At 34.9% G+C, this 72089-nt stretch overlaps 5 protein-coding genes, 1 non-coding gene and 3 pseudogenes across 8 annotated transcripts in view; 4 read left to right on the forward strand and 5 right to left on the reverse strand.

The window, feature by feature from the left end:
• Positions 1 to 43, reverse strand: part of LOC143619105 (serine/threonine-protein phosphatase PP2A-2 catalytic subunit-like) — a 4812-nt gene extending 4769 nt beyond the window's left edge. Inside the window, exon 1 of the mRNA XM_077091120.1 lies at positions 1 to 43. This exon is cut by the window's left edge and continues 210 nt beyond it. Coding sequence (XP_076947235.1) covers positions 1 to 43 — 43 coding nt within the window.
• Positions 44 to 14163: 14120 nt separating this feature from the next.
• On the forward strand, positions 14164 to 15792 carry LOC143619107 (MLP-like protein 31). Its single transcript, XM_077091121.1, has 2 exons — positions 14164 to 14385; positions 15502 to 15792. Exons 1-2 carry the CDS (start codon positions 14199 to 14201, stop codon positions 15771 to 15773), a joined length of 459 nt encoding a protein of 152 aa, XP_076947236.1. The 5' UTR covers positions 14164 to 14198; the 3' UTR covers positions 15774 to 15792.
• Positions 15793 to 17215: 1423 nt separating this feature from the next.
• On the reverse strand, positions 17216 to 21896 carry LOC143619162 (serine/threonine-protein phosphatase PP2A-2 catalytic subunit-like). Its single transcript, XM_077091164.1, has 7 exons — positions 21644 to 21896; positions 20753 to 20867; positions 19462 to 19570; positions 19314 to 19391; positions 18274 to 18465; positions 17356 to 17487; positions 17216 to 17278 (listed from the first exon to the last, which is right to left on the reverse strand). Exons 1-7 carry the CDS (start codon positions 21894 to 21896, stop codon positions 17216 to 17218), a joined length of 942 nt encoding a protein of 313 aa, XP_076947279.1.
• A 10365-nt stretch (positions 21897 to 32261) lies between these two features.
• LOC143619163 (subtilisin-like protease SBT4.3) lies at positions 32262 to 39437 on the forward strand. The gene is made up of 8 exons (XM_077091166.1): positions 32262 to 32537; positions 32606 to 32700; positions 33590 to 33668; positions 34128 to 34341; positions 34716 to 34840; positions 34948 to 35115; positions 39143 to 39298; positions 39384 to 39437. Exons 1-8 carry the CDS (start codon positions 32262 to 32264, stop codon positions 39435 to 39437), a joined length of 1167 nt encoding a protein of 388 aa, XP_076947281.1.
• Positions 39438 to 42675: 3238 nt separating this feature from the next.
• Positions 42676 to 42747, forward strand: TRNAQ-UUG (transfer RNA glutamine (anticodon UUG)). The gene has a single exon. It is a non-coding gene; the product is annotated as a tRNA-Gln (tRNA).
• Positions 42748 to 43555: 808 nt separating this feature from the next.
• On the reverse strand, positions 43556 to 47053 carry LOC143619164 (LEAF RUST 10 DISEASE-RESISTANCE LOCUS RECEPTOR-LIKE PROTEIN KINASE-like 1.5 pseudogene; annotated as a pseudogene). Its single transcript, XR_013151145.1, has 2 exons — positions 45981 to 47053; positions 43556 to 44392 (listed from the first exon to the last, which is right to left on the reverse strand). The product of XR_013151145.1 is annotated as an LEAF RUST 10 DISEASE-RESISTANCE LOCUS RECEPTOR-LIKE PROTEIN KINASE-like 1.5 pseudogene (transcript).
• A 4988-nt stretch (positions 47054 to 52041) lies between these two features.
• LOC143619165 (uncharacterized) lies at positions 52042 to 59795 on the forward strand (annotated as a pseudogene). The gene is made up of 3 exons (XR_013151146.1): positions 52042 to 52072; positions 57757 to 58019; positions 59143 to 59795. The product of XR_013151146.1 is annotated as an uncharacterized LOC143619165 (transcript).
• A 2332-nt stretch (positions 59796 to 62127) lies between these two features.
• LOC143619108 (uncharacterized) lies at positions 62128 to 66627 on the reverse strand. Its single transcript, XM_077091122.1, has 6 exons — positions 66303 to 66627; position 66264; positions 65825 to 66223; positions 64310 to 64473; positions 63317 to 63391; positions 62128 to 62697 (listed from the first exon to the last, which is right to left on the reverse strand). Exons 1-6 carry the CDS (start codon positions 66573 to 66575, stop codon positions 62317 to 62319), a joined length of 1293 nt encoding a protein of 430 aa, XP_076947237.1. The 5' UTR covers positions 66576 to 66627; the 3' UTR covers positions 62128 to 62316.
• A 5237-nt stretch (positions 66628 to 71864) lies between these two features.
• LOC143619109 (aldehyde oxidase GLOX1 pseudogene) overlaps positions 71865 to 72089 on the reverse strand; it is a 1584-nt pseudogene continuing 1359 nt past the window's right edge.

The following is a 72089-nucleotide window of genomic DNA, read 5'->3' on the forward strand; positions in this document are numbered from 1 at the left end:
TCAACTGCTCTATCTGCCTATCCACATCCGCATGCGTCGGCATTCTCCTTCAACTCTTCCAATCACCAATCAAATCTCAAAATTCTCACAATTCTAATCGATAAACACCTTTTCAACGAACTTATCAACGAATTTATTATCGAATTCAATCCGAACGAATCGAAACGCAATACCTAGAGTTTCATTTCGATAACGTTCAAATATATCACACGGAACGAGAATTACGGAACAAATCAACTGCGGATCGACTACCGGATTTCTAACGTTTACAGAACTCTAATTATCAACCAAATTATAAACAAATTTCAAGCCGAACGAATGAGACGCAATACCTAAGGTTTCATTTCAATATCATGTTCAAAAACATCACAAAATTCTAACGGATGAAGATGAAAACAACGGAACGGGAATCACAGAACAAATCAAAGGCGGACCGGACCGAACCGATGATCTGATTATTATCGAATTCAAGCCGAACGAACGAACGAATCGAAACCTGATACCTACAGCGGATTGAAGATCGGATTTCAAAACATTACAAAACTCTAACCGATAAACACTTCATATACGAGCTTATTACCGAATTGAATCCGTACGAATCAAAAACCTGATTACCTAGGGTTTCATTTCGATATCATGTACGAATATATCACACGGATTGAATTGAAGATCGGATTTCAAAATATTATAAAATTCTAACCGATAAACATTTCAAATCCGAGCTTATTAACGAATTGAATCCGTACAAATCGAGAGACGTGATTACCTAGGGTTTGATGATAACAAATTCGTCTCAACTAAACGCCGATTTGCACATAAAAATATATAGCGAACAACGAATCAGCCGTTTGACATAATACCTAGGGTTTGATAATTGATAATAACGCCGAATTTGCAGAGAATAATAATAATAATGTAAAATTAGCTATATAGATGTATGTATGTGTATGTATATGCTATGGAGATGAATACAGAAGAAATTGAAACTGAAAAGCTTGAATAACAAGTCACCGATGAATGAATTTGGAGTCAAAATTTTGATATTCATGACGATGATGATGGCATCCACGTGTCGATAGTTTCGATGAAATGATGATGATGATGATGATGATGATGATGCTAACGTGCGCCAGCCGGTGTAGGGTAGCAATGTTGATTTTTCTGTTTTTTTTTTCTGAAAATGTCAACTTAGACGCGTCAAATTAAAGCGAGCCACATGTCCATTTTTTGCTAACGTTGTCAAAAGACGGTGTAGAATGTAATGTCGTCGGATGTAAATGCATAGGCGGGTATGGTTGTGTTTGGGCACGTGACGATACGTGATTAGCTTTGAACACTGGTGTTTGAGTATATCTAAGATTGTTGGTTTGCTTTTGTTTTAGTGGACGTTTTGGGAAGGAAAGAGTTAAACAGATAGATTGATAAATCTGAGAGCACGTATGTGCATTTTAAGTTTCCTCCTTTCTTTTTTCTCAAATATGAGCGGAGGAGATGGTGGATGATGGTAAAGTCCGATTAAAACTCGTCATGTGTCCATTTTTTACTAAAATTGTTGAAAGACCGTGTAACTGTAAGTCTGTAATAATGTTGGAACGGCATAAACATGAGCGTGTTGTAAATACACTGGCAGGTTTGTTCATATTTGGAGACTTGATGGCATGTGATTAGCTCTGAACACTGTGTACACTTATTTAATATTGTCGACAGTGTTAGTATTTTAGTGGATGTTTTAAGAAGAATAAAGTCATATTGACATATTCAAGAATCCGATAAATGTTGGAGCGATACAAACATGAGGGCGTTGTAAATGCATTGGCAGGTCCATTCGTATATGGAGACATGATGACATTTGATTAGCTATGAACATCGTGTCCGCTTATTTAATAATGTCAGTTGCGTTCGTGTTTAAGTGGATGTTTTGAGAAGAATGAGTCAGGAATTCAAAAACTTGTATGGATATTGCAGAGAGTTTTCCTTTTTTTTCTTTCTATTTGTAATAATGATTAAGAGTTTTTAGTATAAAATCTTAATTTATTCTTTATACTATATTTAAGCCTACTTGAATATAGTATAAAAATTAGCTATAGATGTGTGTGTATGTCTATGCAAGCGAGATAATTATAAAAGAAATTGAAACCGAAAGAAATTTTGAATCACAAGATGCTGATGAATGAATTTGGGTCAAAATTGATCTGATGATGATTGTCTCCACGTGTCAATAGTTTCGATGAAATGAATGCTAATGTGCGCTATCGGCATAGGATAGTATTTTTTTTCTTTCTTGACAAAGGTTTACTCAAATACGGCTGGAAAGACGGTGGTTAAATACGATTATAACTCATCACGTGTTAATTTTTTAATAACATTGTCAGAAGACATTGTAAACTGTAATACTGTCGGTTGTAAATGCATAGACCCGGATCCACTCATATTTGGATATGTGGCGACCCGTGATTAGCTCGGAACACTCGTGTTCGTGTATCTAATATAGTTGGCCCACTCTTGTTTTAGTGGACGTGTTGGAAAAAAAGTCAAATAAATAGATTGAGAAGCTCGAGAACTCACTTGTACATTTTAAGTTTCCTTTTTTTTTCTCTCTTTCCGTTTGTTGTTTTTAGTGTAAAATATTCTTTTTAAACATCTAAGTATCTACTTTCACTTGTGTCGGTGCCTCGGTGGCTATTTTGTCCATAGGTACCAGCTGAGGTGGATAAGACTATGTGACTCTACAATTACAAGGTTGAAGCCCACTTTCAGCAAAAAAAATCTTATTGCCGTTAACAGGGACATCATTGGGCTCTCAAACATAAACAGGTCGGTAGGTTTTACGGGTTGTCGGTTTCTTTTAGAAACAGATTGGCGACATCCTCAAGCGTTAAACTAATATCGGATGGTTAAAATCTTGTCTAAGGTATGTGCATACCTGGGTTATGAAGCCTGAATTGTCATCTGGTTAAGAAAAAAAAATCCATTTCCAATTGTATTTCTGCCACTAATCAACACACAAAATGGACCAAGACATCCCTTCCTTGTCTCACGGTTACATGTGCCACCACAACTTTATTTTGTATTTCATATTAAACTTTGTACGATTAGATTTAAGTTAATATTTAGTTACAATTAGCATCAAACGACAAAGCCTATTACCTACCACTATAGTTGCATAAATCGGGTTTTTCAAATAACCAGCTCGGAGTATGGAATCGAGTTCGGGTATGACCGGATATCGAAAAATCAGGTATTGGCAATACCGAGTCGGGTTTAGGTCTGGGCATTGCCTCAAAAAATCATACCCTATTATCGGGTTTGGGTCGGGTATAGAACCAAGTGTTCTAAAACTGGGTATTTGAATACCCTATTTTTGGGGTTTTTCGAGGGGGGGGGGGTTTCCCTGTATTTTTCAGGTATAGGTTGGATTTTTTAAGGGGTTTCACTTTTTAGGGGTATTTTTCGGGTAATTTCGGGCATAGATCGGGTGTTTGAAAATCCCATTTTCGGGTATTGGAAAAACCTGTTCCGGTTTTCGGGTATTACCATTTGACATTCGTGATACAAACGGGTATGCCTTAGTTTTTAATTATCGAATAAGCGATTAACCGCTTATTGCGTACGAACGAATTACAGGTGCAGTTCCAACGAGAAACCTATGTCTAGGGGTTGCAACTAGTATTTTCATTGTTTTATGCCTCTCACCACTCATGATGACGAATTACATGTGCAAAGACGTTTGTCTAAATTACAAACTAGGGTTACAATTCTTGTTCTACAAGAAAAACATATACAAGCTAGAAATAAATTAGAACCGGACCACCTAGCCCTTTAATTCGTTGCCACTTTTTTGTCTTCTAAACGAACTAGGTCCAATTCCAATCGAGCCTCCACGCATAACTCAAAAACCCAATATCCTATCTTTAGAAAATGTTATAGTTCAAACAAGAAATAAGTAAGATAAAGTAGGAAATTAAATTTTATGTAGTTTGATAAATTGATAAAAGATTATGAAAATCTTCAACTCTTTTGCTCCTTGCTTAGCGTTAGCCCTTTGCTGCCAATCTCGACAGCTGCAGCCCGCATGGCCTACTACCGTGTCGCAATGCTTCACTTGGTTCTCTCGTTGGGTCCAACCCGATTACACACAACTCACGAGCCTATCATGGGTGCTAGTGCATACTCCTACACAATGTTGTAAAAATCATCAGTCGGACGGTGGGGTGAGGACTATCGATTAATCAAGATTAATAGGATCGGACTTTAATGTTTAATTTTTGGTTTTATATATAATCAAGATTAATTGGCTGGAATCTCGCTGAAAATTGCTGATTTTTGCTGGAATCTTGTTGGAAACCGCTTATTTTGGCTAGAACATCATCAAAAAAAGCCGATTAATCCTGATTTTGACCGAATTTGACCATTGACTATTTAATTTGTCGATTAGCCTAAAATCAGTGAAGTAAGGACCAGCAATTAATCAAGGATTAATCGGCACCTAATCGAGATTTTTGCAACAGTGCTCCTACATCATCCTCCGCTCTTAAAAAGTTAGTCTCATAAGAGACGCCCCAACCGATGAAAAATTGAAAATAAAAACCGAGGCCCACAAAATTAAACGTCAGTCCAAGCAGTGACTCTAGCCACTATCTTGTATGCATATAGCCCAAACACAAAAGAAAGAGGATTGAGGCTCGGCCCTGTATTTTATTTTATTTTATTGTTTTATTTACTTTTCTTGGTTTAGTTTGTCAACGTGACAACTCAATATTACTCCATAGCCCATTATTAGAAATTTTGAATCAGGTACTACACTTTTTTCCTGTGCCATATTATATTTCTACATTTATAACAAAACTAAAAACATAGGGCTAGTTGTTTAACACAAAATAATATGGGTTGATTATATTATAATATGCTTTTATTCATTCAATAACCCGCCTTCTTCTTTCTAAGACTAATCATAGTGGTAACTAAGCATATAAGGGAGAGGGGGACGTGACATTCCAGTCAGCAACGAAGAGTTTTGCCCTTTCAATCATTGCATAATTATTATTTTTTTAACTTTTTAATATAGATAAAATATAAAATAAAAATTAAAAACTTTTGATTGGTCAACCACTCCCCCACCTCCGTTGTGTGCATAACAAACCGACCCAAAACTAAGGTGAAAACTAGGGGGTGGGTAATTAGTTGTGGAGCTCGTTTTCCTCCCGCAACTATGTCAATACGTGTGGTCTAATAAACCCTAAAGTTGATTCAATCGTTTAACCCAAAGTTCTTGATATCTTTTATAATAAAGTACGCAATAAATCCAGGTTTAGATTGCCTTTGTCAAATCAAATGAGGCTCTATATCTTAGAGGAATTTAAAATAGACGTTTATGGTGTATGAATAAATTTTATTAACTTGACATGTAAATTCAATTAGATTTTCACATTCCACCTAAGCAGAAACAAAAAAATAAAAAAGCAACTCTCGTATTTTAAAATGGCAATTTGTTACCCGTTTGTCTTCTATTTCGTTGTAAATGATTGTCATATTAGTTAATCTTACTAAAATAAAAGGAAGAAAAGCCTTCTATAATTTCAAAGAACATTTAAACGATGGTAAAACTACTTGAATAGCAACCTATTTTGATGGAAGTGTAGTTGTGGCTGCAACGACAATGGTAGTGGTGGAGGCATCATCAATATAATTGTCACGCATATTCCTCTCATGAAACCTCTTAATATAATCCGAAACCATAAGATTTGTGACTGAATCTGCTAGCTCACTCTTTTGCATGTCATGTGCTCTCTCCATGTCTTGCTGGTCGATTCCTTGGATCTTTATAAAAGACGAGCTTCCTCTTCCATCTGAACCACCCACACGTATGTTGTTTCCTCTTTCCGGTTTCTGTTTTTTTGGTTTTTTCTCCACCGCGTGATGCCTTTGTGACGGAGACTGAGAACTACTTGATGTAACATTAGCTTGTGGTATGGGAAAAGATGAGAGCTTTAGGATGTTTCTCACCATTTGCATGAACTTCTCACATGAAGATCTTTTCTTTTGGCTAGAATCAATTGCCATATTTGAAGTGAATATGACTGATATCAATCAACTCATATGTGCATTTATATACTTGTTTTGGAAAATCAAATATTCAAAAAGAAATCCTAAAGTGTGAAGTTGGGTGATATAACTTGATACCCACAAGGTCATTTATATAATTTTGTGTTTGGGAAATTTTGTATATTAAAAGAAAACAAAAAAAAAAGAAAAGAAAAGAAAAAAGTGGGAATTATTCCCATTTGTTTGAAAATTAATGCTAGAAGATTAATTGATCGGAGAATGAATAGGTAGAATCCTTTACTTAATTGGTTCTTTCTTTATGTTTAGAAATGCATGTGAATGGGAAAGGAACACACTTCTTAACTATTACTTAAATGGATAGGTTTTGGCATATCATGTTCAAATGTTCAATTATAATATTATGTTTGATACCCATGTGTTACACGACCTATTGAGTTTGGTAGTATACGCGTCTATGGTTTATACGTTTAAAAGTTACTAATGTTGAGACTTCCATTAGTTGAAACTTAATCTTAAACTTACATAAAAAACGATTTAAAAAAGTTACTAATGCATTATATATGTTTTTCAATATTATATAATGCATTAGTATAATTAGTTTTGATATGGTAAACGAGTTTAGGTAATCAAATGGGTATCTCAAACCCATAAATTCTCTAAAAAGTAATTGCATACTCGGTCGCAAACCTAAATACATGCCCTTACGTATCCATATTGTTTTGGTTTTTGGTTTTCGCATTTGGTTTCGGTTTTTTTCGGTTACCCTTTTGGTTCATATAAGAAGGGGAAGGTAGTTTGGGTAATTTGCAAAATTTCTTATATATTTCTTTTAAGTAAATGTTACAAAATAGCATGTGACTTATACTTATTGCGTGTTTATCATGTTTCTTATAATGGTTTTACTTTTCTTTTTTGTAAACACCAAATTTCTTTTTATTTTTTGTTGTCTACGAGAGCAAGTGAGACGTAAACTCAAGATCTTTCAAATTCTTTCAACCCAAATTATTTAAAGGCTTTGCCTTTACCATTTCTTTTACTAGTCAGTAAAAGGTGGTTTTTATAAACTGATGACGAAAGGTGGTTTACATTGTTGGCATGACTCTCATGTGATATGCTAATTTGTTGCATCACATATTCACATGGTATTTTTTACTTTCTTTTTATTAGCTCAATTTTAATGTAATGTCATAGTAAAGTTATTTATTATTAATATGGTCTATCTTTCAATTCATTTAATAGTTTTAATCAACTAACCAGTTGTAATAAGTTCGGGGACTTTATATAAATTAATCATATTTGCTATTTGTATTAATTCGTTTTTATTTATTTATTTATTATTATTATTATTATTTATCTTAATTAATCAATACTTTAAAAGAATGTAGTAGTATAATATGACACAGGAAAAAAGTGTAGTACCTGATTCGATCCATAATGGACTATGGAGTGCTATTGAGTTGTCACATTGACAAACTAAACCAAAAAAAGTGAAAAAAATAAAATAATTGTTAAATATATGAGTGTTCATACCAACATAAATTATAAACACCTTCACTCACATTTTTATTAGAAACGATTAAAAGATAATTGTCGTCGTCGTCATCATCGTACTCAGTATATCCCACCAATAGCAAAGCTATGGTAGGGTCTAAGGAGGGTAAGATGTAGACAGTCTTACCTCTACCCCATGGGAATAGAGAGGCTGCTTCCAGTGAGACCCCCGACTCGAAAGTAGTTTTGCATCAAACCTTGGACATAAGGCACATTACACTCAACCAGCAGGACACCGATTGGTGCATGTACCCTTGTCTTTCGGCTATCAACGCCACCACATGATGCCTGATTAACCTTCCGCCACTTTTAACGCTATTTTCACGAAATTAGTAAAATAACGTCAAAATTAGTGTAATTTCACTTTTGCCCACCCAAGGGCCCACATATATATACATTATATGCGCGCACCGCAAGTAGGGCATGATTAAAAGATAATTGTTTTTAGGTTAAATCATTACATTCATTTTAGAGCTTAGTTAGTTAGCCCCCTTCACATACATAACAGTGATATGACGATACTTTTCATTAGCTAACACTCGTCCACAGCACCCAGACTAATGACACAAGCTTATTCCAAAGCTCTTACTAATAATCTTTACCTTTGGATCTTTTAGAGTAAGGAAGCAAAGCAAAAGCTAAATGATGTTCTGATTTACAAACCTATCTTTTATTCCATTTATATTGTAGTTCATAACTTAGGGGTGCCTAAGGACAAGATTCTTTTTTCTATAGTTTAAAAGTTGTTCTAGAGAAACAATCAATCATGTTTCTTTAGCAATGTATCCTATATATTAAACAAAACACTGGAATTCTCTCATTTGGGTCATCATATTCGAGTTTCAGGGCCGTCTCCGAGAATCGTAATATCTTTTAGGCCGAAAGCGAAAAATAATTTAGACCTTATATGAGTTGAGTAATTGGGTTTAAACATTAAGAATACATTTTTTTTCAATATATATATATATATATATAATTAATAATTAAAAAAGTTCACGCCTATCGGGATGTTGGGCCGGGGTCCGTCGACCACCCGGCCCTACCTCATAGTCGGCTCAATCGAGTTCAACGATTTCAATTAATTACATGTGAAGTACAAATGTCTTAATATGAGTCACTATGTATCTAACGGGTCCAAAGAGTAAAAAACGGATTAAACAGGTTGCGCAGGTTTGATTCTTGGTTTTCAAAAAGCGTTGAGGCACGTACATGAGGCATGTTACGCGTCTATGCAATATGTACCACTAGATAATCTTTTTTACAACCAAAATCGCGTCATGTAGTTTGTTTTACATTTCAACCTATTTATCATGTAAACGCTTCATAATTTCATCACCCCTTTAGTTGTTTTTACTTATAAACCTCTTATCCACACTAATATTGATCAATTTGGCGAGGCTTTTTGTGCTTGATGTGTTCTTTTTAGTGCCTCGCATCTCATGTACGCCTTTTTAAATGAAGGTTGGAGGCGACCCAAACCATACATAAATGCTTAGAGCATCTTAAATAAAATAACTTCACTATAAATATACTCATACTTTCGTAATACAGTCTCAGTAAACATATTTAATATGTAGATTATTTTCAAAATTCAAAAAAAAAGTAAAAGAAAACACTAGAGGGTGGAAGTGTTTTTACCTATATTAAAACTCTACAGCTTACATGTTTTGAGTCAACCCGTTTAAACATATTACTCAACACGGGTTCAATACATCAAGTTGTAAACAATAAAATTGTTAGTGATTTTACGGTTTCAAACATTTGGGTAGCTCGGCTACACCGTCACCATCACCTCAGGTTGGCAATTCCGGTTAGGGAAGTCGAAAGAGAAAGAAATTAGGGTTAAAAAGAGAGAAAGATATCAGAAATTAAATTTTCCTTAAATAAAGATATCAGAATTCTCAACGTATAATCGAGTAATAGTCCAATATCCTCTTCAAATTATAAAATTATTTTCATTAGCTCTATAATGCTTAGGGAGCCAATCTAAATCCCTATTAAAATGTCCATGAATCATGTGTTAGCCTATAATTCATATATCATTAATATAATACTAACATTAGGTGTTTGATCTACACGTGTAGTTTTCCTTCTAGACCATCTTTTTATTCATAAAATCATATATGCAATGTTTTTATTTTTAGTATCGGACCGGATAACTAGTCTAGCAGTATAATTTATGGTCTACTCATCGGATCGTCGGACCGGATTTTAAAAATATTATTATTTAAAATTTTATAAATACATAAAATATGCAAAAAAATGCAAAAAATCAGGCCGGCTGGGGTAGTGGCGATCAGACCGTCAGCCGCTGGCATGCAATTTTTGGTGGGGCAAAATATTTTATATATGCATATAAAAATATAAAACTTTTAAAATATGATTTAATCTTTAGCACCTTATAATTATTGAGCCCGAAACTTTTTTTTATCCATTATCTATTTAATCAAGTTTGAATTATTTGACCCAAACTAAAAACCAAAAATAAAATAAAAATCAAATGCAAAATAAAAGAAGTAGAGGACGGATTGAAATTCTTCTTTGGCTTCTTCCTTCTTTGCGAATGTTAAACAATGGCCAATCTAGGCGACCACCATTGTTGGTTTGTCGTTGACCACTAGGCTCCTCCATGGTTGACCAAGCCAGCCACCAAGGACCATGGTATGCTGCTTCTTCTTTTTTTAAATGTCATAAGAGCCTCACAAATCATCGAGTAGGCATTAGCTATTACAATGTTTGATTTTATAATATATTTTTTTTTATGTTTATTGCTGTAACATTTAGCGTCGCTTAAAAAATATCTTATATTTCCATTACTCGTTAGGGCTATGGGTCTTCTTATTTCAACTCGGCCGAGGTATTTAAATCCTCGGAGACAGTCCTGCATAAAAGTAAGAATGGCAATCATAAAATGAAATACAAGTCATATGATTATCGGTTCTGGATATGACATTGACTATACGTGATGTCAATCGTCCATATTGATTTTAACGCTTCAGGTCACCCAGAAACACTATCAAAAAAGAAACATTCTCTCTTGATTCAGGTTTCAAACCTAAGATCAAAAGATCTCAAGTTTTAACTATTACCTGTCATTGAACCGGAAGACCAAACTCCAACTAACTAATACAACTGATACCGTATGCAGTGACATTATACTGCTTAAATTATTACAATTGGGCTTGAATTGGTCGTGATACACTCATATGGTTTATGGTTGTGATTGATATTATTGTATTTAATCTTGATGTACAAAAAATAGTTAAAAAATAGCGTAACGTGAATCATATCTCATTGATCATTTTCTTGAAAATGGTAAGTCACCTACTTCAAGTTTTTAAATTATTGTTTGTGGCACCTATTTTACTATATATAGCCAACAACAGTGGGGAAGCTTGGGTTTTGTCACGATGGTGATCAAAGTCACGGATTCAAAAATTTTCAAGTCGAAGATTCGGTTCGTATCGGTGATTTGGTTCAGGTCGGATCAAATAATACGACAAATATATATATGTGTGTGTGTATATATGTATATATATTTATGGCAATGGGCAGTAGGCGGTGGACGCGGCAGATGGCAATGGCTGGTGGTCTCCGGTGGGAACAGGGGCGCAGGTGAGGTGAGGTGAGGTAACAGGTCTATTAGTTTCCAAAATTCAAACTCTAATCAATCCCCGTTTTTTTATGTTGTTTAAACAAGTTTTTATTTTTATAAATAGCCCCTCCAATTTTGAGCTTTATAAAAACAAAGGTTTTACTATTCAACTACTATTTTGTAACTTTTGTTTATAAAAATTACGAGGTTTTATAAAAAAAAATCAAACGACGGGGTATTATATATATAAAAAAATCAGTGGTGACTGTAGCTTTTTGGAAAAATACCTTGGGGGTGACCGCGATGAATACTTATAAAAATTTTCAAGAAAAATTATGAATTTACCCTACTAACCGAAAAACGGCAGTGACCGGGGCCATCCTGAATCCCCAAAAAGCTTCACCCTTGGCCAAAAAAATGTAGAACGCATAAAAATAAGAATAATGAATGATTTAATATTTTAATGTGGGGCTAGCTCACCTGACAGAGACATGTGTCTCTTAGAAGAAAGGTCTCAAGTTTAAACCTGAGAAAAGATAGTGTAATATTGATGTAGGACAAGAATAGGAATTTAACTGTTAAAAAAACAAAAAATAGTAATCATAAAATGAAATAACGTTTCGGTGCCTAAAACTTAGCATGATTACATAAATTAAAATAAAAAAAAACTACATATAAATTAATCAAATATGCCTAAATAGTAAAAGGGTATGATCAGTAGAGAAATACTTACTAAAGAGAAAAATAGAGAACTAATAAATAAATATTTTTATTTTATATATTTAAATATTTTCAAAATTGTTTTCAATACATCCATCTTATATGTTGTGCGCGTATGTAATATATCGACTTTTTTTATTACATATGTGCAATAGTAATGTATTGCATATATGAAAAAAATTCATGTAGTGTATTTGTGCAATAGTGTTATATTATATAGGTATGTTGGTTTTTAAATCCAAACTATTGACTTTTGGTCACTACTGGTCTGAACTAACGAATTAGCTATTGATGGTCCCAACTTTTAAAGTATTTGTTCTTAACGGTCCGCGACTAATAAAATCCTAACATTGTTAGTTTCAGGTCGTCGGGAAAACGTTTATGGCCGAAAAATTCAAATTTGTTTTCAGAAAACACCACCTGAACACATCAACCACCACTAATTGACTCACCGCTAACCAACTACCACCACTTGAGCACCATTAACCGATTCCGATGATGGTTCTAGGGTTTCTGGCGACCTCAATAATTGGCGCTTTTACTAGAAAAAGGTTCCTAAAGGTCCGATACGAAGTTACCAAGATGTTTGAAATGAAAATGTTGAGTTTTCGGGAAAAAAATTGAGTTTTCCGGCCAAAACTGTTTTTCCGGCGACCTAAAACTAACGACGTTAGGATTCTGTTAGTTGCAGACCGTTAGGAACAAATACTTTAAAAGTTGGGACCACTAGTGAGAAGTTCATTAGTTGGGACCAGCAGTGACCAAAAGGTAATAGTTGTGATCATTAAAAACCAACATATATATATATATGCAATAGTGTTGTGTTTACATATATGCATTAGTGTGTATTAAATATGTGCAATAGTGTTGTATTACATGCAATACAACACTAATGCATATATGTGATATACACCATTGCATATGTGCGCTACGTCGACCCTTTTTTTTACTTTTTTAGATATTTTTTTTTTATTTTTTTCTATTTTTTATCTAGTGATGACTAACAACATGTAAGAAAGCTAAAAGAAAAATTATAAAATATTTTATTTATAAAAGTTAAAAGTATTTTTTATTACTTCTTTAGCTATTTCATTAAAAGGAGTTCTCTCTTAATCTCACCTCAAATAGTAAATACTAGTTTGTTAATAATGAAAAATAAAAGAAATATAAAGTAGAAACATATGGTGTTAAAGTCTTTTTTCAACAGTGTTTGAAGATATCCCCAATACAATAGTGAGTCATTCTGAGACGGGGTGTCAACCGTCCATACTGTTTTGACGCTCCAGGCTGACTCACCCATAAACACCATCAAAGAGGAAACCCGCCACTGTAAGAATACCCACTTGAGTCAGTTTCGAACCTGAAGCCATAACTTTATAAAATCTCTAGTCTTAAATATCACCATTAGGGGTGCAAACGAGCCGAGCTGCTCGCGAGCTACTCGATATCGAAAGCTCGATCGAGCCGAACTTAATCGAGCCCGAGCCCGAGCCCGAGCTCGAGCCTAAAAATAAGCTCGTTTAATAAACGAGCCCGAGCTTCACTAATTGAGCTCGAGCTGGCTCGCAAGCCTAATCGAGCCTTTCATTCATATAATTTATATATACATATATATATATATATATGTGTGTGTGTATAATGTTATGAAAAAATAAATAAATATAACTAAATAATATATATTATTTTATATATAAACTTATAACCGAAAAAATATATAAAAATAATTATAATTATATAAAAAGTAATTGATAAATAGTAAACGAGCCGAGCCCGAGCTTCAAAATCCGCTCACGAGCCGAGCTCGAGCTTTGAAAATAGAGCTCGAAACGAGCCGAGCTCGAGCTTAGTCGAGCTCAGACTCGGCTCGACTCGACTCGTTTGCACCCCTAATCAGCATTATGTCATTGAACCGGAAGAACAAACTGCAACTAACTAATACAGCTGATACCGTATGCAGTGACATTATACTGCTTAAATTATTACAATTGGGCTTGAGTTGATAAACTTTGGAGATCGTGATACATTGATATGATTTATGGCTGTGATTAATATTATTGCATTCAATGTTGATGTACAAAAATAATTTAAAAAAAGCATAACGTGATACATTCATACGGTTTATGGTTATTAATCACTTTCTTAAAAATAGTAAGTCACCTACTTCAAGTTTTTAAATTATTGTTTGTGGCACCTCATTTTACTATATAAAGCCAACAAAGTACCCCTATTTTTTCATAAACTCATTGCCAACTTATAAGAATAATCAAAGATGGCTCTATCAGGAAAGTTAATCGGTTATGTAGAGATCAGTAAGACCGGTGATGTCTTTCATGACGTCTTTAGGCACAACCCGCACAAGTTGGTTGCAGCAACACCCGATAAGGTTCATGACTGTGAGCTGCATGAGGGTGAGAGGGGGGTCGTTGGATCCGTCATCCAATGGAACTATACGCATGGTACGTATAAATATACAACCCGTATCTTCTAGAGTCTTGTGATTTTTCTTTTTCTAAAATCGGATAAGAATGCATGTCATAACGGCTTCTAGGAGAGAGACGAAAGTTTTTTTGGTTTATAGGCGATTCGCTATCTAAATAGGGTGGGATCCCGTCCAAATGAAATTAACCTACTAAATATACAAATAACTAGAGTAATTATTGTTACTTTATAATTTTGAACTAGAGTAATTACATTACAAAAAATGAAATAGAGTAAGGGACTGTTTGTTCATATATGAATGGAACCATTCTATTGAAAACATCTAATTCATTCACACTTCAGATTGTTTTGTTTCAGACATAAAAGCATCTAAAAAGCATCTGAATAGTTAAAATTGGGTCTGAATTAGAGGTGGGCAAATAAACCGGTTAACCAAACCGACCCGAAAACCGAACTGATCTGTAACCGAATATGTAGAAACCGGTTTGGAACCGATTAAAACCGTAGGTTCGGAACCGGTTTGTAATTTTCTCCACCAAAATCGGTTTCAAACCAGTTAACCGAACCAAAACCGAGCAAAACCCGAAACGAAACCGATGATAACGTTGTAAGAAGCTAGTTTCAACCCGAACCGAAACCGATTATAAACCGATTTTGACTTTTGTTGACCAAACCGAACCGGTTTCAACCCAAACCGGTTTTGAGTTTTAAACCGGTTTGTGCACCTCTAGTCTGAATCATTCAGACTCATTTTGTTGCTGAATGAGACAGAGGCCTATTCAGATCTGAATGAACCAAACAGCCCCTTTAACTCTTGTTCAAATACTGTAGAGTAATATTATAGTTTTAGCATAATTACTTTAGTTGTTTATACACTTCTCACGTTAATAACTATTTGTATTTGATCTTGACACACACATGTGTGTGTGTATATAACCAAAAAAAATAATAAATGAACAGGAAACGAGCCGAGCTCGAGCTCTCTGTTAGTTAAATGAGTTTACCTCGAGCCTCAGCTCGTTTACACCCCTACTTTCTTGCTCTCTTATTAGATTTGTGATTCTATTTAACTTATTATATTACGTATTACATATTCATTGATGGCATTTTGTTACAATATGCATGAAAAAAAGAGGGAAAGAAAAAGTTTTCAAAACAGATAATTGAAGCAGTGAATGAGGAAAACCACACCATTGTGTTCAAAGTAATTGGAGGAGACCTAGTGGATGAGATATACAAGAGCTTCACAATCATACTTCATGTTGAACCAAAGGGTGACGCGCAAGTGGCTGTATGGACCTTCGAGTTTGAGAAGCCGGATACCAGTGTACCCTATCCAACGTCTCTGATGGATTACCTATGCTCTCTTATTAAGGATGTCGATGCTCATAACACCGGCCACTAAGTTGTGTTTTCCAGACTGAAAGAACGAATACAAATGAAAATGCCCGTGTGTGTGTGAGTATGGGTGTAGTTGGTATAATAAATTGCTTGCGATGTAATTTCCTATTATTGTCTTTGTGATCATGTTGTGATATATGTATAGATCATTACTGCAGTTTTCTACAAATGATATTAACTTCTTGTTTTCTATATATCCTGAATCATGGCGCGCGTCTTTATCATGAGCTTTTGGAGTAGTGATCATAAATTATACTGAGTGACAGCCGACAATTATCAAAAATGAAAAACAAATGTAACGAAACTCATTGTGGTACCAAATTAATTACGTTAAACTTAATCTACTTGCCTAAGATATTATTTTACCAAACAAATCATGGTTAAATTTCTTTTCCTTTTACACAACTGTTGTTCAATTGCTTATAAATCTGATTATATAACACTGTCAAAGCTAAAGATATTACGTCCAAAACACCAGAAAAGCTTTCGAAATTGTTATTAGTATATAATACTAATAATCCATATAATAAACACCCGCAACTAGAGGCATAAGCAAGCCAAGCACCACATGAGATACTTAAGATCGACTTGCTAAAATCTTCAACTCAGCTAAGTTTTAACGAGCTCGAGCCCAAGCTTATAATAAACCTCTTCTGATAAACGAACTCAAAATCACGAAGTTTACATACCAAGCTTGAATATGCTCGCGAGTCAAAATAAGTTTTAACAAGCCAATCCAATAAATATAAAAAATAAAAATGCATATCAACTTTGTATGCCACAAAAAAAGTTATTCTCCCGCCGATCTATTAAACAGAAGCGATCTATTAAATAGAGGTGAACAAACAGGGTAAGGAACCGGAACCGGGCAGGTTCCGGGTATGGTAAAAAGTCAAAACCAGGTCAGGTCAGGTAGAAACCGGTTCCAAGTATAGTCAAGTATTTGGCCAAGTTTCCCGAGTGTTTTTCTAGTTTCAGGTAGGGTCGGGTTTTGACCGGCAAAAGTGGTCAGGTTCGGTTCTCGGTACCGGTCTAGTGAGAAACCCAATACCCGATCATTCCTACAGTCGGGTACGGATTGGAAATGGTTGCCAATCGGTTCTAGAACCGGGCATTTTATGCACCTCTACTATTAAATAATAAAAATAAATTTCTTCAATTTGGTAAATAAAATGATTATACCATAACTCCATGGTCAGTCATACTTTAAAATATTTTATTTGGTAAATAAAATGATTATACCACAACTCCATAGAGTCAGATTTTTTATAAAACATCTTCAAAAAATAAATAAAAATTAAAAAAAAGTAAATTTGGCATTTGTAATAAACAGGTTTAATCTTTGGAAACAACCAACTCGTCGAACCACGAGCTGGCTACTTGCAAACAACGCGGGTTCAAACTCGGCATAGAAACCGGCCCCTGCCTAATCTAACTCAAAAACAGTTAACCGTTTTCAACAGCTTGAGCCAACGATAAGTCGATAATATACCAAACAACATTATACAACTGAAACCCAACATCCACCATTATCTAAGCTATAACATCAAAAAATAATCTGACGTGTTGCGGGTTGTGTTGAGCACGATCTGCTTCGGGGCCGGATCAAATTGAAGAAAGTTTTGGTCCATGTTTTCGCCAATTTCAAGGAATGCAGCCATGTTTCCGCAACGATAACAGTAGTTTGGAGCACTAAACACAGTCACCACATTCTTATCCTGATGATTTCATATATATAACAATATCACAAACTTATTTCATCTATTTCGACCCGTTTACTTATTCATGGGCTGGGTTTAAGTTTTGCTTAAAACGGGTCAGATTCGAAAAAGCATGTTAACGGACTAAAAAGCAGTCCAAAGTCGGACTGGTATATATAACCAATTAAGAAAACAGGTCAACACGCTAACATGCTTAGTTAAACAGGTGAATCAGTAACTCATTTTTGACCCGTTTAACCTACTTTTTTACAACCCACCAACCCAATTAACACATTTACAACTTGATTAATACCCCACAAACCCGTTTGACACGTTAGATAAATAGGTTAACGGGTCATGTTGGGGTTACATGATTTTAAGCGTGTGCGGGTTAGGGACGATGTTTTTGACACAAATAAATGTATAGGTCGCGTTCTGGTTGTAAATTTCAACCCGCCAACCCGATATGATTGACACCCCTACTTAAAAAGCATGTAACCCGAGCACTACCCGTTTGAGGGCTTTACATGGGTTGTAGTCAAGTTGTAAAGGGTTGGTGGGTTGCAATAATGGGTTAAAAGCGGTTGTCAAGTTGGTGGGTCTACCGTCAACTTGACCAAGACCTGTTAATTTAACGGCTTAGAGATGACAACCCAAAACCTTTTTCATTTGTCTTATGTTGGAAACGGTACTCGCAAAATGCAAATGATAAATTTGCATAGCAATTATAGAAGTATAATGAACTTAAAGATAATGGAGAAATTTAAAATGATATTTTTTATATTATTATACAGGGTGACAAACCTGGCACCAATTGAAACCTTCCATGACAAGCTGGTGGGCCCTTGAGATGAGAGTGAGCCCATTGGTATGGTTAAAATGGCTCGCGATATCTTGTCCAAACGTATAGCCAGCCCCACGAGGTGAAATTCCCCACCCGCACCTGTCATCTGGGTCAGACCATAACAGGTCACACATTGGTCCTTCATGTGGGACCTACAAAATCAGCATCGTCCAACAAAAGATGTTTAAAACTTAAGGAACAGTCAGAAAATAAATAATTAGAATAACTAGGGATGGCAATTCATGTGAGGATTCGGTTGGTGGGTTGGTATTACCCACCCTGAACACGTGGAAAAACTAGATTCTAGCCTAGATGCACTCAAGGTCAACCCATGTAACCTGAACACAGGCCACGTAGCCTGTTTATCTACACTGGCCAAATGATTTGGCGGGTTGGTCGAGTAAACTGGTTGTAAACAAATTAGGTTGTGAATGGTCGTAAACTGCTTAGCTGGTCGAACTTAATACTTTTCAAATTTTAATTTCCATGTTTAAACGTGTTGACCCGTTTAACCACAACCAAACCAAGCACCACATGTTTCTTAAATGAGTTACGTGCGTTGATCCATTTATTTTCACGCCAGGGTTGTGCCATGTCGGGAGTTGCCACCCCAACCTTTTGCAAAAATAACTGTACATAGTTAACACTTTGAAAGTATTTTTCAACATTTGGAGAACAGTAATGTCTGTTTTTGTTTAAAGGCAATCATCAACCAATTAAGATTTTACACATATTTGATTGCATAAATATATACATACACATATGGACGTGCTCAATACGCAACCGATTTTAAGCAGCGAACCACATAAACATCTCTAGGAAGTGCTTGCAAGACATAATGAGAGAGACAGTGGATTATGTGGTTATATAACCATCTTATGTATATCACACTTGAAGCAATACCGGTGTTTATAAGGTACACGCAAATATGCAATTCTCTACTTAAAAGATGGTTTTATATTGAACAACCATGTATATTTGTGTGTATTCATTCATGTACCTCCTGAATGCGGTCCAAGGATCGAATATTGTCGAGTGTGTCCAAAGATGGTGAGAGTCCTCCATGCAAGCAAAAGATCTATAATATATCAACAAAATTAATTAAATAGTGTTAACATAATATGTACGTCATTCGTATGCATTTTTACCTGACTCTCAATAAGTGCTGTAAGAGGCAGGTAATCAAAAAGGTCAGTGAAATACTTCCAAACATTTGCGTTTCCGTACTTTCTCAAACATTCGTCATAGAAACCATACCTGAGTTGAAGATAAAGGATTATTATAATAAATAAAGATAAGAAAGGGTAACAAAAGTGAGAATCCTGCCCATAAAAAGCAATTATATAAAAGTTCATTAAGCTGATAAAAAATTAAACTGTTATTTAATACCACTGTGACATGTCGTTACTATTATAGAGAAAGTTCCATGTTTAGACTAAAAAGAATCTTTGCATTTAGTGCATCAAGTTATACACTAAAATCATGTGGTCCTGTAACATAACTATTCATATAACCTTATTCTTTCCACTTTTCAAACAGACAAGAATACTAAATATGTCCAAGTCAAATATCCATGGTATCAGTACAAGTATAAGAACTTATTCAAATACAACCAAAATCTCCTTTTATTCTTGCCATAATAGTTTCATGTTATAACTAAAATGAGTTATTCAAATAGAGTATTGCTATAAGTAAAAAGTATCAAGACTTAACTTTTTAATGAATGAAACGAACTAGTAACAAAACAAAGCGGTCGACCGACTTCCGAGAGGTTGGCAACTGACTTTCAAGTATCTGTACTTTTATCTTTTTATAGCTCTCACCTTCTTAAAACACTACTATATTTGTCGGTATATTTACGCCACATTACGTGCAAACATAAAAGAATACAAGACGACAAAAAACACTTTTAACAACAAATACTAAAATTGGGTCTTCAAAGGGTAGCCCCTAGTAAATATGACTTTAGTGCGAACCCTAACTTCTCGTGGGTAGCAAGTGCATTAGACCGACAGACAAGAAAAATCAATATGATAATTGGACCTCATATCTTGTTTCATTTTACATTTTGCAATTCTACATCCACTGTCAAAATATGTTTAGTAGGAACGATATTTGAATTTGATCAATGAGTTAGCCGTTACGCCAAGAAAGAAGCTTGCTCAATTGTCATTTTTTAAGTTTATTTATGTTGTAATAAGGGTTCGAACGAGAACCATGAAAAATTTAAGAACCATTTTGTTCACTTGTGAATTCACTGTTTGTTGAATCATTAGTACTTATTGTGTATTCTCTTGTAGAACCATCAAAATATCGCAGCGCATTCGGTAGTCAACAGTGAATAAAATGGTCCTAATGATTATCAAATGTTTAGTGATTCTCACTGAAATCATCACTACACACACGTGCGCGCGCACAATAATAAAGTAAAGGTCTTACACTTGAGTAATCTGCCGGCTCTCATGATTTCCTCTAAGAATAGTAAGTCTGTCTCTGTAACGAACTTTAAGAGCCACTAAGAGTGACACAGTCTCCACCGAATAATACCCACCATCTGCAGTAGCAATACGATCAGAATGATATCAAACAAACGATTTCAGTTGTTCACATGTGACAGAACAAAAAAACCAATTTGACACGCGGCACACTGGCACAAAATATAAGACAGTTAATCATAAATGCAAATGAAATACGTAATCATGCTTATACAATCACCATTGTACGTCATCGTTGACGGTATCAACTTCCAAAATAAAAGAAACGGTTGGCAAAACTAAGAAAATCTGATTATTGATTCACAAGCAATCAATCCCAATTAGGGCTGTAAACAAACCAAATGTTCATTGAACTGTTTGGTTTGAAGTTTGTTTATGTTCACTTGTTTAATAATAGAACGAGCATGAACAAGAAATTTTGTTCAGTTAACTAAATGAACGAACATGAACAAAGGCCATGTTCGTTCAATTGTGTTCATGAACTTTCGCTAATGTATTCGTCTACGTCCGTTTATGTTTGTTAATGTTTATTTGTTTACGTTTGTTCATTAGAAGTTTTTAAAATATGCTAAAAGATTTTTCTAATCTTGTCATATAGTTTTAAGCAAAATTATTAACTTTAAAACAAACATATATGAGTATTATGTGATTCATTTATATGTAAATCTACTTCCATAACCTAATTTTCTACTTCTAAACCAAATGTAATCAATTACATTCTAGATTTCAAGTTCCATTTCAGTCTATACCTTCAAGAAATTTCCATACTAACATCTTATCAACCGCAATCACAAAATCCCCATATTTAATAACAAAACAATAATCAACAACTCACCAACATAATCCCCCATGAAGAGATAATTCGTATCAGGAGTGCTCCCACCGATCTTAAACAACTCAATCAGATCATAAAACTGCCCATGAATATCACCGCAAACCGTCACCGGACACTTCACCGGCTGCACATTATACTCCTCCACTAATATAGCCCTAGCTTGTTCACAAAGCGTCTTCACCTCCGCTTCCGTCAACGCCTTGCACTCCATCAACTGCTCTATCTGCCTATCCACATCCGCATGCGTCGGCATTCTCCTTCAACTCTTCCAATCACCAATCAAATCTCAAAATTCTCACAATTCTAATCGATAAACACCTTTTCAACGAACTTATCAACGAATTTATTATCGAATTCAATCCGAACGAATCGAAACGCAATACCTAGAGTTTCATTTCGATAACGTTCAAATATATCACACGGAACGAGAATTACGGAACAAATCAACTGCGGATCGACGACCGGATTTCTAACGTTTACAGAACTCTAATTATCAACCAAATTATAAACAAATTTCAAGCCGAACGAATGAGACGCAATACCTAAGGTTTCATTTCGATATCATGTTCAAAAACATCACAAAATTCTAACGGATGAAGATGAAAACAACGGAACGGGAATCACAGAACAAATCAAAGGCGGACCGGACCGAACCGATGATCTGATTATTATCGAATTCAAGCCGAACGAACGAACGAATCGAAACCTGATACCTACAGCGGATTGAAGATCGGATTTCAAAATATTACAAAACTCTAACCGATAAACACTTCATATACGAGCTTATTACCGAATTGAATCCGTACGAATCAAAAACCTGATTACCTAGGGTTTCATTTCGATATCATGTACGAATATATCACACGGATTGAATTGAAGATCGGATTTCAAAATATTATAAAATTCTAACCGATAAACATTTCAAATCCGAGCTTATTAACGAATTGAATCCGTACAAATCGAGAGACGTGATTACCTAGGGTTTGATGATAACAAATTCGTCTCAACTAAACGCCGATTTGCACATAAAAATATATAGCGAACAACGAATCAGCCGTTTGACATAATACCTAGGGTTTGATAATTGATAATAACGCCGAATTTGCAGAGAATAATAATAATAATGTAAAATTAGCTATATAGATGTATGTATGTGTATGTATATGCTATGGAGATGAATACAGAAGAAATTGAAACTGAAAAGCTTGAATAACAAGTCACCGATGAATGAATTTGGAGTCAAAATTTTGATATTCATGACGATGATGATGGCATCCACGTGTCGATAGTTTCGATGAAATGATGATGATGATGATGATGGTGATGCTAACGTGCGCCAGCCGGTGTAGGGTAGCAATGTTGATTTTTCTGTTTTTTTTTTCTGAAAATGTCAACTTAGACGCGTCAAATTAAAGCGAGCCACATGTCCATTTTTTGCTAACGTTGTCAGAAGACGGTGTAGAATGTAATGTCGTCGGATGTAAATGCATAGGCGGGTATGGTTGTGTTTGGGCACGTGACGATACGTGATTAGCTTTGAACACTGGTGTTTGAGTATATCTAAGATTGTTGGTTTGCTTTTGTTTTAGTGGACGTTTTGGGAAGGAAAGAGTTAAACAGATAGATTGATAAATCTGAGAGCACGTATGTGCATTTTAAGTTTCCTCCTTTCTTTTTTCTCAAATATGAGCGGAGGAGATGGTGGATGATGGTAAAGTCCGATTAAAACTCGTCATGTGTCCATTTTTTACTAAGATTGTTGAAAGACCGTGTAACTGTAAGTCTGTAATAATGTTGGAACGGCATAAACATGAGCGTGTTGTAAATACACTGGCAGGTTTGTTCATATTTGGAGACTTGATGGCATGTGATTAGCTCTGAACACTGTGTACACTTATTTAATATTGTCGACAGTGTTAGTATTTTAGTGGATGTTTTAAAAAGAATAAAGTCATATTGACATATTCAAGAATCCGATAAATGTTGGAGCGATACAAACATGAGGGCGTTGTAAATGCATTGGCAGGTCCATTCGTATATGGAGACATGATGACATTTGATTAGCTATGAACACCGTGTCCGCTTATTTAATAATGTCAGTTGCGTTCGTGTTTAAGTGGATGTTTTGAGAAGAATGAGTCAGGAATTCAAAAACTTGTATGGATATTGCGGAGAGTTTTCCTTTTTTTCTTTCTATTTGTAATAATGATTAAGAGTTTTTAGTATAAAAACTTAATTTATTCTTTATACTATATTTAAGCCTACTTGAATATAGTATAAAAATTAGCTATAGATGTGTGTGTATGTCTATGCAAGCGAGATAATTATAAAAGAAATTGAAACCGAAAGAAATTTTGAATCACAAGATGCTGATGAATGAATTTGGGTCAAAATTGATCTGATGATGATTGTCTCCACGTGTCAATAGTTTCGATGAAATGAATGCTAATGTGCGCTATCGGCATAGGATAGTATTTTTTTTCTTTCTTGACAAAGGTTTACTCAAATACGGCTGGAAAGACGGTGGTTAAATACGATTATAACTCATCACGTGTTAATTTTTTAATAACATTGTCAGAAGACATTGTAAACTGTAATACTGTCGGTTGTAAATGCATAGACCCGGATCCACTCATATTTGGATATGTGGCGACCCGTGATTAGCTCGGAACACTCGTGTCCGTGTATCTAATATAGTTGGCCCACTCTTGTTTTAGTGGACGTGTTGGAAAAAAAGTCAAATAAATAGATTGAGAAGTTCGAGAACTCACTTGTACATTTTAAGTTTCCTTTTTTTTTCTCTCTTTCCGTTTGTTGTTTTTAGTGTAAAATATTCTTTTTAAACATCTAAGTATCTACTTTCACTTGTGTCGGTGCCTCAGTGGCTATTTTGTCCATAGGTACCAGCTGAGGTGGATAAGACTATGTGACTCTACAATTACAAGGTTGAAGCCCACTTTCAGCAAAAAAAATCTTATTGCCGTTAACAGGGACATCATTGGGCTCTCAAACATAAACAGGTCGGTAGGTTTTACGGGTTGTCGGTTTCTTTTAGAAACAGATTGGCGACATCCTCAAGCGTTAAACTAATATCGGATGGTTAAAATCTTGTCTAAGGTATGTGCATACCTGGGTTATGAAGCCTGAATTGTCATCTGGTTAAGAAAAAAAAATCCATTTCCAATTGTATTTCTGCCACTAATCAACACACAAAATGGACCAAGACATCCCTTCCTTGTCTCACGGTTACATGTGCCACCACAACTTTATTTTGTATTTCATATTAAACTTTGTACGATTAGATTTAAGTTAATATTTAGTTACAATTAGCATCAAACGACAAAGCCTATTACCTACCACTATAGTTGCATAAATCGGGTTTTTCAAATAACCAGCTCGGAGTATGGAATCGAGTTCGGGTATGACCGGATATCGAAAAATCAGGTATTGGCAATACCGAGTCGGGTTTAGGTCTGGGCATTGCCTCAAAAAATCATACCCTATTATCGGGTTTGGGTCGGGTATAGAACCAAGTGTTCTAAAACTGGGTATTTGAATACCCTATTTTTGGGGTTTTTCGGGGGGGGGGGGGGGGTTTCCCTGTATTTTTCAGGTATAGGTTGGATTTTTTAAGGGGTTTCACTTTTTAGGGGTATTTTTCGGGTAATTTCGGGCATAGATCGGGTGTTTGAAAAACCCATTTTCGGGTATTGGAAAAACCCTGTTCCGGTTTTCGGGTATTACCATTTGACATTCGTGATACAAACGGGTATGCCTTAGTTTTTAATTATCGAATAAGCGATTAACCGCTTATTGCGTACGAACGAACGAATAACCAAACGGGTCTGGTTATGACCCGGATATCCCGGGGGGCTATCTATAAGTGATATACGTATATTATAAGCCAACATATTGATATTATGGCTTTAGTACAATAGCAAACCAGGTAAATGAAAACATACTTGTTTAACTACCCGTTATGACGTTAAACGCGAAAGATGGTTACGAAATAAGTATTGTATCATCCGTTAGGCCGAAAAAGACTTACAAAACACTTATTTGGAATATTTTAAGCGATCCATGAAAATATTTTCGGTTTTTACAAACAAGTAGTATGCTTTTCTAAATTTACAATAAAGTGACCGAAAAACGCTCGTTTTCGCGTTGTTTGTCATACCCAATATATTTTTCTCGCCAAAAACCGAACTCGAAATAAATTTGGACTCGGGATTTAACGTTCGGGCCTGCAAAACAAGGTAGTGGGCCAAAATTTGGGCCCAAGGGAGCCCAATATGTTTCCAGCCGCAATAAAAGAACCACCCCCCCCCCCCCTCCCTCCCTTAAGTTTCCTTTTTATATATTAATGTCATCCAAGATATTTTAGCAAGTATTTCTAACAACTTCTGGACATTAACACCTGAGTTCTTTCCAAACCTCACAACCCTAAAGGTAAGCAACTAGTTTTGATCAAAATTAACTTGTTTAAACATGTTTATTACATAAAAATATAGTTTGATTACCAAAAAATCACTTCTATCCATACAAAAATCCTAAAAATTTTCCATAAACATATTTTTATCATACACATGGTTAGGAACCTGGTTTGATTAGTTTTTTTGGCCATAAACACGGATTAAGGGGTTTAAATCGCGTTTTTACAGTTCGAAAGTTCGGTTTAAAGCCCTAGCCGAAACCCTAAGTTTCAAGGCTGATGTTGAATATACATGCTTGGTTTTGTGATATAGGACTTATAGTTACATTAATTAGAAGACCTAGGACCTGGAAAATTGAGTAAAGGAGCGGAAATGAACGAAAACCGCAAAGATAGCGCCGAAACACTCGTTTAGGGGCTATTTAAAATTCGATTGTGACATGCTGGTTTTTAGCCTATGAAATTTTGCAGGGACATTAGGGACCATACGAGTGAGTCTCTGTCCAAATTTCATAATTTTTCGATAATTTGAGAATATTTAACGAATTTATTACTGTTTAGGTACGTTTATCTGGGAAAATTACTTAAATTGCTTGAAAAGTTAAAACATTTGGTGGAGAAATCAGGTATGGAATTATATGATCACATATAAAATCTGGGGTCATTTGGATAACCCTAGCAATGTTTTATGGATTCGAGTTTATTTGAATTTTTGTAGTCGTTTTTTGCTCGAAAAGGTAACTTGGCAAAAGTGTTAGGTTATGGAAATTTATAGCGTATTTTGGGAGATATTTGGATTACTCAAAAAGTTTTTTGGATTTTTCGTAAATCATTTGATACAAACGGACAATTTACGGGTTAAATATAACACATAAAATGATTTTTTATAAATTAATAAACCAACAAATAATTCCAGAAATATTTTTATAAAAATATAAATATTTTACTTCGTAAGTGTATGAATTTTCATAATTTAATGATAAATTAATAATTAATTATGCTAATTCGAAAGTTAAAACAAATTCATTTATGATAAAAACCGACGAGTTCGTGATTAACGAACCTGCTGGAATATCAGAACATCAGGAGTGACCAAAAATCATATTTTTGGGTTAATTAAGTAAAAGGAACTTTATGGGAGAAATCCGAACAATTTGGATGAATTGTGCGTGTTTTTCTCCAAACCAAATTGAATAAACGAAAAGGAGCCCCGTTGCGAATCCACACATCTAATCTGCAATCTTTCTTTATAAATTTAATCATTTTATCAACTAGCACGTTTAACCGAGTTTATGTGGTCATACCTGTTTTTTAAACGCGTAAACAATCAATTTTGGGTCAGCAGGTGAAACAGGGAAACTGAGCCAAGTTCGGTTTTTAAATATAAGACATTGAACAACGTCACAATCTAAGCCTATTGACATGTTCTGGGCGTGACAGCCATACCCAGACTAGTATACAGACCAGTTTAGTACGGAGATTATAATAATATTAAAATATTAATATTCTTATAATATTGATTATAGAGTCTGAGTGCTAGCAAACCATTCGAACCGCTGTCTACTATCGTGTTGAATACCGACTAAACAGTGAGTTTCATGATCACCACTTTTAAACTGTTTTTACGAACCTTTGTGGTGAAAAGCATGTTGATCTATATCTATATACATCGAATTGTTTGATGATGTGAATTATCTAAGTGCTAACACACAAAAGTCCCCACTAACACAGTGATTAACTTCGAGCTGGTGGCTTGTGAATTGTACTATTGGTTTGACTAACCCAAATGGAGCCAACACGGTTTGCTGAGACCATAACGCCGTTTGCACATAATAATTATACAACACGTTATGTAGTGTTAGCGTAGCTACTCGGGGCATGTTGTGGGCGGAAGGGGAGCCACAGTGGTTGATTATGCGTGGGAAATGGTGGCACGCATCACGAACGAATAGTCAAGGCTTCACTGTAGCTTAGCATAATTACATCATAAACATACAAACGAATGTATTGATAAGTGTACATCCATAAATACTTACATGCGTACATACACACCATGACTTGTGTTTACACAACTGATTTCTTGAAACTCGTGAAACTCAACAACTCTTGTAGTTAACCCGTTTTAAACGTGCTTTTCAGGTGTACCAGATTTGGATTAGAAAGCTAATGCACCACGTGTTAGACTTGCGATCAATGCTGGGTAAATTGATGCAAGTGTGCTAGTAAGAAGTAAAGCAGCATAATGGGCTCGTTTATATTTGTATCACCTAGTGTGTTAAAGAAGTTAGAACGATGTAAAATATTGTAAATTAGTTTGTATCGTTTTTTATAAACAATGTGTTTGATACCAGAAGTGTCTATTGTATTACCATTTTACGTTTCCGTAAATCGCTAGTCGGGGTGTGACATACCAGGTACAAATTGGGTTCGGGTCAGGTATGTAGGGTCGGATATTAAAAAACCAGCTCCGGGTTTATTTTCAGGTTTAGTTGCTGGTTAGGTTTTTTTCCACCTCTACCCACCACATCCCTTTCTTCTCTCCTTTCTCTCACCTCCCTCATATCATACAACACACTCATTTTCTCTCACTCTCTCATCTTGACAAACCCTTAAAAGCCTAGCACGGTTTAAAAGCCTAGCACGAGTAACAAGTTCAAGGAGGTGCAAGCATGTCCAAGAAGATGTTAGAGTTCAAGATTCATCTTCTTTAGCTTAATCTGGGCATAATCCTTCCATTGTAAGCTTAATCTCACCTAGATCTATCATTTACACACTTTTATACAAGTGTTTTATGTTATAAAATGTTCACCCAAGTAAAAATGGCAAGAAATTAACAACATATTAATGAAGTTAGTAGACACATTTAACCAACATATATACTTTACTTGGATCTTGAAATAAACTAGAATCTTGAATAAAAATTGGGGGTAAACAAATTCCTCAAGTATATGCAGTTGGTGATTGTAGAGGTGCACAAATCGGTTTAAAACTTAAAACCGGTTCGGTTTGGTCAATAAAAGTCGAAACCGGTTTATGATCGGTTTCGGTTTGGTTTGGCCAATAAAAGTCAAAACCGGTTTACGATCAATTTCGGTTCCGGTTGAAACCGGTTTCTTGAAAAGGTTATTTGTGTGTTAGTATAAACGTAAGATTTTAAATGCATATGTTGAAATTTCATAAAAAGTTTAATATAAAAAGCAATTTTATAAAAACAATTTAGTATCCTTAAAAAACTATCTAGTAAAATAAAGCTTTTTTTTGAAAAAAAAAGGATAGTTTTAATTTAAAATATTATAAAATTGTGTTGAAATAATGGTTTTTTCGTATGTATATATTAGTTATATAAATATAAATTCAAATTTGTAGGAAAATTTGCAGGAAGATTTACGAGTATAAACGAATAAACGAGCGCATTATAAAATAGTAAGTTGAACGGTATTTTATTTCACAAGGAAACTATGTTTTAAACCAATTTGTTAAAATAAATATACAAGTGTGTCTATATATATATATATCCCCTATATAGGATTAGGTTCATTTCAGAAGTGTTTTTTGTGTGAGAAGTGCGAGAAGAGATTCTGGCCAATCATAAGTTTTTTTTTTAATTTCAGATTATTTAATTGTAGAAGTATATTAGTATAAAGTTTAGGAGTTTCTTTTGGTAATTAATAATAATTAATGTTAAGTTACAAATGGTTTTACATTTATTTTTATTTTTTAATTTGATTTAATCTTTAAACAATTCATAAAACAAAACCATCATACTCATGCTATAAAAAATATAAATATATTAACCATCATAAAAACAAATACCTACACAAATCATAATATTAACCTACACATACAAAAACTAGCTCATGTTATCACCTATATAGATCACAATATTTATATACATGCACATAACTAGTTCATGTTAACCTACACAAATCACAATAGCTACATATACAAATTTACTTCATGTTATAGCCTACCCATTTGTATTTACCTACACATGTCAGAATATTAACCTACACAAACAAACCTTATTTATGATATCACATATAATTAATAGTATTAACCTAAACTTGTAAAATATTCGCAATGTAGGAACACATGATATTTTTTTATAATTTTAATTATTTTATAATCTATCTTTTATGTGTAGGGAAATACGAGTTATGTGTAGATAAATATTATTTATATGTAGGTGAAAATAAAATGAACTAGCAAGCTGTGTAGGTGAATACGATATATGTGTAGGTAAATATTAGTTCGTGTTGGTGAAAAATAAAAGAAACAGAATTACTGTAGGAGAAAATAAGTAGCGTTGGTAAATACGCGTTACATCCTGATAAAAATAAAAATAACTAAAAATTTGTATAATTGAATATGAGCTATGTGCAGATTATTATGTTACTTGTGCATGCGATCAATTTAATAGAATTCACCTACATATACATTTCTTTATATGTAGGTAATAGATAATTCAAATTTGTAACCTTCTACAAGAATTAATGTGGAGAATATTTTAAGAGTAATTAGAGGAATTAATGCATTGAACAAATAAGAGATAATCAATGGTTAAGATATACTTCTCGCTATAATATCACTTCTCGCATGATCCATCCCCTATATATATATATATATTTGTTTAGTTTCTTAATGTTTTACGAGACATACGTATAATTTAATGAAAACAAAGTGTTGCATAAATAAATATGGAAATTGAGTTATGAAAACAGAAACGTGAATGCATGATAAAATAGTAAATATATATGTTAGTACTTGGTAAAAGTAGCTCTAGTAAGTAAAAGCACTTGTAATGTCAACATCATAAACAAATGAAAGACAATAATGTACAAATAGTCTTAATTTATTTATTTGGCCTATTATAGTTGAAGAAAGTGATGTTTGGATCGGCATTCCAACGTACAAATTTAAGACGTGGAGGGTGGAAGAGCTCAATCTGTTTATGCAGATTTGTTTCAGTCCACAAACCCATAACTACAACAATCCAGTGGAATTGGCGGTCTCGGAATTATATAATGAAGGTAAGTTCTGTTGATTCTGTTGACTTTTTTGGTTTGTTCATGTTCTTAGAGCTTGACTTAGTTATTTCGATTTACATTAAACTAATCACTTGTAGAATCATCTAATTTTTAGTATCGCGTAAAGAGTATTTGATGATTTTGTAAGATAGGTTTTGCATTTTCACTTTTGTGAAACTGTAATCGAGCCAAGCTATGGCGAGCTCTAACTTAAGTGAGCTGGTTCAAGCTTGGGTGTTTACTTTATCTAGTTGAAAAATCAAGCTTGAGCTCGGCTAAAGAAGCTCAAGTCTAGGGGTGACCATATCTTTGTCCAACCCGAAAAAAAGCGATGGCTCGAACTACAATTGGCCCAGTATTGACCCGAACATGTGTTATTGGTCCGGTTTTCGGCCCTTAGTTTTATGACTTTTCTATTTAAAACTGTTTGAACCTGAGACGAACTCCAAGCCCAACCTACCACCGTTGTTCTTCGTATTCTGTTGCAGGAGAAACGCTTGGAGTTCAAAAGGTTTTAAATTTAAATGGGAAAAGTAGTAACAAGCATGTCTGTAGGCAATTGTAATGTCAACATCAAAAAGAAAAAAATGTACTTTTAATTTGTGTACAAAACTACAAATAATAATAACTAGGAAAATTTGCTTATTAGGTTATTTTCTGATTATTCGGATTTTATCCGAATTCAATCCGAACTGAATTCGGATTGGATAGGAATATCCCTAATTCGGACCGGATCGGATTTTGGATAGGGCCTTAAAATTTTCAAAACTGAAAAATCCGAACCGAATAATCTGTTAACCGATCCAATGAACCCCCCTACGTAATATGATCCAATAATGTAATAATCATTCTTAACTAACAAAGACTGAACATTAAGTTGAATCATTACTCAAGTTTTATCATCGTCTTCTAATGTAATTTGTTAATTAACAATGTATTAAATGTTGTCAATATGCAGGAAGCTAATTGGTGCTCGCATGTTTAGTGTTGCGAGTTCTCCTAGAGACACAACGGGCCACGGGACCCACTGCGCGCCCATAATATCCGGGAACGAAGTGGTAGGCGCGAGTTACTACGATTTTGCGGAAGGAGTAGCCAGAGAAGGGTTCCTTTTGCTAAGCTCGCTGTCTACAAGGTATGCGACGCGCAGTGCGATGGGATGGACATTTTGTCTGCATTCGCCCCTGACGATGGAGTAGATATTATATCTATATCAATAGGTTTCCCAGTATCGGTTGAGCTTACTCACGAACCAATTGCAATGGGGTCGTTTCACGCATTAGAGAAAGGAGTTCTCATGGTGAATTCGGCAGGGAATGAAGGTCCATCTTTATATTCACTTATCAATTCTGCTCTGTGGGTCCTAACTGTGGGAGCGAGTGACACCAACCGAAGTATTGTTGGCAGACTGCTTTTGGGGACGGGTGAAGTTCTTGTGATGAGTATTATGTTACCTCCTATCTATTAGCTTAATTGGCTCTTATTTAACTTTATTAACTGCAGGGTCATGCTATTAATCCTTTCCCTTCAAGTGACACACCAGTGCGACTTATTTATGGGAAAGAGAGGACACGCAACTGCTCTGAATCTGAGGCGAGGTAATATTTCTTAGAAGTAACATATCTATATCTATACTATATAATAAATAAAAGTTTCTTCATGCGACATGGCTTTCCCTTATGTATTTCTTACTATTTTTTCTCGCTTCTCTCTCCTATTAGTTGTACATTTTTAAAAGTTTTTTTTATATATTTTTTGTTTAATGATTTCTCTAATTGCTTTTACAAAACATATTTTATTTCTTAAAAACGTTAGGTTTGCTCATAAAACATTTTTATAAACTGAATATTTTCATTATTTAATTCGTCTTATATAAATTATATCATTTTTATATGTAAGAAAACATTTACATGTATATGAAAGATCTTAGCTCCTGAAACTTACTTAGCGGATTCATTGTAGAAAATACGTGGATCTTTACCTGAACCTAGCCCGCATTCTTTTCCCCTATAACCGTAATCTCTTTCTTTCTATCAATATATTGTCAATCAAAACCTTATTGATTCTCTTTTACTGCACATTTCGACTGACTGAAAGCTTTCTTCTATTGATGACTGGTTCGTATTGTTCCGATTGTACTGTTTATGCTCTCATAATTCTATTTTACTTTAGTTGTTACCATATTTTTAGTGTATCGTCTACTGTTGTATCGAAAGAAGTATTTAGATATTTATGATTTATTTTTAAGATTGTGAATAGTAGTTGTAATTTTACTTCATATTTATTGATGTATTACTCAACTTTATTTATCAAAAATTATCACTTATAGAATTTAAGTTGTCAAGCCCATGTATGACATGGGTATTTAACCTAGTATAAGAATCAAACAAATGTATCTAGTATAATTCCACTCATAGCTTTACAACTTAAAATATATATGAATAAACTGCAAGGCATATAAATGACTAATCTTGCTTTTGTTTATAGGAATTGTCTTTCACAATGCTTAGAGAGTAGCCTGGTCAAGAATAAAGTAATTCTTTGTGATTCAAATAATGATTTAGAGGCAATTAAAGCATCTGGAGCCCTTGGTTGTGTTGAGCAAAGTTCTATCAAATATAATTACTCCGCGATCATGCCATTTACTGTTATAGCCCTAAGCACAGATTCTCTCAAGTTGCTCAAATCTTACATAAACCGGGATATGTAATGACGTCTTTCTATCAAACTTCTTAGCTCAGAAATATAAACACTTATTTTAATTTGACACCTAATTGCTATTTTTGGATAGAGAACCTAAAGTGAAGATCTTAAGAAGTGAGACTATTAAGAACCAAGGTGCTCCTTTTGATGCTTCGTTTTCATCCAGAGGACCTATCATATCTGACTGACTGATATAATAAAGGTGCTCTTTTAGAAAAAAACAATTGTCTTAATAGATACTTTAAATATCAATATTCCAATCATATATATATATATATTAATATTATGTGATTAATAAAATACGATATGTTATTATATATAGGCAGATGTAGTCGCTCCCTGTGTGGAACTACTAGCTGCCTTTTCACAAAAAGGCTCGCCATCTGACCTTGCATGGGACAAGAACTCTGCCAATTTTAGTATCATGTTCGGGACATCCATGGCTTGCCCTCATGTTGCGGTTGCCGCAGCATATGTAAAGTCTTTTCACCATGATTGGTCTCCTTCTGCCATCACATCTGCCTTAATGACCACTGGTAACTTATCTTTTGAATCTTTTTAGTTTTTGGATGTTAATTTCAAAGATCTTAAACCATGGTAACTAATATTTAAAACATTTTCAAACGTAACTATTACTAATGATAAGCAACTTGTATAGTGAGAAGGAACTTGAACTCTGTGTTTTATATCTGAGTGTCCAAATATTATCATCATTAAGCTGTGTATAAAACTAATCTCAACATCATCCACTTGAACATAAATAATCTATCTTGAGAAAATGCAGTCAAGCACAAACACTTAATGGTTAAATTAAATCGAACCTTATTTTCATAAACTTGTTCACTCCTTCTGGCTAAATAAATAACATTTGAATTGTCATCTAATTCGTTCTTGCTTTACTGTGTCACAGCGTGGGAAGTCAGTGCTTCGTTTTATCCTGAAGGAGAGTTCGCATATGGATCCAAACACATTGCTCCTTTACATGTCACAAGACCAGGTCTTGTGTACGAAGCTTCAGCTGACGATTATCTTAGAGTTTGGTGCAACACACTCAGACCTTAGGACGTGCTATCCAGACAGATACAAGTTGCCTAATGGCGTTGATGCCTAAAGATATCAATTATCCATCTATGGCGGTTTAGCTATACAATAAAAATGGATTTGGTGTATCTTTTTCTATGACTGTCACGAATGTGGGCCACGCCAACTCAACGTATGCTTCATATATTGAAGGAGACCGCTCAAGCTTGGATATCAGGGTGGAGCCTACCACTTTGCATTTCAAGGCATTGAAACAGAAGAAGTTCGTGGTAATTGTTAGCGGAAAAGGAATGAGGCCATAAGTATGAAGCATGCGCCATTGTTGCAGACAGACGGACTTCACATAGTGCGAATCCAATTGTCGTTCACACAATGACAACATCCGATGGAACAATGTAACGCCCGTTAATTTCGGTTCAATAAATCAAGGCTTGTAAAGTATTTATAATTCTCGGGATTTATCCGACGTGTCTCGGAAGCCTTTACGTCATCTCGGTACGTTAAACCATTTAACTTTTCTTCCATAATGCCTTATACTTCAATTTGGAGGGACTTGGATGTAACTTTTGTTTTTATATTATAAAACAAAACAAACCCTAACCCTAACTCCTACCAGCTGCGATCGGCTGAAGAACAGCCCCCCCTGGCGATTTTCTTCTGTGCAGCCGTGTTTCAACCGTAAAAACTTCAATTCAAGGTCGGTTTTATGATTCCCCATGTCTTTTACCCCTTAATTGATCATATTAACGCGCTTATTGGTCGTTAAGATTGAGTTTTTATGATAACAGTTTGCTGACATATTCGTATACGTTTATTGTAGGGTCTGTAACGCGATGTTAATCCATTGTTTTTGATCGATTCTTCTTTCCATGATGTTCTACTTTGAGTCTAGTTTCCAGAAAGGTATAATACGTAATTTTTGGACGAGATTTGAATGGTTTTTATGAATTTATAAAATCGAGTGTCAAAGCTGATGCGGGATGACGGATTCTAGTCTGTCTTCCCGACGTCATAACCTTTTTTCGACAGGTTCAAATTGGTTGGTTCCACTTCTGGAAGTTATTATTTTGAGTTAGGAACCAAACCCAATTGGAATCGTTTAATTTGGTTCGGTAATGAATTTTATAAAAATAAAACCATTTTGTTGCGCACTGAAATAGCTGCACATACCTTGCTGTGTTGGAGGAATTTTTATAATTTTTGTGTCCAATAGAAAAATATAATAAAAATATTTTTATAAACCTAAGACATTTATTAAAGTCTGGTAAAAATTTAATAATTTATTTCAAAGGTTATCCTAGGTACATCTTCGCATGCTAAAATCTACACATTTTACTCGTTATTAATCGATAAGTTCGTTTTAGGCTTAACCGGTAGATTTGGTTAGTTGAAAGTTTTAGGGACGGAGGTAAAGTAATTGGGTATGGGTTGGGCCTTGGGCCAAGTGTTGGGCCTTTGGCCAAGTGTTGGGCCTTGGGCCAAAGTGTTGGGCTTGAACGGCCCATTAGGCAAGAGTGTTCTTATGGTCTAGTTTAGTAACGTGTTGTGTATAATTTACAGGCCCTTGCTTGTGATTGTGCACTTACGGATTTCCTAGCTCGTTGCAGATGTTCGATTGATTTCAGGTGAGTTCATGGTGCCCCCTTTTAACTCTTTTTAAATTTTGGGCTAGCATGCACACCTAAATGTTTTCTTACTTGATGAAATGTTTTAAACGATTTTATATAGGCTTGCTAGTATATGGTAGGCCTTGGGATGTTATATATATATATATACACACACACACATTATTGCTTGGCCTATATTTGGCGATGTTGTAGTCGTTTCGACTACTGATGTTGCATATGCCTACTTTGTGTTTTCATGCGTTGATGTTACGTGTTTGGGTTGTACGTTTGCTCGACCCTGATGTTATTACTTGGATGATATATATATAGGTATATAATTATAAGGATGTTTATATATATATATATATATATATATATATATATATATATAAGGATGATTACTTATTGTTGATGATGGCCTAACTGTTTTATTCCTTTTATTTTAAAACTCTTGGGATGACTATATGATTATTATTATTATTGATGTTATTTATTAAAACTTGAACTCACTGAGCTCAAGTTGACTTTGTATGCATGTTTGTGTGAGATTCAGGTTAGGAGGAGGATGCCTTATCGCTTGGACGTGCACGAAGCTACTTGGACGGTGAAGGGCATACGTGGATGGCAGATTTTGTTATTGAACATTTTATTTTAAAAAGTTTTATAAAATATAATTAAATTGGTTTTGGGCAATATTCCCGGGATTTTGGAAACTTATTTTATTATTTATGTTTTCCGCTGAATTATACTCTGAATTGGTTATTTTAATGAAATGAATCATTTTTAAGTTTAAATATTTTTACAAGTGTTTTGAATGATTACCAACTGTGGAGTTTCTGAGGTTCGGAGCCTTACAAGCAAAGAAAATTAAATCCATCAAGATTCTACACTATTTATGCAATCCTTATGATAAGGGGTATTGTGTATTAATAATAGAACCGATGTGTATTTGATATATATTAGGATTATAATTGTATTTATATTAGACAATTATTCTTGTATAATTATCTTAAAATATGAGAAATTCTTGTAATTATTATCTATATAAGAAGATGAATGGAATGAGAAACAATTAAGCTGGCGTGTTGTGTCGGGACAACTGACAAAACTCAAGCGTTGAAACACGGGTGTTGGTAAAACTTAGGGGTGAGGTTTTGAACCGCTAGAACCGGGGAACCGGAACCGAACCGCTAGATCCGAACCGTATTATTGTATTTCGGGTCCTGTTCCGGTTCTTAAATTTGGCTGAAAACGGTTCCCGGTTTGATTCCGGTTAAAACCGACGGTTCCAGTTATAGAACCGCTAGAACCGTGTTAGGTTTAAACTTTGAAGATTATATTTAAATTCTTATTTATTTAGTAGGCTTTCATACTTCTATGTACGAGCGACCATCCACGTTCTCACTTTCCCGGTTACATTAAATCCCTTACAATATTATAAACAATAATCATCTTCCACGGCCCTAAATCTGTTTTAAAAAATAATTGTTTTTTGAAATATTTTGAGTTATTCTAATCTATTTTCAATCCTCTTCATTAAAATATAATATGTTGATATGATAATGTTTTTTTTATGGGTTGTCATTTGTTTCTTTCACCTTCTAATATTTCATATTTAGAATTTTAATTAAAAACCAGTTATGGCAAGAACCGTTTAACTCGGTTCCGAACCGAACCGGAATCGTTAAAATACGGTTCGGTTCCGGTTCTTATATCTAGCATTTAACGGTTCCGTTCGGTTCGGTTCTCGCGGGAACCGTTGCACAGCCCTAGTAAAACTCGAGCGTTACGACGATGTGTCGACGCGAATTCGTTCAATATCGGCTGCGTTTATTAGAGTATAGACATTGTTGGTAAAGTTTTGAGCGTTAAAGCCCAAAAAATTAATTCGTCAAATTAACATATAAAATGATTTACATATAAAAAAACAAAATATTTAAAATGATGATTATTTGGTCAGCAAACCCAGGCGGTGTAAAATATAAGTGTTGTAAGTCTCGGGCATTGTGGCAGTAATTCAATACGAATTCGATCGGTTTTGATTACGCTCATTACGAAAATGGAGCTAAAAGCTGAAAGAAAAAAATTATATATAAATATGAAGGTGGACCAATGGCTAATTTTGGGGGGGGGGGGTCGGGCGATAAACTTGCGCGTTGGTAAAACCCGAGCATCGTCAGTCACAGGCGTTGAGGCAGCGAGTCTACTCGAATTTACTCGGTTTCCTCGTCAGCTTTGTTATGGTACTGAAACTAAAACAAAAAAAATTAACATTTAATCAGTTTCCCTTACATTCGTTATGATAACCGACCTAAACAAAACAAAACAAAAAACAAAGTCACCGACTAATGTGGTCCTAACTTATATATAGTAGTAAAGTAATTGTGGGGAGAGTTTTCAACCATATACTCTACTCATCTAGTATTTTAGTAGTTGTAAGTTCGTGATAAATCTGTTTTTAAATTATAACATATGCTGACAGTGTCATATTAAATTATAATATGTTGGTACGTAAATATATAATTACGTTAAGGTAATTGAAGTATTTGCATGGGTCTGCTTTAAACGTGGTTGTGGGTGGGATGGGCTCAAACAAAAAAGTTAAAAGTTAAAAACAAATTTATTTCAATGACAGCGGAGTAGAGGCGCCTGATGTAACGAAGCAACCTGTCTTTGGGAGCTTGAGCAGGCCAAGAGTTTGAGAATTGATGTGGACAATGTGGATGAGGATTCTCGTTATGTTTCAACGGTCTTTTCTGATGACGTTTCTGTCCAAGAATCATTATTAAAAAGGGGATCTGTAAAGTTGTGTAACGACCATCGCAATGTCGAGAAGCTCGTTGAGGTATATTTTTCATTGGATTGATATCAATTGCAAAAAAAAAATAAGTTCTTTATGTTTTGAAAATTTGTTATTGTTTTTATATTAGTTTGAAAGACTTGCTCTGAATGAGAATTTGGAGCAGTGGGAAAGTTGGAATTGAAAGGACAAGGATGTGAAGATGAGGTCACATGTTTAGTCACCTTTTTAGTTCTTCGTTCTTTTAGGGTATGTTTAGTGGTGAGGACAAACGTTACGTGACGCCACTCAGTAAAGAGGGGAATTTTTTGTTTTAGAGGTATAGTGATGTGAATTTATGTATATATGTATGTATATGCTACATACAAAAGAATTAAAATAATATTATTTTAAAATAGGGCAAACTTGGGCTCATGCTTGATCTTAAATGAGTTGGCTCGAGCTCGACTCATTTAAAGCTTGAGCATTGAGCCAAGCTCGTTAATTTTTTTATTTTTTAATTTAATTATTTATTTATTTTACATATATTGATATATAAACAATAAAAATATAATTTTTAACATTAATTTAATAATATGTTTTATTATATTCTTTTTAGGCAAATTGAAAATAAATAATCTTAACTTTTGTGCATTGGCCGATAATAATCCCAACTTTAAAAATCACTACCTGTGGTCCCAACTTTCAACTATGTTTGTCTCAATAGTCCTCCGTTTTGAGATAAGTTTTACATCGGTTGAATCGTATCGTTTTTCCGATTAAAAGCCCTAAAAACGGTTTGAAATTTGGGAAAAAAACATAACGGTATTAAGTGTTTTTTAACAGACGACCATTGAGACAAAAATAATTGAAAGTTGGGGCCACTGGTAGTGATTTTTAAAGTTGAAATTATCACCGGCCAATACACAAAAGTTTGAGATTATTTATTTTCAATTTGACTTCTTTTTATAATAATGTTTAAAATTCAAGTGGCATAATATGTTTATTATTTTTATTTTTTCTTATTTTGTTATGCTATTGTTATTATTATGTATTAAAATCTAAGGTTTAAGCCAATGAGCTGGTGGTGGAGTGATAATGGAGAGACTTGATGTTCCATCTAACCTAGTTTCGATTCCTGCCCCTAGCACCAGGTGATGGTAGGAGACTGTTGGTGGCGTTCACTAGATGGATCCTTGAACTGAACGTGTTTTATCTCATCGTACGGCCGTGCCTTCAAGCAGTGTTTACAGGCGTTGGCTTTGGGTGAGGGTTTTCCCCAGATCGAAAGTCGAGTGTATTCAGATGTGGTAAATTTAGTTGGTAGCCCATTTAGAGAATTCATTAGCCGTTTGAAAAAAATATCCAAGGTTTATTATAGACGAGCCAACGAACTGAGCCAGCTTGTTTAGATTCAAGCATTTTTCAAAAAAAATGCTTCGGTCATTATCATTTAACACACATATGAGCTATTGAGCTTCATTGTAAATCACACATACTTTTACAAAGCCTCATAATGCCCTAGAGATGTTGTAGGGTCTTATCCACCCACATAATACACCTAACATATCCCATTACCTGTGGCCTTAAGGCCGGTTTAAAAAACTTATATCAATATCAAAAGCTTCTTATTTCAACAAGAAAAAGAAAATTAAACTTACCAAATATAAAATTAATTTTTAAATTATATTTACCGTACATAGCTTATCAATGTAATTCAAGCATTGCAGACTCGACGTTAAGGCTGTCATTTTTACTTGAAACTCAACTCAAGAAAATTCATACAGTCATACCCGACCCATACTAACCCAATCTGACAAACCCGAACCAAAGTAATTCGGGTTGGTTCTTGGGTTGAAATTATGGGTTTCGGGTCAACCCAAATAAACTTTTAGTTTTAAAACCAAATAATAATAGGCCTATATTGAATGTGTCATTCCACCTACTATGGATATATTGTTTATTGTTTATTAATGTTTTCAATTTATGACTACAACCAACCATAATCAAACACCCTACTCATGACATATTGAAGATGGTTATATTTTTATTGATTATTATGGCTAGACTTTGTAAAATTCCACTCTTTTTAAGATTGTTTTGCATTGTTATTTTTGTTTTGTTATTGGTTATTTACGTATGAGAGAAATAGAATATGTTAGGTTTTGTTTTAGTGTTATAGTTTTTTTAATCTTTGTTTGTTTTTAAGGATACTTGAAACCCGACTAACCCAACCCAAAAAAACCCGAGCCAGAAAAAAATCATGAGAGATTTGGGTTGGGTTTCGGGTCTATAATTTGAATTTTGAAACCCGAATAACCCGACCCGCAAAACCCAAAACCTGAAAAACTAATCCGAAGAATACCCCTACCCGACATTCGTGAATACCTATTTAGAGATTTTCAGTGGAGAATAAGCTCGGATTTTTAGTTTAAGGTTTTCTGTTGAATTAAAAGGTTTAATCCAAACACCTTAGTATTGATTGGTTTCACTTATTGTGTTTTTGTTCAATGTAACTATCTTATGCAAGGTGTCTTTGTTTACTGTAATTATGTTATTGTGTTTTTATTCATTGTAATTGTATGTTATTCACGATATTTATGCTTATTATAATTATGTTATTCAAAGTGTTTTGTACAATAATTATGTTATTCATTGTAATTCTGTTATTCATAGTATCTTGTTCTTTGTAATTATGGTTAACGAATTATAGTGTTTTTGTTTATGGTAATTATATTATGTGTTTTGCTTCATTAACATATCATAATTGCCTATTTACCAACACATGTGTTATAATGTTTTTGTTCATCAACATAATAAAAAACTATAAACAAGTAAAATACAACACGAGACAATCACCAACTTCTTTAATTAATGCTAATATGGAGCCTTAAAATCCAGAATTAACTTATTTAAGTTGAAAATATTTCTTAATTTCTGTATGCTTTTTTTAATAGCTATATATTTCCATTATGTCTCAAATAATACTATAACCCATAATCTTTTGGTTGTCGATCATACACCTTTAACACTAAACCAAGCTTGTGGTTGTAATTTTTGCATGTTTAATATAACACGGTAGAAAATATTGTCCTTCAAAACTCACAAAATTCTAATAAAAAAGAACTCACTTATCTTCATTTAATGACAAAGATTATTTCCAACCATTTTTAAACACATCGTTTTTTTTAGTATAACCCCACATTTCTATAAATATTTTAAATAAACATGGTTTAATGTTGTATAAATATAATATTATATTGATTTTCCGGAACTCCTACAAGCCCGGCAGGATATAACATATTATCATAGATTGAATAAAGTATATAAAAAATAAATTAACCTAAAAAAATATCTTCCAAGTTGTAAATAAAAAAACAGTACAATTATTAATTCATATATTTAGATACATAAGTATATAAATGCTATCAAAATAATCAAGTGGTTCTATGGTGTAGTGGTTAGCACTCTGGACTTTGAATCCAGCGACCTGGGTTCGACTCCCGGTAGGACCTTGTATTTTTTATTTTTTTTCATGTTTCTTTTTTATATTTTATATACTTGTAATTAATCAAGTTGCCATTTTGTAAAGATTATAACAAGTTAAATCACCGTATTTACTGCAATACTGGATGATGATATATCATATTTCTTATCCCTATTTGCTTACTCCGCCTGATTGCATCCGGTGGCGTTCCTTCAATATGTTTGCCCGCCTCAACTGAGATAATTCGACTTTGATCGCTCACAACAACCCATGTTGGCTTATGTATGTTGAGCTAAATATTGATCTTAGGTATTAGACCTTAAGAGTGCACAAAATACCCGGTTTCGAGCCTGGCCCGGAACCAGTTTCTACTCGTACCCGACCCGTGGGTACGACCTGGTATTAGATTTCTCCCCGGAACCGGAAATACCCAGTCAAAACCTGACCTGACCCCACCCGAAAACTGAAAAAAACCCGTTCAATACCCGACTATACCCAGAACCGGTTCCAACCCGACCCAGTTGCGGTTCTTGAAAATACCCGGTGTACCCGACCCAGAACTAGTATCTACCCGTACTCGACCCGCAGGTACGTATTAGATTTCTCCCCGGAATCACCCCGGTCAAATCCCGACCCGACCCTACCCGAAACCCAAAAAACACCAGGAAAACCCGATCAAATACCCGACCATACCCGGGACCGGTTTCTATCTGACCCGGTTGCAGTTCCTGAAAATTACAATTTGTGCACCCCCACCTTAGGTGTAGCTCAAAACTTGTACTATAAACTTCAACACACATGTGCATCAAATTTGTACATCATGCATCAAAACTTGTACTACATGTTAATCTGTATTACATCATAACATAAAAAGGACTGAATAATTAAAACATTAAACATAACAAAACGACCAGACAAAATTACAGAAAACATCCTTTACGTTTATACGAACAACTCAGTCCATCATACCCGGCCCGCCATCCGGAACCACAACATTACTCGAATTCCCGGCCCTCGCCGCGGTCCCACCGCGGCTCGTTCGCCCCTTAATCCTCCACAATTCCGCCACCACTTCCTTCGCATCCGGCCTATCATCCCTATCCGCCGCCACACACCGAAACGAAAGCTCCGCCACTGCCGACACCGCACCACCGTCCACTGTCGCTAACCTAGGATCAATCACCTCGGCCAACAACCCCATCTGAATCTTCGCCACCGCCATGTCAGCCAACGTCATCTCGCTCTTATCCCTCTTCACATCCACCGCTCTCATCCCCGTAACCAGTTCCAACAATACAACTCCAAAGCTATAAATATCACTCTTTTCAGTCAACTGGAACGACCGGTAATAATCCGGATCCAAGTACCCGGGAGTCCCTTGAGGGCCCGTACACACACAACCCGGATCCAACAACCGTGACAACCCGAAATCCCCAACACGCACACGCATATCCTTGTCCACGAACACATTGTTCGACGTAATGTCTCTATGTACGATCGGTGGAACTACCGTAAAATGCAGATACTCGATCGCTTTCGCGATCTGTAACGCGATATCAAGTCGCGTTTGCCACGTCAAACACTTATTTCTGTACACATGTAAATGATCTGATAATGTACCATTTGACACATATTCATAAACCAATAGTAAACCTCTAGGGTCACTGCAGTACCTGTAAAGGATACCAAAGGTTAAAATAATTAAAGAATAACAAATATTACAACAAATATTTATTTATTATGTTACATATATTGGGTGTAAACGAGCCGAGCCCGAACTCAGCTCGTTACGAGTTATTTTTCTAAAGCTCGAGCTTGGCTCGTGAGTTGTTTTTTCAAGTTCGGGCAAGGCTCGTTTGTTAATTAATGTAATAATGTATGCACATTTTTTATCATATTTATGTATTTTGGAAAAAAAAAAGTAAAAAAACTTTAAACGAGCCTAAGCTTGGTGGAACCGTAAAACGTAGATACTCGATCGCTGTCGCGATCTGTAACGTTTTTTATTTATTATGTTAATAAATGGGGGTGTAAACGAGTCGAGCCGAGCCCGAGCTCAGCTCATTACGAGTTGTTTAACTAAAGCTCGAGCTCGGCTCGTGAGTTGTTTTTTCAAGTTTGGGCTCGGCCCAGTTTATTATTTACTAATTAAATGTATGTATGTTTCTTTTTATGTTTATGCATATTGAAAAAAAAAAAAAAAACCTTAAACGAGGCTATGGTCGGCTCGAGCTCGTGTGGTACCTTAAACGAGCCAAATCCCATCTCAAGCTCGGTTGTGGGGCATGAAATTAATATGTGTCCAAAAGGGGTAAAAGTAAAACTTAAAAATACACAAGGCTAGTTAAGACTCGACAAGCCTAAACGAGCTTCCCATACAACGCTCGAGCTCGATAAGTAAACGAGCTTTATTTGAGGCTCGGGCTCGGCTCATTTGTTATTTTTAATTAATTTATGTCGTTTCTAAATACTTTTTAGAGAAACCGTAAACGAGGCTAAGCTCAGCTCGAGCTTGTGTACTGTGTAGTACCTTAAACGAGTCAAAGCTCGGATGTGCAACGTGAAGTTAATACGTATAATTCCAAAAGGGTAACATTTAAAAATACCAAATGCTTGTTAAGGTTTTTGAGAAAAACCTTAGATTAGCCTAAGATCTGCTAGAGCTCGTGTAGTACCTTATACAAGCCAAAGCTCGGCTCAATCTCAACTTTGTAGAGTGAAATTAATACGTATGAGTTCAAAAGGGGTAAAAATAAACAAAAGACATGGCTCGAGCTCGGTCTCGATAACTAAACGAGCTCTATTTGAGGCTCGAGCTTGAAAAAGCTCGGGTTGTTTTGAACTTTTATCAATCAGATTTATTTTGTTTAATAATTATGGTGCAAACGAGCCGAGCACGTCTGAGCTCACCTCATGCTTGGCTCGTCAGTTGTTTTTTCAAGCTTGGACTCAGCTCGCTTATTAACTAATTTTATGTATGTTTTTAATTATTTTTATATATTTTTGGAAAAAAATTCGTAAACGAGCCTAAGCTCGGTTTGAGCTCGCGTATTTACCTTAAACGAGTCAAAGTTCGGCTAAACTCGGTGTGCGACATGAAAGTAAAACATATAAGTACAAAAAGGGTAAAACTTAAAAATACACAAGGCTCGGCTCGATAACTAAACGAGCTTTATTTGAGGCTCGAGCTCGACAAAACTCGGCTCATTTCGAACTTTTATTGATCCAATCTCAAGCACACCTGTTAATAACAAAACATACCCATGAAGCTTGACCAAATTCGGATGATTAAGCGACGACAATATCAAGATCTCATTGCAAAAACTCTTAGTTGAGGGGTTTTGTTTATGCAAAAACTTAATAGCATAAACTCTATTCTCTTGAAAACACCCCTTGTACACCGACCCGAACCCGCCCGACCCGATTTTGTTATCCGGGTCAAAGTTATTAGTTGCCAGCTTAAGATCATCAAAGGCGAAAACCGGAGGAAGCAGTGTGGAGGACCGGTGGCCTCGGAGGTAATTAGCCACCATTGGGTACTGTTTTATAGAAGAGTTATTTCTTCTTTTAGTAATGTATGTAGTTACTAATATTATTAGTAATGTTACTAGTAATATGCAAAGGACTAGTGTGAAGCAAGATATGAGTATTTTTGGATTATGGGTTTTGGAGGTGGGTTTTTGTGGGTTTTGTGTTTTGATGCATAAAAATGGGTTTGTGGGGTCAGATGAGTTGAACCCACAAACCCCTTTACAAGATTTACATTTTGTGAAATATGAATCTTGTCGGTCGAATTCGATGTCGATGCCTAGTTTTAAGAATGTTTGTAAGAATCCTAGGATGTCTGGTTGGCAGTAGTCAGGTTGGGAGAGTTGTGGGGGGTGGGTGGGCTGGCAAGGTTGGATGAGAGTCAGGGGGTTTTTGGTAATTTCACATGTGAAATGGTTGTGGTGGTGGGTGCAGTTTGGGTTGCAAGGGTGGAGGTGGGTGAGTCTAGAGCAGGTGGAGTCAGTGGGTTTGAAAGGTGAGGTTGAGAGGTTGATGGGGTGGGTTAGGGGGGTAGTTTGGTAATTTGGGGTGATGGTGGTGGTGGTGGTGGTGGGGTCATGGTGGAGGATGGTGAAGGTGAGGTGGTTGATGGAGATGGTGGCATGGAGTGGTGGTGGGTGGCATTTGATTTGGAAGGATGGGTGGCCGGAGTTGGGGGTGGTGGAGAATGGGTAGGGTGGTGGGGTGGTGGTGAATGGTGGGCATGGGTGGGATGGGATGGTGGTGATGAAAGATAATAATAATAATAATAAAAATAGGTGGAGAAGTGATGGTGGTGGAGGCATTGGTTGGTGATGTGTGGAGATCTGAACTGTGAAGAATCTTTTGAGTTTGAATCTTGAGTTCATGTGTTTTACTGAAGAGGGGGGGGGGGCGTGTTCACGTGAATAAGAGGAAAGGAATGAGGACAAGAAGCCAGAAAAAGCGGTTAGTGAAGAGTGTGTAGAACAGGAAAAGGGTAAAAGAGTGATAAAGAGTATTCATATAGTGATCCAAAATATTGACAAATCTTCTTTTGATTTGGACATGATCTTACTTGATGCTATGAAAATGAAAATTGTAACAATCAATGTGAAAAAAAGAATCTCGCGTGTAAAAATATCATTTGAGGGGCTATGTTAAAGGTTGGCTTCTCGACAGTCGTGAGACTGTACCCCTTGATGCGTGGAAACCGGACGGTATTGGTAAACCCTCGCCCCTATCGTGGTCGAACCCGATATTAAGCCCTGATTCGTCCATTCATCTAGATATTTATGGAAATGGCCAAAGTGAAAATCGAACTTGTATCTTTACCGGGAACGGCATACCAACTAACAGCTAGACTAAATTCGCAGGACAAAATAATAATAATAATAATAATAATAATAATAATAATAATAATAATAATAATTTAATCTATATATAGTATTTAGATATACCAAAAGGTTTTCAGTTTAGTGTTTATCCAGATGATGGTTAAGAGGTTTTTCCAATAGATGATGACAATAATATTTAACTAATCAATAGAACTAGATAAATTCGACTTGTGTTGAACAAGTGATCTTCGTATGGAATAAAAACAGAACATAAAACCACTTCAACAAACGACCTAACTCAAGAAACTTAAACATGTAGCCATTTTTCATGTATATACTTTTCACGTGTTACTTTACTTGTCATCTCATCTAATGACGTCTAGCCACTTTATTTTTTATAAGTGATCATAGGCAAAAATGAAAAGGCAACAACTTCATTCATGTAATTTCATTAAGGTAAAGATAAGATACTAGTAGGTAAGAAGAATTTATAAATACATTGTAAAAAGAAGTCAATTCAACTCTACTTGCCCCATTTCAAAAAAGGGACCAATTTAATTTAATATTTTATCCTTATTTTAATACATATTGAAATATTATAGGTTAGTTATAATGAGAAAATAAGTGGTCCATTTCACATTGATAATTAATTACTTTGTTTTTATATAGATTGATGCATTATTACTTGAAATGAGTGGAATTATAAAATAAATATCTTTAAAAAAAACTTAACTAATAGTTTTAAGCCCTTCAAACAGTATCAATATTTTTTATTATAAAGATATATATAAACATATATGGGTTCTAGTTAAGACTTTTTTGGTGCAAAAATTATAAATAAAGCCATTTGTAACGATTTAACGAGTTATGAAATGATTTCAAAAGTGTTTCGTTGTATATATGATGTGTAAGTTCAATAAAAGAAACGCACCTTGGCTTTTGGGTGTTTCATATTGCTTATTTCTCAAAGGAACAAGGGCAACCTTGAGATGATATCATCAGAAAGCTCATGTCTTCTATCAAAATATATGCATAATGCTTATGCATGTGTGATCATCAAGAGTGACACATCAAACAGTCTCACGAGTATCGTTCGTTATATTAGGTGCATAGCAAATCTTGGATTGTGACTTTATGTGCATGTCACATGGTGTCTCGTACATGATGCAGACTTGGAGAGTGTCTAGATACATGATGTTCGTCTTATGGTTATTATGTGTTATCACTAAGTAATTTATTACCGTGGCCCTAAAAACACTAAGCAATTATATGCATATCGAGTGATGAAGTTCCATACCACAAGCTAGCTAATCCTGTAGCAAAGACATTAGCTTTAAAATCTTCTTATGAGAGGTTGCTATAATTATGAGGGTGTTTAAATGGACAAAGTACGTGTTGAAAAGGAGTGAACTGAACAATTTTTTTAATTTTTTGCACGCATTTAAATCTGGCCCCATGAAGAAAAAATCAACAAATATCATAATTCTCTACTTAAAATTTCATTAAGCGGGTCATCTCTTCTCTTTCTCCCAAAAACCATATATCCATTGTAGTAACGGTTTTATAAGAATATTCCCAATCGGTTATTCATATCTAAATCTAAAATTACACTAAAAATTATTACTTTTCTCTCTCTAAATAATATTTTTTTATATATTTATCATTACATTCTCTTTTTCTCAACTCACAATTACTTTTAAAAAATAATGAATGGTGAAAAGAGTATTTCTTCAAATTTAACCATGAACAATAACATTTTTTTTTCTTTTCCACTCACAACTACTCCAACCACACCGTAAAAAATGGAGAACACACTAACATATTATGAAGAACTCATTATAAATGCTCTAAACTAGATAACTTTGAACCCTAACTTTTAACAATTTATATCATGTTTTTGCCATATCCTAAGCATAAGCTTAAAAAAATTACAACTTGATCCTCAATACCGACTTGCAGACTTATGTGACCAATTGACAAATTAGGATCTATGATAAGAACTTTGATATTTAGTTTTTATTATAAGATGTTGACACTGATTTATTTTGTATATATTTTTTAATATGAGTTAAGAAAGGTCAAGTCTACTATGTAATATGTAATTGATATTTGTGCACTAGGCCCACACTAGAAAAGGCCCGCCAAAATCAATTGAACCATGTGGGCCCAAATGAATACTGACATTCAAAACTTAAAAAATGATAAAAGTTGGAGCACGAGGTAAAAGTAAAAGCCTTTTGCATCTCATTATAAGATAGGGATGAGTACCGAACCGGTACCGATTTGGTATCGAATCGGTACCAAGGTTTTGAGTTTTAGGTACCGGTATCGGTACGGTACAGTACGGTACCGGTATTTCCTGAATTTTACCTTAAATACCGGTATTGAACCGAACATTTCGATACCGGTACCAAAAATTTACGATTTTCGGTACCGTATTATAAGATACTAGATGGTTAAAGAACATTATTAAAGAAACATCAAAGTTGATATTAAAGAACTTAAAGTGTCATAATCAAATATAAACAAATTTTACCTGAGAAACGTAAGAAATATTAGAGAAATTATAACTATATACATTGTAGTTTTGAACTATAGTAATATTATTACTCTACTTCAAAATTATAGCATAATAATAATTACTTTGCTACTATAATTATTTTAATAATACTTATTTAAAAGTTGTCTGTACCAAACCTCACCCCGTAATTTAGTTAAATATATACCATTTAGTAAGGTTAAAAAATTGTGAAAAAATGAATTTGATGTTGACATCTTTGCAAGACTCAATCGTTGTTTATTAAAGCACCATCCATTAAATGGTAACAATATTATTCATTTATTCTTAATTCTTATGCATAAAAAAGCATTGTTTGAATGATGAACATACGTTGGAGTTGAACCTTCATGGTTGTAAAAATAATGTAATTATATGACTTATAATAATAACTTAAAATGATTTTGTATCACATTTTACAAAGTTTACGTTATCAGATTGGTCATTGAACCAGCTGTTTTATCGGTGGTCCCGGTGGATTAGTCAGGCCGGTTTTCAAGAGTTAGATGACGCCATAAGTAATTTAACTTTCATATTTTTATATGTAAAACTAATATAAAACAAAGAGAATTACTTAAGCTTTTGACACATATTTGAACGAATAACAAATATGAAATTTGAAATAAGCGAATATGTAGCATGAACTAGTATGCTCTAGTAAATAGACGTTGAAAGGAAAGAATAAAATATTATTATTGAACATTTGATCCAACTGTAGACTCGGTTCGTTTGTTCAATTAGTTCAACCCATAATCAAGTAGTTCAAATAAAGACGGTTCAGTTGTAGTCAACCGGTCTGGACGACGAGTTGCGTGTATGGTCCCGTCCAAATCTAGCACCAAATCGATCTTTCCTTTTCTATTTGAGTTAATAGTCATTTTCGTCCATGTGGTTTGCTACTTTCGCCACTTCAGTCCAAAATTTGTATTTTTGTCAATTTAGTCCTCATAGTTTTAAATATTAGCCAATTACGTCCTATCCGTCTAACGGCATCCAGCTATGCCGTTAGTTCAAGGGTATTTTTGTCTTTCTCCTTTTTATTTTGAGTTATTGGTCATTTTCGTCCCTGTGGTTTGATACTTTTCCCAATTCAGTCCAAAGTTTGAAATTTTGTCAATTTAAGTCAGTTTTTTTTTCTATAACCCTAGAGAGCATTATCCAAGCCCAAAACAAGTCTGCATTTACTCTGTCGACAACAGTAATCATACCCCCTCCTCTCGTATTTAGTTTCTAGACGGTTCCTAAACTCTCCCCCATGGTGGAATTCAATGGTAAAGTGGTCAAAGCAATTCTGTGAAACCGAATTGTACGGAAAAAACTAAAAATCGTTTCTTTGATGAATGCATAATATTTAGGGTTTAGAGATTAACATATCATAACGAAAATCTGGGTCGTAATCAACTATTATACATTAATCAACAAAACAATTTTTAGTTTTTTCTGTATAATTCGGTTTCAGGGAATTACCTTGACCACTTTACCATTGAATTCCACCATGGAGAAGATTTTAGGAAATGTCTAGAAACTAAATATAAAGGGGGGGTATGATTACTGTTGTCAACAGAGTAAATGCATACCATTATTTGAGGTTGCTCGATGGTTTTGGGCTTGAATTATGCTCTTCAGGGTTATAAACAAAAAACATAAAAAATAAAAAAAACTGAATTAAACTGAACATTAAATTGACAAATTTTTAAACTTTGGACTGAATTGGCAAATATATCAAACCACAGGGACTAAAATGACCATTAACTCAAAATTAAAAGGAGAAAGACAAAAATACCCTTAAACTAACGGCATAGCTGGATGCCGTTAGACGGATGGGACGTAATTGGCTAATATTTAAAACTATGAGGACTAAATTGACAAAATTAAAAATTTTGGACTGAAGTGGCGAAAGTAGTAAACCACAGGGACGAAAATGGCCATTAACTCTTTCTATTTTAATGATTGTAAGTTTTTTTATTAGCTAAGCTTGGTAGTCTTTGTTTTGTTACCAAACACTCTTCTAGTTTCTAAGTGTTTTTTTACAAAGCTCAAGCTTAACTTGTGAGTTATTATTTTAATCTCAAGCTTGGCTCGTTTACTATTATTTAAGTAATTTATATTTAATTTCATATATTTGAGGCATACCTTAACAAACCTAAGCTTCGCTTGAGCTTGTTAAAGAGTTAAAACTTAAAAATACAGTAGCGAGGTTAAATGATCTTCCTATACAAGGCTCGAGCTAAACTCAATAACTAATTAACTAAGCGACCATTATTTGAGGCCCTGGCTCGATAAAACTCGGCTTGTCTCAAACTTTTTTATTCATTTCGAGTAGCTTACTAGATGCTCAGTTTGTTTGCACTTTCCATCTTTACAATTCATCTCTATCTCTCCTATGTGTAGAGGCGCACAAAATACCCAGTTCTGGACATGACCTTAGAAGTCGGTTCCTGCCCGTACCTAACCCCCCGCGGGTACGACCTAGTATTGGGTTTCTCCCCAGACCTGTACCCGAAACCAAAACCGGCTCCACCTTTACCCGCTTAAAACCCGACCCGACCCTACCCGAAACCCAAAAGAAACCTGGTCAAATACCTGACTATACCCGGAGCCGGTTCCTACCCGACCCGGTTTTGACTTTTTTTTACCGTACCTGGAATCGTTTCCTACTTGGTTCTGGTTCCTAAAAATACCAAATTTGTGCACCTCTATCTCTATCCTGAGTAGAGGTACACAAAAAACCCGAACCCGGAACCGAAGCTGAAAAAAATACCCGAAACATGGTTTTTTTATACCCGATCCAGACCCGATTTGTACCTAGTAATACCCGAAAACTGGAATCGGTTCCATACCCGAAAACCGGAATCGGTTCCATACCCGAAACCAGGTTTTTCCAATACCGGAAACCGGATTTTTCAAATACCCGATTTATAACAAAAAATATACCTGAAAATGCCCCTAAAAAGTGCAACCTCTTAAAAAAACCAAACTATACCCAAAAAATACTCAGAAAAAACCCGAAAAACCGGAAAGTAGGGTTTTTTTTCAATACTCAAAAATAGGGTATTCAAATACCCGATTTTAGAATACCGGGTTCTATACCCGACCCAAACCTGATGCATAAGGTGTGGTTTTTGGAGACAGTATCCGGACCCGAACCCGACCCGGGTATTTCCAGTATCCACTCATACCCGAACTTGATTCCATACCTGAAACCGGTTATTTGAAAAACCTGATTTGTGCACCTCTAATCTTGCGAATCTCCTATGTGAAAGTGAAAAGAGCAAGTTGGGTCAATAAACTGGGCCATTTTCAATGTGGCCCATAAGAAAACATCCAAACACATACGAAACGACGACGTATAGGTGTTTAGCCGACCAGACGCCAGCGACGCCAAAATCAGATTATGTATCGGCTAACAAAACAAAAGGTCCACTGATTACTCCTTTGCACGTTCTCTCACCCACCAAATTCTAACCTAACATGATTGTCACCTATTTCCTGCTCACCCACACCTATCTTTAGCTTCACACAATTATTATAAAAACTTACTAGGTTATTTACCCGTGCACGACATTGGTGAACGTATAGAAGTCGTCTAACAAACATATATAATTTTATATTATATTGTAATTTGTAATATGTTTTCTGGGACGACAACATGATATTTAGTTGTAAATAATACTGGTATGAAAAAAAATAATTGTCAAACATAAAGATAAACCAAAATAAGATACAAAGTACAATGTTTAGAAACACAATTATAAGGTAAAAAATTAAAATTCATAAACTAATAAGTGTGTAGTTAGCGTAAAGCAATGGTATGTGTCCACCATGAGTTCATATTCATATTTAACTAGTAAATCAAAGAGACAGTTAATAAGAAAAGTTGATTAAGGCCCAATAGACTACATATTTTTGTTGATTAACAAATAGTAGATAACATGTTGAGTATAAATTATCGAGGTGATCTCTATATTAACTTCAATAAAATGTTTAATATTATTAATGATTTGGAAAATCATATGCCATGGGGTAAATGATCTAATTTTTAACACATAAAGAATACAACAAAATGCAAATTTTATAAAATTATGTTTTGAAAAGTAAGAGAATTAAAACAATTACGTGTAACAAATTCAAAGAACAATTACTTTCCAAACACCAGGTATGTTAAAGACTTAGATATTGACATATTACCTTATAATATAAAATACCAAATTATAAAACAAACCATAAATTCATACAATATATAAAAATCCAACACAAATCAAACCAAATTGGAAACATGCATAAATTGTCTGAGAAAAAAAACACACTCAAACTGAAAGACAAAAAAAAGGTCTTTAAACGTTGCATTTATTTTGAGCCACCAACGTCCATCACATATTAACCTTTGAGGTGCCAAACATCACTCCTTCGTCATCATTCACCGGATTTGTTATTGGTCTTTAGACGCAATAACTTCAATACACGAACCTTGAGAAAACAATCATTTTTAAGCATATCCAACTCATTAAACATGTTTTTTTGCTCCATTTTGTTGTTTGTAATAAAATAATAAGAATACAAACAAAGTATTAAATTGATAATAATTAAAATAAATGAACAACATCAATAATATGAATGAATGAAATAATTTGAGTAATACAAATTAACCTTACAAAGAAATGCAAAATTGCAGAATTTGACAGATGAAAAGGCGTGGTGTGAAATTTCTTGTGTAAAACTGAAAGTATATAAAGAGGGATAATAATATAAATATATTTTGTTAGTTAACCTGAAAATAAATGTTATTCTCAATTTCATTCAAGGTAATCAGTTTGTACATAAATTTAAAATTTGAAATATGCAACAAAAATAGGAACGTTGAAACCTATAGTTAATCTACTTAATATTGTTATTAATGATCAAACGGTTTTTAATATAAAAATTATTTCATAAAGATGCAACAAAAATAGAAGAGTTGAAATATATAATTTATGTAATTATTATTGTTATTAATTAACAAGAATTCAATTATGTTATGTTAAATGTAATTTATTTTTGAATTATTTTATTATCAACAAATTCTAAGAATGCATTGTACATATGGAAATTAATCAAATGGACCAATAGAAACAAGTAAAACATATTGTTTTAATAATATATATAGAATATAGATTTTCTTATTCAAATAATGAATTTTTTTCAACGGCAAACAAATCATCTAAATAGACTACTGACTAAATTTATAACATTGGGATACGCTCACCTTTCAATTCAGGAAAGACCCTCACCTAAGACCAACAAACATGAACATTCGCCCAAAGTTCAAAGATCCAACTAATGAAAGCCATCTATTCGTATAGTTTCCCATCATCATTCTAGTGCCTCTGAAACTAAGTGTTAGGAGCAGGATTTAAACCTGGGTTACATAAAGTACCAAATTTCTCCCCTACCACTTCACTACTAGCTCGTTGGCATTAATAATAATAATAATATTGCATTTTTAGGCAATAATAATGTATTTTTAAGGATGAATTCATGTGATGAAGGGTAACCTTTTTTGTTAATTTTATTATTTAGGTTGTTTTTATTGGTAAGTGTTTGATTTTATAGCGTTGGTCGTCTAACTTACTAACAATAACAAATTAGTATAAGAGTCAGACACTGATATAGTTATTATTATCTATTTACATAGTTTAGTTGTAGAACAAACTTAAAATTAAAATACGAAAGTACGTATTTTTTGATGGGTTTTGAATGGTTAACAAAATATGAAACGTGTAATAAACAATTTAATTATGTTATATAAAGACACTCATTGCTTAAGTTATAACCCATGACTATGCATTAACCAATTTAATTATGTTTCAAAATATTAATATAATCATTAGTTTCCATAAAATATTCACTAAGAGCAAAAGTAACCGATGCATTAATTATGTTTAAGATGTTTAACTAGCATGATCTTTATTTTGAAAAGACCTATTTTTAAACTTTTACTCAAAATTACTTTATACCTTTATTATATATAACGTGAAAAGAGGTATTTCATACAAACTCATCATCTATTATTAACAACCAAAATAAAACCAATGGCACGTGGATTTTTGGTCACCTGCTTTACCAAATGAATTATTATTACATAAGAAATATCTATGTTGCCAATAATAATTATGATTTTGTAATAAAGTTTAAAGAATGAAATCATGATTGCAATAAAAAATATCATGTAATGTTCGGCCCGTTCACATAAACCTAACTTTTTTAATTTGTTGAATCTAATTTTTATTATGAAAATGCAAGGTTTGATTGGACCAAATTAAAATCATATCAAAATAAATTACACAGTCAAAATAACTATCATATTGATATGCAACATCACCAGAAATAAACAAAGTTAACTATTTATTAAACTAGATTTGTTGTTAACAACAAAACTTAAAGCTAAACTTAACACTAGTCGGATTGCTAGCAAAAACTAAAATTGACCAACAATTAATAATTTCGTTTATTAAAATCGAATTTTCTTTGTAAAGAAATCTTTTACCATAAATAATTCTAAAAAAAACTTACAATAATGAAATCATGATCACAATAAAAAAAACATCATACTAAATTAAAAAAAAGTCCAAGTAATTACACATCACACGACACATGCAACATGACCAGAAATAAACAAAGTTAACAATCCGTTAAACCAAAATTATTACTGATCACAAAATTAAAAGTTAAGATCAACACTAGTCACATTACTGGTAAACCCAATACTAACCAATGATTAATATATTTGTATTATTAATTACTAAAAATAATTGTTTTTTTTCTAAAAAAATATCAATCTTTCTAATAATGTTAATAAGCAGGTAGTGGAGTGTTAAGAAATAGACTTGGTGTTCCGAGAGACCCAGGTTCGATTCTTTCCCTCATCATGTGCTTTTGGAGGCACCATCCCGATGTGATAAATTAGCCAGTAGACAATACCCCATTCGGAGGATTCATTTGCTCTTAAAGAAAAATATTTATATTTTAAACAGCCAACGAATCCTCCAAATAGGCTACTGGCTAACTTCACCACATCAAGGTACACTAATCTTCGGATCCAGAAAAACTCTCACCCAAGGTTATCCGTGAGCACTCACCTGAAGGCATGACAGTGTGACGAGATAAAACACGTTCAGTACAAGGGTCCAGCTACTGAAAACCACTTACTCGCCTAGTCTTACATCATCACCCTAACACCTCTCAAAATAAATACTAAAAACATGAATCAAACATAAATCACATAAAATTCCAATTCTCTCTTAGTCTGTTTAACACTCCACCAAACTCAAAAAAATCTTAATAATAATAATAATAATAATAATGACTAGAATTAAAAAATATCATAAATGCTATGTTAATGCCGGGTCCATCCCCCACCCGTTCGCGTAACTCTAACGTAACCCCTCATCACCATCACCCAAACCAAAACCGTTAATTACTTAACAGACCGGCCGACACGCCGTGAAATATCCGTCAAATCGTTGCCACCTATACATACACACACACACACACACACACACACACACAAACATCCATTCAATCCACACATATATCTTTCACCACCACCAACACATATATCTTTCACCACCACCATACACATTCTCAACATCCATTCAAGCTTATTATGTTTTGAGTGACCGTCAGATCTACGATTTGTACGGTGAAGAGGGTTTGAAATCAGGGGTTTATGATGAATCAGGTGTTACATTTAATGGGGGGAAATCTGGGGCTAGGTTTCGGTTTGATCCGCGTGAAAAATTTGCTGAATACGCGAGCAGTGGGGGGATTGTTGAAGGGTTCGAAGAATAAGTTGAGTTGTGGGTTGGAGGAGTTGTATAAGCGGAAGATGCAGATATCCAGGATTGTGTTGGATGATTCCGGGTATGTGATGATTTAGTTGATGAATTTGCTGTAATTTAGAATGGTTCATCAATGAATTTTAATATCATAACTTTGAGGCAATTGTTTCTTCATAACAACACCTTAATTTCTAAAATTAAGTCAAAATTTTGGGGGCCATTGTTAAAAAAACCCCTAATTTCATTGTTCGTCAATAAACCTTAATTTCCAAAATTAAGCCGAAATTGGAGGCCATTGTTTATCAATCAACCCTGATTTAAAAATTAGAGCAAAACTGGAACCAATTATTCACCAATGAACCCTAATTTTAAAATTGGGGCAAAGTTAAGGAATTTGGTGAACCGAATTCATCAACTTTAATTTTGAGATTAGGGCTCATTGATGAACAATTGGTTCCAGTTTTACCTTAATTTTTAAATTAGGGTTAATTGATAAACAATTGCCTCCAATTTTGGCTTAATTTTGAAAATTAAGGTTTATTGATGAACAATCGCCTAGCGATTTTGACTTAATTTTTGAGTTTAGGGGTTCTTTGATGAACAATTACAAGTTTTGCTCTAATTTTGATATCAAGTTTTATTGATGAATATATACGATTAATTTTTCCCTAATTTTGAGAAATTAAGGTTTCACGGATGAATAATTGCCTCCGATTTTGCCCTAATATGTTTAATTTAGGTTCAAAGAATTACCTTCAGTGTAAAACGAAGATAATTATTCATCACTATATGAGCAAAATTGGAAACTACCTCTAGTTGAAATTATATGAAAAGAGTTCAGCGGGTCGTGCATAGTAACTCAACGACGCCGAAGAACGATAACTTTGTTTTCAGTAGGATCGGTTTTGCTATTCAAAAGGGGTAGCGGCGCACCCTGTTGCCCGCTTGCCTGCTGCCTCTCTATTGTAATTGGATCCTTTTATCTTAAAAACTAAAGAATAAATTTTAACTTAAAAAAATAAAAATAAAAATTTGGTATTAAACTAAAAGTTGAAATTTGGGTTTCACTGCGCAATTCACTAATTGAATTGATTTTCGGTTTTGATCGTAACGTTTAATCAGAATCTGAGCTGAAATTGGTTCAATTTTCGGTTTGATCTTATTTAACAAATTGTTTCACCGTTGAATAATAATCCCAATTGCAGAAAACCCGGGACTCTGGAAGAAATCCTAACAATACACATCAAACCAGGCTGGAAAAAAGGGACGAAAATCACCTTCCCAGAGAAAGGAAACCAGGAAGCCGGAGCCGCCCCGGGTGACCTAATCTTCGTAATCGACGAAAAGCCACACGACACGTTCAAACGAGACGGGAACGATTTAGTCTTCACCAAACGAATCACACTCTTAGAAGCTCTAACCGGGAAAACAATCAAGGTGACAACGTTAGACGGTAGAAGCCTTGTGGTCCCAATCACTGACATTATCAAGCCAGGGCATGAAGAGGTGATTCAGAACGAAGGGATGCCGATTTCTAAAGAACCCAGGAAGAAAGGTAACTTGCGGATTAAGATTGATATTAAGTTCCCGTCGAGGTTAACCGGCGAGCAAAAATCGGATCTCAAACGGGTTTTGGGAGGCAATAGGGGTGATGACTAGTTTGGTGATTTGGTGTGTTCTAATTGTTGACTATGGAAGTGTGTACATATGTTATTAATTATGCGAAATCGAATCGAATTGTGGATAGCAGAAACACTTTTGAAATAAGGGGAAATAAGTATATGAGTTGTCAAATACGGAACTAATTTTAAATAGAGAATCGTAAGGGTTTGTGTAAACGAATGTGTATTGTTTTAACTGTGGTATATAAGGTGGTTATGTGACTGTATAATTTACTCTTGCTTGCTCTCTGAGTTTATTCTATTCGTGTTTTTATGGTTCTCTACTCGAAATTGCTTTCGTGTTGTGCATAATATTATTATTTCCTTCTAATTTTAAAGATGTTTAACTAGTTTGTTTTTTTTATAACAGTATTAATATTGGGTTGTGTTTGTTTCTGATACAAGAAAATAATAAGGTTTTTATATATAACACAAGTTTTTAATCTGCATAGTCCTAATTTTTGAAAGGAGACCAAACTCAAGCAATAATTCTTCCAATAATTCCAAACCTAAGAATCCTAAATCGAAAAAGAAACAAACAAACGTTGAACAAGTTGCTTGCCTAATGTCCGAATTGTGATTCGTGATTTCGTGAGCACTCATGACTCGACCTTGGTCTAGTGGTCTGAGTCTTCTTTGAACGGCCTGCTTCTACTTCTGCGGGATTTCAATTTTCACACCTTAGCGCCCTGACATAAACTCTTCTGCTTCGATTGTTTGATTAGGATTAGGAGTGTGGACTTATTGCTAGCTTTATTTGTTTAAAAAACATTTGGGCTTGGGCTTTTTTGTTTAAAAAAAACTAGGCTTATGGGGCTTTCTTTACGTTTATTAGGTTAATGGTTTCCCGTTCTTCAGCTTTAAGGAATTTATTTAAAAAGAATTCATGTGTGGGCAAGACACAAACAATATAGATGGCCGGACTCAATATATATTATATTTTTTTGACGTTTTAAGAAAAAATTACCTTACTAAGCGAAAAAGCTGGATTGACCGAGACGCACCTTGGCCCATTATCAGATCCGTCCATGAATATTCAAATACAAAAAATAAGGAAAGCAATAATTGGTGTTTATCTCGTATCTTTTGGAGTTGGTTTCAAATAATTGTTGGGAGTCGAAGACAGTAACTGAATCAAACGTTTGGGTCGCTGGTTTTGGGCTTGACCGACTTGGGCTGGTGGTGTTTCTGCTTGGGCCTGTGTTAACGGACGTGTTATTCCTGTATCGATCATATCAAGTGTCGGGTTGGATAAAAGGTTACACAAGTCATCTTCGAGTTACATGATTTTAAATATATCTAAGACAGATTCCCGTATCGATCATATCAAGTGTCAGGTTGGATAAAAGGCACAAGTCATCTTCGAGTTACATGATTTTAAATATATCTAAGATAGGATTACAACTTAAAAGCTTCAACGCAAACAATATATATTGGTCTTTATGTGATTAATCATTTTCAACTCGTCAAGTTGACACGATTGATGCTTGGCATTAGCTCGCTGCCAGCATTCTTTTAGTAAACTTGCCATATCGATATCACGTTAGATTTCTCATATGGTAATTCCGTAGGCCATTTTAAACTAATTGTTTAAAAGTAAATAGAACTAAAATAAAAGATGGAAAAACAATTTAAAAATATAAAAGATGATCGTTTTATTCTTTACTTAACGACCAAAATAGGCGTGGTTAGCAAAAAGTACCAAAATTCAGTCATCACTTAAATTCAGGGGTAAACTCGTCTTTTCATGCATACGGGTATTTCGGTACTCGGTACCCGCTTGATATTATGAAATACTTTGGTATTATAGTTTATTGGTTTTATTTTTGGTTTTGATATTATAGTTAATTGAATGTCGGTACCCGGATCGATTCAACATATTTATTACACGTGTCCGCACCGATCCCAAGTTCAATGGAGATTTGAAAGAAAGAAAAAAAAACAACCAAAGCGATACCGTGTCGAAATACCCATATACGCGTACCATATAATCGGGTACGATACTCGATAACCAGTTTTACTGATTTTTGGTACGGATACTTTCTGGTACGGTAGCAATCTCATCCCTCGCAATCAATCTTCTTTTCTTGCCAAACCCAAGCCTCCAATAAAGACCTAAGTTTGAATCCCACTTGTGTCAATTTTGGGTCGATATTAGCAATGAAGGATTTGAGCTAAGCCTTATGAAAAGGTTGTTAGTTCGAACCCACAGCACACCCAGGTTTTCTTCCCACTGTGTGTTACCACTTTGGAAAATCGATTTCATGTTCGGGAATATCACTACAGTCATCTTGGGCCAGTATTTTAACTGCTTATACAAACACGCGCAACAAAACAAAACGAATTTGAAACCAAGCTGGGCAACATACAAAAGCCGCAACAAAAAAGAACTAAACGGTGCCATGCACTTGGGTGCACCAAGTAAAGATAGAAGCTTATAAAAGTTTTAAAAAAATTGCGGGGTTTTTTATCGACTAGCAACCAGTCGGGCATTAGTTTATAAGTTTCTACGCCTCCTGAACGAGTAAATAAAAAAGAATAACAGTCTCATCACCATCATATTAAAATCCAAGACAAATTACTCCGAAAAAGAAAACAAGTCCTGCATTCATACCATGTTTTCATGTAAACCAACCGACGGATAAAATTACCAGCAAATACCGAACAAGATTTAGTAACCAAAAAAGCTTATACCCAAACCTAACCAATCATTGACGGTCAAGACTCTGAAACCTCAACTCCAGCCCCATGGTGATGGTTGTACCCATTACCGTTCCCATTGCCGCCTCCGCCACCACCTCTGCCGCCTCTTCCCCTACCGCCATAATAGTTCCTTTGGTTACTTTGGTAGTAATTTCCTTGTTGCTCATAGTACTGGTTACGTTCATTCTGATACGGTCCACCTCTGCCGCCACTTCTGCCGCCACGCCCACCTCCGTAGCCTCTGCCTCCATGCCCACCGCCGTTGCTTCTGCCGCCGCCTCTTTGGTTGTATCTACGGGGTGCGTATTGTTCCTTGTTTTCGGTGTTAACTGCATTTGTTTCGCCTTGTTCCACTTGAACTTCAGTTTCTATGGTGTTTTCAGCTTCTGGTTCTTGCTGCTAAAAAACATTATAACATTAATACTTTAAAAAACAGCAAAACAGTACTTAAAAATAATTGTGATAACTACTTTTAACACTTGTACTGTTTATTACATAAACTGATAAAATGGATACATTTTTTTTAATAAAAAGTGAGGTACTGATAGTGTTTTTTCCAAGTGCATATACAGAGGTTAAAAAAACAGTATAGTGAGAAATATACAAAAAAAAACAACTTTACCATTTTTTAAAACTTTTAAAGAAATACGTGCAGTTCTTAATATAATATTTGTCCGCTGGTTAACAAACATATGTATATTTGTGTGTGAACACACACACACTCTCATGTATATATGCATGCATACATAAATTATAAATACACACTAAATAAATAACAATTCAACAGCTTACGAAAATCAGAGTAAAAAACATGATCATTTGTTGCTAGTAAAATGTAGCTCAGGGGTGATAAAATCAGTAACAATATGAAACTTTTGGTTTCTATTTTGTGGCATTTAAAACTTGCCCAATAGCGGTTAATAGTTCATATTATTGGTTAAATAAAAGTGTAAGCAGGCATTGTTATGATGTCCATTTAGAACTAGAAAACAAAAATGTGAATAAAGAACAGCACCTCAGGAGAATGTTCAACTGGACTGGACTGGTCTTCATGAGTCTCGTTTCTTTGAAAATCGGTGGAGTTATCTTCCTGCAAAAGAACCAGGAGTTAGAACGTAAAATGTGCACGTATACATATATGTATATGTTTGTAAGTCATAAAAGAATATATGTCAGATGTGGATCTCTTGATGATATATCATCAATTTATTCAATACAACACATGAAAAAGAAGTACTAAAAGCATAGCTGTATCATAAACATAGCCACTAAGGCACTGTAGACTAAATTAATATGAAGCCAACTAAATATTAATACACATCAAGTTTTCGACTTTTAGAAGTCGTTAAAGTACATGAAACTTTCTAAAAAACACTAAAACTTTTTGTGTAAGAACAATAAAAAATAAAATCATGAGTCGTGTTATAAAACAGCAATATGTGCTGAAGCATAAAAGATTGTAAACAAAGGCATGGCCTTTTGGATCAACATCACACAGAAACTATAGGAATGTTTAGAATAGGACAATAGGTTATTTTTCAGCCTATGCTTATGTTTAATCTACTTGTAAATAAGCAGTTTCAAAATGTTTACAAAAATATTATAAAAATCATCCTGAATTAGTTAACCACCACAAACCATGTGCTAATTTTCAATATCGAATAAGCCAATTATTTAGCAAAAAAAGCAACCCCAAGCACAACTATAGAAATAAAACTCAAGCACACCATTTGCAATACTAACAAAGAGCTAAACACAGCCAAACCTCATGCCAACAATGCTACTAGATCGAACTACATGATAAATGTACTTTTATATTTTCGATTATTATATAAAATGATGTTGAATGTGTAGTGTCACCAATTGAACTGACATAACACAAACTATATGATACCGACCAAACCATTTCAAATATGTATCATTACACAAACTGATAAACATGATACAGAAAAAAAAACCACAAGTCTGCAAGTAAATCAAATTAACAAAGAAAAGCAAAAGATTTTACCGTTTGGTCATGTGGAGCAACTGTGTTCTCCACCTGCACAGGAACCTGGAAAACATAATTTCCAGCAGCTTCAGCAGCAACAACAGCAGGTGCTTTCATCTCAGGCGTTATTTTAAGGTAATCTGATCCAATAATCTTCGTTAACTTCTCCCTCAGTGCAGCATCTGTAAAGTTCAAGATACAGTAAGTATCAAATCATTTACATAATAACCGAATAAAGGTGTAAACGGGCCGAGCTGCTTGCGGGCTACTCAAGCTCGGATTGATAAACAGCTCGAAACAAGTCGAGATTTTTTTTGAGTTCAAGCCAAGCCTCAAATAAAGCTCGTTAAGTTATCAGACCCGAGCTCGAGTCCTGTACGGGAAGCTCGTTTAGGAATGTCGACCCTTAACACGAGCCTTCTGTATTTTTAGGTTTTAACACTCTTGAACTTCTATATATTAATTTTACACTGCACAGAACTAGAGCTGAGCTTTGGCTAGTTTAAAGTACTACACGAGTTCGAGCAACCTAGTGCTCATTTAAGGTTATTCTCAAAATATATAAAAATAACTAAAAGTGTATATAAATTAATTGCAACATATAAAGCAAGCCAAGCCCAAGCTTGAAGAAACAACTCACGAGCCCAAAGCTCAACTAGGCCTGAGCTCGGCTCGTTTTACTTACCGAAAGCTCGAGCTTGGCTTGTTTCAAGCTCAACTTATAAAACTTGTTCTCGCCATGTGCATAGTAATTCAAGCTCAAGCTTGGGTCGTTATCAGTCATTATTATTATATCCATATATATTATTTAAATAAAATTTTATATAAAACACTATATCTACGATTTAATTCTCTTTATCATATTTTATGTATAAACAATAAACTTATTATATAATTACATAAATACATATTAAACAAGTGAAATAAAAATTATAGAAACAAAATGCTCGTTTAAGGCTCGAGCTCGTTTGGCAAAGGCTCGAGCTCGTTTAAGCTCGAACACTCAAGCTTTTTTCCGAGCCAATCTCAAGTGGCTAGGGTCACTTATGTCCCTACTTGTACACCAAAACGACAAGCTTTGACTCGTTTAAAGTACTCCATGAGCTCAAGCGTAGCTTAGGCTTGTCTAAACTTTTTCATAAAATATTTACAAATACTAAACCAGCCAAGCTCAAGCTTGAAACCCGACCTCCGACCTCAAACCCAATCTCGACTACGCCTGAGCTCGGCTCAATTTACTTACCGACAGCTCGAGCTTGGCTCGTTTCAAGCTCAAATTATAAAACTCGGGCCCGACATGTGAATAGTCAGTCATTCAAGCTCAAGCTTGGCTCCTTATCAGTTATTATCATATACAAACAACAATTATAACAAGCCAAGCCTGAGCTTGAAACGCCCAATCCTACCCATGCTCAAGCCCTCACAACTCAAAACAAGCCAAGCTCGACTCAAGCTCAACTCGAGCTCGTCAACACCACTACACAACTAAATAACCAATTAACCATAACAAATATAACCAACATCTCATCTTACAAGTAACATCCGAATCCGCCTCAACGCGCTCCTCCGCCCCCGCCAACCACCTCTTCGCGTGCTCCACGCACCTCCTCAACGCGTCCTGATGCGACGCACTCAAGTCCACCGGCCTCGAGATCAAAAACGAACTCATCTTCGCCAACAAATCCAAATCACTCTCTCCCAACACCACCGCCGCATCGTCATCCGTCACGTAATCGTAAGTCAAACAACAATTCCTCTCGTGAGTCCGCGTCAACATTATCGAATCAAACTCGTTCCGTGTTTTCACATCAAACATATTCCCAATGTATATCAGCTTCAGTAAATCCTCAACCGTTGATTCATTAATATTATTATTATCATTATTATTATTAATATTATTATTATTATTATTATTATTATTATTATTATCGCCTAGGGTTTCAGTTTCAGTTTCCGTCACCGCTACCGTTACGCTACTAACGTTACCTAGGGTTTCAGCGGATACAGTTACCGGCGTTTGCGAGTGTTTAACGGCGATGGCAATCTCTTCATCGACGGCGGCGGACAACGGAGGCCGGAGCTTCTCGAGTTCTTCAACGACGGAGGCGATGGCCGGTTTGGATTTGAGGAGATCTTCCTGTTCCTTGTTTTTAACGGCGGATTGTTCAATCTGATTGATGCGGTTGAGTTTTTTCTTCAGGTTACGGATGCGTTTGTTGATGAGAGTGAGGACTGGGCCGTCGGCGGCGTCGGCCGTGGCGGCGGGAGTGGTGTTGGTAGCCATTTGTGACGGAGGAGTTAGGGTTTGCTCCGCCGTGGACGGCGGCGGGTGACTGTGGGGTTAGGGTTTTGTTTAGGGTTTGTAGAAGATGATTGATTTGATATGAGGAAATGAGATTGGTGGGTGAGGGTTTTAAAAGCTTTGCGGATAGGCGGATAGTGGATTACTTTTATAAGTTATTTATTATTGTTATCGGTTAAGTTTGTTACGGAATGTAAACGAGCTGAGATGCTCGCTAGCTACTCGAGATTGGCACATGAAAAAACTCGATTTAGCCAGGCTTAAATTAGCCCGGGCTAAAGTGAGCTCGTTTAATAAATGAGCATGAGCCTAAGTTGGAGCCCTACTTATCGGGCTCGAGTCTTATAATTTTTATTAATTAGTATATATTATGTTATATATAGAATTTAAGTAATAAATAGTAAACGAGCTGATCCTAAACCGAGCTTGAGCGTGAAAAATTACACACGAGCCGAGCCCAAGTTTTAGAATTAAAGAATGAATCGAGCCAAGCTCCAACTCTCTGTAAGTTAAACGAGCAAAGCTTGAGCCTAGTCAAGCTCGAGCTTGGCACGTTTGCACATTGTTACGGGTCTGGTAAGGTATAGGCCTAGAGATGCAAACGAGCCAAGCTATTTGAGACTGGCTTGTGAAAAGGCTCGATCGAGCTAAGCTTAAACAAGCTCGATCCTAAAAGAGAGCTTGTTTAGCAAACAAGCCTGAGTCTGAGCGTTACTTATCAAGCTTGAGCCGACTCGCCAGAATGAACGACTTTGTCATTAATATAAATTTTACGATATATATTTATATATCTTTAATAGTCATTGATTAATCTATACAATGTTATAAAAAAATAAATAAATAATATATACTGTGTTATATATAAATTTATAACTGGGTTAAAAAAAACTATATAGAAATAATTATGATATAAACATGTAATAATTAATTAAGAAATAGTAAAGGAGTCGAGTTCGAGCCAAGCTCGCGCTTTAAAAATAAAGATTGAGACAAGCCGAGATCGAGCTATGTGAAAGTTAAACAAGTCAAGCTCGAGATTGGATGAGCTCAGGCTCGGCGCAACTCGTTTGCACCATATGTATAACATTCGTTGTAGCAATTGATATATGTAAAAGGAAAAAAAGGTTAAATAAATAAAAACAAGTGCGTAGAAACTTTATAACAAAACTTAAAAGAAAAGGGGATTAAGAAAACCGAATGTGGGGGTCGGTTGTGGGAATTGAACTCAAATCACATACTTGAAGAACAAGTAACTTAACTACAAGACCGAGTTACTTGCTTGGTATTTGCTTTCGTTTAAACAGTGTATATAGAGAAAGTGAGAAAAAAAAGGTGGTTGTTGGTATTATTCATATTTCATACTCTTAACCACTTTTAATGGATCTACAATGTATCGTAAGTGTTTATGGTTTAGTTTGGTCAGTTTTGACAAAAGAATCTTGACGCGATTGCTAAATACGATTTCGGGGAGTGACAAGTTAAGGCGCGCTTAGGTTAGAGGTGCTAGCAAGTAGCAACATCAATCATTTTTATTGGTTTTGACAATCTTAACCATTTAACTTATTTTGAATCATCGATTTCTATTAAAACGCTATATAATTATCAAGATGATTATGATTACAATACATGTATAACTATGTGTTTAAAACAAACAAATGTTATATATAAATTAGCGAAACATCAGTTAGTTTAAACTTTAACCAACTTGTTTCAAGTTTTAAATTTGATCAAACTATCTAAACCGAACTCTTCACATCTCAATCCACCAAACCAATTGACATTGGATTAATTGGTTTTAATGGGCTATATAGTGTGTGTATATATATACATACACTGAAATATATAATGTATAGTAATTTTTATATCTGGGTGATGGACATTTATTTTTTTCTAATAAATTACCAATCATTAAGTAACACAAAATAATAGAAGCAATCATATATACCATCTTATTTGGGCCACAAATGTAAAGTACAATTAAGGCTGTCCAAATCGCTCGACGCTCGAATTCGCTCGCCGCTCGCTCGTAATTTGCTCGGAAAATACTCGCTTGTTTTTTCGCTCGATTGTAAACGAGCCGCTCTGCTCGGTTCGGTTTGTAAACGAACCAAGCAACGAGCAAAGGTCTGCTCGGTTCGATTCGGCTCGAATATTTTTAATTTATTTTATATATAATTATATATGAACAAATATATAAATATATAGACAGAACACATAAAATATAAGTATACAATTTTTTAAACTCTTTTAAAATTTTTCTATTCCGTCAGTTTTATAGTTTTATTAGTTCGATTCAAGTTTTCAGAATACTAAAAGTTTGTTTACATGTTCATTATATCTCATTTCAAACTTTTTTCTTCTAAAAATTTACAACCTATAATACATTTGTCTAAAAATTACTAATTTGTTTACAAAATATATTATTTACAGCCTTCAAACTTGTTTCTTATTGAAAAATTTAAAGTGAAAAATAAATAAAAAAATGCTCGGTTCGATTTTGGCTCGTTTCGTCTTTCGCTCGGTTCGAATTTCAGCCGTTCGGTTTGATTGTAAACAAGCCACTTCGCTCGGTTCGGCTCGGCTCGTGAACAGCCCTAAGTACAACAGTACATGTTTCTTTACCCATTTAACACAATGGGCCAACCAAAGCCTAAAAAACTAAAGACAAAAGTATAAGAAGCTAAAGAAGAGTGTATTTATGCCTCTATATGCTAGTGAACATCATCATAGATTAATTTTGAAAATGGTTAGTCTTCTTCACATCTCGTATTCAATCATCAAAGTAGTGTGTTTTGATTGCGACGGAACAATCGAACGATCGAATCACAGTCGAAATAAGTTTAAGAAAAAATATTGAGCCGTTTGATAACCGGTTTTTATGGTTACATGTATAATTCAAACCGACAAGTAAATCAACCTTTATTTATTTGATAACCGCTTTATTTGTTCGTAAAGGATTAGAAGTTGTGCACGAACGCAAACGAACATGTAATATTTAAGAAAAAAGGGCAAAAATGCCATTTTATACATAATCATCTTAATTAAATATAAATTTAAGCACTTAACATAATAATAACAATAATAAACATAATAATTTCCCAAACGACGATTTTATTCTGATACGGTCAATGAAGCAGGGCCGGGCCTTGGGGGTGGTTGGGTGGTCGACGGCCATAGACTCGACACCCCGCTAGGCCCGATATTTTTTTTTTGAAAAAAAAAATTATATGTTTTTTTATTAAAAATAATATGTATATTTAATGTTTAAACACAATTACATAACTACTAGCTTGGTTTAGTGGCAAATGGGTATTACTCACAACCAAGCGGTTGTGGGTTTTAGTCTCACGTGTGACATGTTTTATCCTTTTTTTTTATACAAAAGTCCATATAAAAATTAAACTGTTTAAATCCAACAAAATACTCTTTTTACTTAATGCCCCAAAAAATTTTCGCCTTCGGCCCAAAAGTTCTTTTGCTTTCTCGGAGCCGGCCCTGCAATGAAGCACAAATTATATTTGTTGTTAGTTAAAGCAAGACTTTATAAAACAAACTATTAACAAAACGAGCCGAACATAAACAATAAAATTATAAATTAAATTGCTAGTTTGGTTACTGCAAATAAAATATTATAAAAATATCAAACAAAACCTTTAACTGATGAACATAAACAAACGAACGTAAACGGATATAATTGAACACATTAGCGAACTTTCATGAATACAAATGAACGAACGCAGCAACCTCGGAGTCGCTGCTCATGCTCGTTCATTTAACCGAACGAACAAAATTTCTTGTTTGTGTTCATTCATTTATTAATGAACGAACGTAAACAAACTTCCCGCCAAACAGTTCACAAAACTATTCACTGAATGTTCGGTTCATTTACAGCCCTAGTCATTCATTCAAAAAACCTACTTTTGTAAAGTAAACTGAACTAAATCCAACTGAAAGTTAAGCTTGGAATTAACTCTATATGATTCAAGCAAACTCACAATGCTATTTTTAAACGACTTAGTTTTGCAAACCGAAAAGAGCTAGCGGCACGGGCCGTTTGCTTTCTATATCAATGTAAACACTAATTTTTAATGCAATATATCTTACCTTAACTCATAATAAAAATCTGGATAAATTGCTTTTAAAACTTAAAACAGATTTTTAAGAAACTTTGTAAAGTTTATAACACCAAAGGAGTATAAAAAAAATCTTAGATATAAAGAATTCTGCACACAATTTTTAGTTTATAAATAATAGTATAAAGTCAAGGTACTACTGGTCAAATGGCTGTACCGAGCGGGTTGCTTATCGTGTCAAAACGGGTTCATGTTAAGGGTGCAAATGAGCCGAGCTCAGAGCCTTAGATATCGAAAAGATATACATCGACTCATTTCAGTGCAGATCAGCGTTGTTACGGGTCAATTTTGGGTCATAAGGGTATTTTCGGTATTCAAGACATGGAAAATTTGTTGCTGCAAATATGATATTACAGTTTGAGCGCGGGCATAACTGGTTTATACAGTTTCGTGTGAATTAACCAGTGACTAGTCGGTCGGGTACCGATTTATTAGATAAAAAGCTGAGCTCGACTCATTTACACCCCTAACCTGAACCCATTTTGACCCTAAGCTTTCTCGGTAATGTGCTTAAAAAATCACTTCTTAAACCAACCCGTTTTGACCCGAAACCCGTTCTGACCAACCCATTTCCACTGAACTCGTCCCAACCTGAAACAACATAACCCTTTTTAAGTCGACCCCTTCCAACCCTAATCCGTTACGACCCGAACCCATTTTGACCCAAATCCACCGACCCGACCTGACCCGAACCCATTTTAACCCAAGTCCACCGACCTGAACCGAACCCATGTTGACCCAAATCCATCGGACCGACCCGAAACCATTTTGACCCAAATCCACCGACCCGACCCGACCCGAACCCATTTTGACGCAAGTCCATCGGCCCGACCCGAACCCATTTTGACCCAAATCCACCTAACCGAACCCATGTTGACCCAAATCCACCGACCCGACCCGGCCCAAACCCATTTTGACCCGAATTCACCGACCCGACCCGTATGCGAGTCCTAATCTAGAGGTCTAACATCCTCTATGCAACTGATATAAACAACAACCATCACACATCTAACAGTAATAGCTACTTCAACTTTTGTATTTATTATCTCAGTAGCTTCATAAAACCTGTATATTGACACTATAAAATACACTCAACAAAATCAAATTTCAACAAAGAATTCAACTGAACAAAAAAACATCAATGCAACCGAATCCAAACCGCGTGACCGGGCACCTCGTCGTGCACCACAAACATCATATAATACCCCGGCGGCGCCACATTAGGCGACAAGGGCGCACGAACCGTGACCCGATACCCAAACAACGAAACCTGCTCCACAAACTCAACTCGCAAAACCAACACCCGTTGGTTCATCGCAAACGAATGAGTAGTAAACGAAGGCGCAACAAGCGTTACCATGAT

This window comes from Bidens hawaiensis, unplaced genomic scaffold (genome assembly GCF_021521415.1).
Source record: "Bidens hawaiensis isolate Kalapana, Puna unplaced genomic scaffold, B.hawaiensis_p1.1 tig00002414_1, whole genome shotgun sequence".
In the NCBI taxonomy this organism is placed as follows: Eukaryota; Viridiplantae; Streptophyta; class Magnoliopsida; order Asterales; family Asteraceae; genus Bidens; species Bidens hawaiensis.

What these genes read in the sequence shown, in the direction of transcription:
- LOC143619107 (XM_077091121.1), top strand. Translation starts at nt 14,199, where the DNA reads ATGGCTCTATCAGGAAAGTTAATCGGTTATGTAGAGATCAGTAAGACC. An exon ending in CCAATGGAACTATACGCATG is followed by an intron (nt 14,386 to 15,501) that starts GTACGTATAAAT and finishes CATGAAAAAAAG; the next exon opens with AGGGAAAGAAAAAGTTTTCA.
- LOC143619162 (XM_077091164.1), bottom strand. Translation starts at nt 21,896, where the DNA reads ATGCCGACGCATGCGGATGTGGATAGGCAGATAGAGCAGTTGATGGAG. An exon ending in CTTCATGGGGGATTATGTTG is followed by an intron (nt 20,868 to 21,643) that starts GTGAGTTGTTGA and finishes TTGCTACTGCAG; the next exon opens with ATGGTGGGTATTATTCGGTG. An exon ending in ATCCGGCCCCGAAGCAGATC is followed by an intron (nt 17,279 to 17,355) that starts GTGCTCAACACA and finishes GTTGGGTTTCAG; the next exon opens with TTGTATAATGTTGTTTGGTA.
- LOC143619163 (XM_077091166.1), top strand. Translation starts at nt 32,262, where the DNA reads ATGGACATTTTGTCTGCATTCGCCCCTGACGATGGAGTAGATATTATA. An exon ending in TGGGGACGGGTGAAGTTCTT is followed by an intron (nt 32,538 to 32,605) that starts GTGATGAGTATT and finishes TATTAACTGCAG; the next exon opens with GGTCATGCTATTAATCCTTT. An exon ending in ATTCAAATAATGATTTAGAG is followed by an intron (nt 33,669 to 34,127) that starts GCAATTAAAGCA and finishes TATTATATATAG; the next exon opens with GCAGATGTAGTCGCTCCCTG.
- LOC143619108 (XM_077091122.1), bottom strand. Translation starts at nt 66,575, where the DNA reads ATGGCTACCAACACCACTCCCGCCGCCACGGCCGACGCCGCCGACGGC. An exon ending in TTGCTCCACATGACCAAACG is followed by an intron (nt 63,392 to 64,309) that starts GTAAAATCTTTT and finishes GTTCTTTTGCAG; the next exon opens with GAAGATAACTCCACCGATTT. An exon ending in CAGTTGAACATTCTCCTGAG is followed by an intron (nt 62,698 to 63,316) that starts GTGCTGTTCTTT and finishes GTTTTTTAGCAG; the next exon opens with CAAGAACCAGAAGCTGAAAA.